At 48.1% G+C, this 72,089-nt stretch overlaps 3 long non-coding RNA genes across 3 annotated transcripts; 1 reads left to right on the plus strand and 2 right to left on the minus strand.

Moving 5' to 3' along the window:
- Positions 1 to 30,005: 30,005 nt before the first annotated feature.
- On the minus strand, positions 30,006 to 30,440 carry LOC109943777 (uncharacterized). Its single transcript, XR_002266860.1, has 2 exons — positions 30,266 to 30,440; positions 30,006 to 30,177 (listed from the first exon to the last, which is right to left on the minus strand). It is a non-coding gene; the product is annotated as an uncharacterized lncRNA (long non-coding RNA).
- A 22,673-nt stretch (positions 30,441 to 53,113) lies between these two features.
- On the plus strand, positions 53,114 to 53,964 carry LOC109943778 (uncharacterized). Its single transcript, XR_002266861.2, has 4 exons — positions 53,114 to 53,275; positions 53,372 to 53,460; positions 53,682 to 53,741; positions 53,895 to 53,964. It is a non-coding gene; the product is annotated as an uncharacterized lncRNA (long non-coding RNA).
- Positions 53,965 to 63,845: 9,881 nt separating this feature from the next.
- On the minus strand, positions 63,846 to 64,803 carry LOC103643761 (uncharacterized). The gene is made up of 3 exons (XR_561268.3): positions 64,592 to 64,803; positions 64,435 to 64,514; positions 63,846 to 64,184 (listed from the first exon to the last, which is right to left on the minus strand). It is a non-coding gene; the product is annotated as an uncharacterized lncRNA (long non-coding RNA).
- Between the last annotated feature and the right edge of the window lie 7,286 nt (positions 64,804 to 72,089).

Consider the following 72,089-nt stretch of genomic DNA (forward strand, 5'->3'; position numbering starts at 1 on the left):
CCCGAGCGGGGCCGGTGCCGACTCAACCGGCCGACGGGAGATCCGCCGCCGCGAAAAATCGCCCTTCCGCGGACGGGTCGAGACGGAGCGAGGTGGAGCGAGAAGTTTACGGTGTCTGGCGCGGGCGGCTCCTTCCGCGCAAAGCAGGCGAGGGGGCGGCTACAGTGAACCCCTGCATCTGGCGTGAGAGAGAAGAGTGTCGCGAGGAAGGGGAGATGGTAGCGCTCGCCGCTACGCGAGGAAGGGGGAGACTGTAGCCCCAATACGATGAACAGGATCAGCGTAGGGGAGGGGAAGGGGCATGCATTGGAGTCAGTCTTAGGCTTGCATGGCGTGGAATTCTTTGTGCCCAAACTCCAAAGCCTTGACAGTTGGACTTCATGCTCTCTTTCCAGCATCGGTTTCCATGCTGTTTATATATATGTGTTCGCAAATATGATACCGGCGGCAAAAGGACAAGCTTTTATCATTGGTTAATTAACAGAGCAGCAGTTGAGGCCTAGCCTCGGACTAAACACTCCAGGATATAATATGTATGTAGACTTTTATGCATAGTTCAAAGCAGCTGTCTCAAAGTTTCAAAGCTGCAAAAAGTGACACTGAGTTCTCCGGGACCGAGAGGTTGTTTGAGACTGCTACACTAGCTTTAGGTAATTAGGTTTGCCAGAATTGGAATCAGATCTTATTTCTTTTAGCTAAATACTTTTAGCTTTAACAGCTCCAGCTAGTAGTGGATCTGCTTCACCAAATACACGGATACGGCTCTAGATTCGCCCAATTTGTGGTGTGAAGTACCTAGAGTGTGCTTCACTTAATCCAAGTTTGTTGGAGTCGGAGAAAATTACCGACTATAGGCTGCGTTGTTGGCATTGGCAAAGAGGACGTACAAACATCATGTATAGATTCACCAAATTTGTGACGTGGAAAGCTGATCTTCGTTAGTTAGGGAGCCAAAGTGTATTGTTATTTTACTTGACCTTTTTCCTGCGATTTTTATTTTTATATTTTAACGATATGCCTAAAACACACGGGAATTTTTTTAAGAAAAAAAAACTAATTTATTTGGCCATACCCATACCGATAGATAGATCTCTCCATCCCGTGTAAGGTAGGATGGCACGACAGTTGCCGCCCTTAACTGCCGTGCCTGAGCCTCCTGTGGTGTAACAAGGAGGGATATGGCATCCGTCAACAGATCACTGGTGTCAAGGAGTTTAACTTGGTCAAATAATGGCTTAGTTTTAGGGGGTGGGGGAGTTAAAAAAGCGTTGAAGATTTCCTTTTGTGCCGTGCGTGGACTCTGAAAGTGAGAAGATGACGAACGGTGTTGGCTACAACTCTGGAACAGGGATTTTGTATCATCGGCACATCGCTAGGCTGTTGTGAGTGTTTGTCTTGTAGTACACCCCCCATGACCCCCATCCGTCCCGTCCGGTCCCCCGCCGCATGCGGATGCGAAATGTGAAGCGGCGGTTAGATGGGGACGGACAAGGGCCCTTCACTGGCGTCTGGCCATGGGCACGTACGCGCGAAGGATACGCCGGCACAGTATCCCGATTCATTGCAATGCCCCCATGCATGATTATCCTCCTCTGTCTGTTCTACTAGTAAAGTAGCACATTGCAGCCTACCCATACCCATGCCATGCGTGAATCGTGATCCTGATCCATCATGTTCGCCGCAGTCCTATCCCATTAATTTCGCGGCGGTGGTGCCGGCAAATGGAGACGGCTAGTACACCACGGCGGCCACACCTGACCTCACACCCAAACCGCGCGCCTCCATGTCCGTTCCGTCCGGGTGGGTGGGCGCGCTCGCCTCGCCTCGCCGTCCCGTCCGTCCGTGTCCGTCCTCTCCGTGCACAGCACAGCACCCTGACCTGACCCCCGGCGCACACGTACCAGTCTTTTTTTTTTTGTCACGGATCATCAACCCTGCCCTGGTCTGGCATTGTTCGAGCTAGCTAGGCCAGAGAATGCATGGGATAATGCTCCTGCTAACTGTAAACTAATAATGCATGCACGCACGACGGCACGAGCACGATTGCTTTCGCCGTCACCGGTGGATATGTATAACCATTGGTTAATCGTCTCTTCCGGCAGCAGCAGCATGCATGTGCTCCCACAGCTGCCACTTGCCACAGCGTGCTGCCCGGTACGTACGGCGCACTGTGCTCCTCCTCCTCCTACTCATCTACCAGCACTCCAGCAGTATACACTAGCCGTACGTACGCATGTATGAGTACGGTACTTGCTGTTAGAAATATAGTCATTTTCCATATCATTTTAATTCCATAAATTAACATTATGATGATGACATATAAAATATGTTTAATCATAGAAATCACTATCTCGAATATATCCATAACAATATGAATCAAGAGAACATAAAGCATATGAATCATATAAATATAATAAGCATATAAACATGAAACATGTATTATTATGGAACAACTGAAAATAAACAGATAGCAACATAAACAACATGACTGTAAAATTAAGACAAACAGATTTATCATATTACTAGTATGATCAGGCATCAGACATGTCATGATATAATACGACAAAACAGATTGGATAAATTTATGGCTATATATAAAACAGCAGGTATGAACATATATAATTTGCAGAATGTAAAACAGTAAGGAGATGAATTGATCATACCCTCCCATGCGCTCCGAGGATCTAGATCCTTGTCTAACTTCACTTGTCATGTCGTACTAGATGAAGATGCCAGGAACCAGCGATGAAGACAACGACGGACGTTGGGCAGTCGCGTAGACGCTCCCCAAAAACCTAATTGCCGATCCCCCGAGCAGGGTCTCGAACGGCAAGGGCTCCGGAGGCACCTGCCCTCTCGTCTCTCTGTGCGCGCAGAGCTACGAGATGGAAACACCCTCACTTGCGGCTGGACTTTGTGACTCTTAAATGGTTATGTTCGTGTGTACCGAGTGACAAGGGTGCTCCTCTATTTAAAGTCTCGCCGAGTCACGCCAAGAGTCGGTCAGCTGAAGGAGAAGGGTCTCGCCGAGTCACGCCATGAGTCGGCCAGCTGAAGGAGAAGAGTCTCGCCGAGTCACGCCATGAGTCGGCTCGCCGACGCATGCGGCAGACGAAGAGACAGGTAACTGAAAGGTTAACCCGGAGTGAAAACTCCCGCGGTTAATGAGTGCTAAAAATTAACACAACCACACCACACCACGCCCGCTCGCCTGCCTGCCTCGCCACGCCACGCCCGGCCGGCGGCGGCGGCGCGCGCGCGCGTGTGGCACGCCCTTGTCCATTTCTTGACTTCTCAAGTTAGGTAGAATAAATCTCACCATATAAGTCAAGCCAAAAGACCCTTGGACTTCCAATGTGATACTATTGGTATTCTCCACCATTACATACCATAGAGTTTATTCAATAAATGGGCCAAGCCCATAAAAGATCCAACAATCCCCACCAAACTCTAGGGTTTGTAATGATGAAGTATCAGAATCACAATCCTTTGATATACCAGTGTTTCGATGGAGACTGTTAAGTTGAACATCCATCTAGAATAAGAGTTTCACTCATTCATAACTGAACAATGGACTATGCCTTGAATTGACAGTTTTGTGCGAAATAAGATTCACTCAAATCCTTTGCTGATACTAGGCTGCAAAAGGGTATTCCCGCTGTTTAGAAGCATATAAGTCACACTTCAGTGCCTTTCATGAGTATATAGGGATTACCCAAGTCCCATAGACTGTGACCAGCAGTCTGACTCATATAGGTGTATTCCTCAAAAGATGTTCTGTAGGACAACATCTTACCTTTGTAAGACTCTTGGAATACATTAAGGTAAAAACCATCCTGCCTTACAGATAGGAAAGATGTGCATCAGAAATGAGTTAAGGAAGGGATCTTTCCTCACAATCTACTCCTAGCTTGTTTCTCCACTCTACTTCACGGGATCTCCGATCACATAGAGCAGGTTACCATTAGAGTAGATTTTACATGGGTCTCATACCCATTTCTCTCGATGCACTTTCTATCACATTGCGTGATAGACCCTTAGTGAATTGATCTGCCAGATTATTATATGTGTGGACATAATCCACCGTTATAACTCCGGAGTTTTTCAACTTCCTGACAGATTTTAATCTCCTCTTAACATGCCTTGTAGACTTCATGTTATTCCTAGAACTGTTAACCTTTGTAATCACCGTTTGGTTGTCACAGTTCATGGAAATAGCCGGTATCGGTTTTTCAACTACCGGTAAATCCAATAGGAAATCACGAAGCCACTCAGCCTCAGCCTCAGCAGTGTCTAATGCTGCGAGTTCTGCTTCCATCGTAGACTTCGTTAAGATAGTCTGCTTGCAAGACTTCCAGGAAACAGCGCCACCTCCAAACAGAAACACATATCCGCTTGTGGCATAAAGCTCATCAGCATCAGAAATCCAGTTGGCATCACAATAGCCTTCCAGCACTTTTGGGTTTCCAGTATAATGAATACCGTATGTCAAAGTACCTTTCAAATACCGCAACACTCTCTCAAGAGCACGCCAGTGATCATCTCCTGGTTTCGACACAAACCGACTCAGCTTACTCACAGCATAAGAGATGTCTGGCCTTGTTGCACTTGCAAGGTACATGAGCGAGCCAATTATCTGGGAGTATGTCAATTGATCCCTTGCTATTCTCCGATTCTTTCTCAATAGCACACTAGGATCATAAGGTGTTGGAGCAGGATCACAGTCACTAAAACCAAAGCGACTCAATACCTTTTCCACATAATGGGATTGTAACAAAGTTACCCCACCATCAGCTTCTCTAACAAGCTTGATGTTTAGAATGACATCAGCCTCTCCCAAATCTTTCATCTCGAAATTGCTCGATAGAAGACTTTTAACTTCCTCAATCACATTGAGATTTGATCCAAAGATCAAGATGTCATCAACATAAAGGCACAGCATAACAGACTCACCCCCACCATACCGATAGTACACACACGTGTCAGATTCATTTACAGCAAAACCAGCAGCTGTAAGAGTATTATCAAACTTTTCATGCCATTTCTTAGGTGCTTGTTTTAGGCCATACAATGATTTTATCAACCTGCACACCTTGTTCTCTTGACCATCCGCAATGAACCCTTCTGGCGGATCCATATAGATCTCGTCATCCAACTCTCCATTTAGGAAAGATGTCTTAACATCCATCTGATGAATGATAAGACCATAAGAGGCTGCCACGACTATTAATGTGCGAATTGTAGTCAATCGAGCCACTGGTGAGTAGGTATCAAAGAAATCTTCACCCTCCTTTTGGGTATATCCTTTGGCCACAAGCCTTGCCTTGTACCTCTCAATTGTACCATCAGGCCTAAGATTTTTCTTGAAGATCCATTTGCAGCCTATAGGTTGACAACCATAAGGACGGTCAACGACCTCCCAAGTTCCATTAGACATAATAGATTCCATCTCATTCCTTACTGCTTCCTTCCACAAGTCAGCATCAGGAGAGGAATATGCCTCACTAATGGTAGTTGGTGTGCCTTCCACAAGGTACACTATAAAGTCATTACCAAAGGATTTTGCAACCCTCTGTCTCTTGCTCTTTCGAGTGACTATAGTGTCATCCTCCTCAGGGATGTGCACGTGAGAATCCTCAGCATGATCTATAGGAATCGACAGTTCGTGCTCATGGGGAATTATAGTCTCATGACTTGTATCACTAGGCGTATTCTTCATGGGAAACTCATTCTCAAAAAATGTTGCGTCTATTGATTCCATGATAGTATCAACATACATATCAGGCACATCAGATTTTATAATTAAGAACCTATACCCAATGCTGTGAAAAGAGTACCCAAGGAATATACAGTCAACAGTTTTAGGCCCAAGTTTACGCTTTTTATTGATTGGCACATTCACTTTAGCCAAGCAACCCCAAGTGCGTAAATATGAGAGATTTAATCTTCTCTTTTCCCATTCCTCGAATGGTGTGATCTCTTTGTTCTTTGTTGGAACTCTATTCAGGACATGACATGCTGTCAAAATCGCCTCACCCCACCATGCCTTGGATAATCCTGCTGTACTCAACATGGCATTCACCAAATCTGTTAGAGTGCGGTTTTTCCTTTCAGCAATCCCATTGGATTGTGGTGAGAATGGCGGTGTCCTCTCATGAATAATACCATGTTCCACGCAGAACTCATCAAACACATTAGAGAAATATTCTCCACCTCGATCAGGCCTTAACCGTTTTATTTTCCTCTCAAGTTGGTTCTCAACTTCAGCTTTATAGGCCTTAAAATAATTGAACGCTTCATCTTTTGTTTTTAAGAGATACACATAGCAAAATCTAGTGGAGTCATCTATAAAAGTGAGAAAGTATCTTTTACCACCTTTGGTTAAAATTCCATTCATCTCGCACAGATCAGAATGAACAAGTTCTAGAGGTGCCAAACTCCTCGCCTCAGCAGCCTTGTGAGGCTTGCGGGGTTGTTTTGATTCAACGCACACATGGCACTTAGACTTTTTGACCAAGTTAAATTTAGGAATTAAATTTATATTTGCTAACCACATAAGACAACCAAAACTTGCATGACAAAAACGTGAATGCCATAAGTCTGACTCATCAGAAAAATTAACAGAATTCACCATTTTATTACACACATCATGCAGTGATAAGCGGAACAAGCCTCCGCAGTCATATCCTTTACCAACAAAAGTACCATGTTTCGACACAACACATTTATTAGACTCAAGAACAACTTTATATCCATCTCGACATAACATCGAAACACTAACGAGATTCTTCTTGATAGAGGGCACATGCTGCACGCTCTTCAATGGCACCGTCTTTCCCGAAGTAAACTTCAGAATGACCGTACCAACACCAAGAACATGAGCACGCGACCCATTTCCCATTAACAAGGCGCCAGACCTCCCGACCTGATAGGAAGTGAACATAGAGGCATCAGCACACACATGAATGTTTGCACCACTGTCCATCCACCACTCAGGTGAATTACAGACTGAAAGAACAAATGGTAAAGAATTACCATACCCAGATGTTCCATCTCCAGTTTCAGTGGTTACAACATTAGCTGATTTCTTGTCCTGTGTGAACTTGCGATCAGGGCACTCTCTAGCCCAGTGTTGATCACTGCCACAGACAAAGCATCCTCCCTTTCCCTTATTATTGTTGTTCTTCTTTTTAAACTGTGTTGTTTGAACAGGTTTATTTGCATTCTCTTGTTTGTTCTGGTTTTTCTTCTTGTTAAACTTGCGGAAGTTTCTCTTCTGCACCACATTAGCAGTAGAGGTATCAACACCTTTTCCACTGTCCTTTGTTCTAGCCCTTTCCTCAACATCAAGAGTACCAATGAGCTCTTCCACATTGAACTCTTGTCTCTTATGTTTGAGAGAGGTAGCAAAGTCCTTCCAAGAAGGTGGCAACTTGGCGATTATACCGCCAGCCACAAACTTGTCAGGCAAAGGACAAGGAAAAAGTTCGAGTTCCTTAGCTAGTGCCTGAAACTCATGAGCCTGTTCCACTACATATCGCTTCTCAACCATCTTGTAGTCATACAGCTGCTCCATGAGATACAGCTCGCTACCAGCGTCAGTAACTCCAAACTTTCCAACAAGTGCATCCCACAGCTCTTTCCCTGTAGGAAGGATGATATAGCTTTTCTGGAATTTTGTGTCAAGTGCGCTAATCACTGCTCCTCGAAAGAGGTTGTCATCAGCCTTAAACTTAGCCTCATCCTCAGGAGGTAAGTTGGCAGGCTTGCCCTCAGCGGCATAATAACATGACATTGCAGTTAGCCACAACTCCATCTTAGCTTTCCATATCAAGAAGTTTTTACCATCAAAAGGATCAGGCTTTAGCACAGCAGCAAAACCACTGATAGAAAAATGCCTAACATTAGGTTTTTGGACTGTTAGAAATATAGGCATTTTCCATATCATTTTAATTACATAAATTAACATTATGATGATGACATATAAAATATGTTTAATCATAGAAATCACTATCTCAAATATATCCATAACAATATGGATCAAGGTAACATAAAACATATGAATCATATAAATATAATAAGCATATAAACATGGAACATGTATTATTATGGAACAACTGAAAATAAACAGATAGCAACATAAACAGCATGACTGTAAAATTAAGACAAACAGATTTATCATATTACTAGTATGATCAGGCATCAGACATGTCATGATATAATACGACAAAACAGTTTGGATAAATTTATGGCTTTATATATGTCGGTGTTCCGAGACCGGGGGGTCCCTTGGGCCGACGAGTGAGTGTCGTCGCGTGCCCCAGCCCAGATGGGTCGAGCGCGAGGGCGAGCGCGAAGGGGGGAGGAGCGAGGCGGCCGGAGACCAGCGTGAGAGAGGTGGGGATCCCGCGGCCTTCGTGTTCGTCCCGCGCCCAGGTCGGGTGCGCTTGCAGTAGGGGGTTACAAGCGTCCACGCGGGAGAGGGAAGCGAGCGGCCCCAAGAGAGCGCCTGTCTCGTCCTCGTCCCCGCGCGGCCAACACTCCCTAAGAGGGCCCTGGTCCTTCCTTTTATAGGCGTAAGGAGAGGATCCAGGCGTACAATGGGAGTGTAGCAGAGTGCTACGTGTCTAGCGGGGGAGAGCTAGCGCCCTAAGTACATGTCGTCGTGGCAGCCGGAGAGATTTTGGCACCCAGCTGGTGTGATGTCGTGGCCGTTGGAGGAGCGATGGAGCCTGGCGGAGGGACAGCTGTCGGAGCGGTTGGGTCCTTGCTGACGTCTTCTTGCTTCCGTAAGGGGGCTGAGAGCCACCGTCGTCACAGAGCATGCGGGACGCCATCATTGCCTATCCAGCGGAGCTAGCCAGATGGGACGCCGGTCTTGTTTCCTGCGTCCCGAGTCAGCTCGGGGTAGGGTGATGATGGCGCCTCCCGTTGACGTGGCTGGTCTGCGCCCTAGGTTGGGCGAGGTGGAAGCTCCTCCGAAGCTGAGGTCGAGTCTGTCTTCCGTGGCCGAGGCCGAGTCCGAGCCCCTGGTCGGGCGAGGCAGAGGTCGTCGTCAGAGGCCAGGGCGGAGTCCGAGCCCTGGGGTCGGGCGGAGCGGAGTTCGTTGTCTTTCGGGACTTAGCCCGAGTCCGAGCCCTAGGTCGGGCGGAGCGGAGTTCGCCGTCTTCCGGGACTTAGCCCGAGTCCGAGCCCTGGGTCGGGCGGAGCGGAGTTCGCCGTCTTCCGGGACTTAGCCCGAGTTCGAGCCCTGGGTCGGGCGGAGCGGAGTTTCCTGTGGTGCCTTCTGCAGGACCTGACTGCCTGTCAGCCTCACTCTGTCAAGTGGCACTGTAGTCGGCGCGGCGCAGGCGGCGCTGTCCTTCTGTCAGGCCGGTCGGTGGAGCGGCGAAGTGACGGCGGTCACTTCGGCTCTGCCGGCGGGGCGCATGCCAGGATAAGGGTGTCAGGCCACCTTTGCATTAAATGCTCCTGCGATTTGGTCGGTCGGTGCGGCGATTTGGTCAGGGTTGCTTCTTAGCGAAGGCAGGGCCTCGGGCAAGCCGGAAATACGTTTGCCGTCAGAGGGGGGCCTCGGGCGAGATGGAAATCCTCCGGGGTCGGCTGCCCTTGTCCGAGGCTAGGCTCGGGCGAAGCGTGATCGAGTCGCTCGAACGGACTGATCCCTGACTTAATCGCACCCATCAGGCCTTAGCAGCTTTATGCTGATGGGGGTTACCAGCTGAGAATTAGGAGCCTTGAGGGTACCCCTAATTATGGTCCCCGACAGTAGCCCCCGAGCCTCGAAGGGAGTGTTAGCACTCGCTTGGAGGCTTTCGTCGCACTTTTTTGCAAGGGGACCAGCCTTTCTCGGTTGCATTTTGTTCCAGTGGGTGCGCGCGAGCGCACCCGCCGGGTGTAGCCCCCGAGGCCTCGGAGGAGTGGTTTCACTCCTTCGAGGTCTTAAACTCTTAATGCCTCGCGTAATGCTTCGGCTAGTCTGGTCGTTCCCTCATGCGAGCTGGCCGTAGCCCGGGTGTACGGTCGGGTCCCAAGTTCTCGGGCTGGTATGTTGATGCTGTCAACGGTTCGGCCGGAGCCGGGTTTGCGAGAGCAGCCCCCGAGCCTCTGCACAGGGCGAGAGGGCGATCAGGGACAGACTCGGCTTTTTTACATACGCCCCTGCGTCGCCTTTTCGCAAGGAGGAGGGGGGAAAGCGCCATGTTGCCCTCGATGGGCGCCGAACATGGTGTCTCCGGTGAGCTGCAAGCGGGTAATCCGAGTGGACACCCGTGCCCCGTTCGTTAGGGGTCGGCTAGGGGCCCAGAGGCACACCCAAAAGTACCTGCGGGTGATCTGCCGGACCCGGTCCCCTGGCGACGGGGTCCGAGGGCTCGATGCCTCCCTCCGATGGGATTCCGTTACAAGATCGCTCCCGCTGGTCTCGGAAATGTCCTAGGGTACCTCGGGAGCGCAGCCCAAGCCTTGGTTATGTATTGAACGTACCCCTGGTCATCCCTCGCTCGGCGTCTGAGGCGGTTGTGAACCCTTCGGGGGCCAGCCTTCGAACCCCTGATCAGTAATGGGCGCGGAGCCCGAGTAGCCTGAGGCGGCCGTGGAACCCTTCGGGGGGTCGGCCTTCGAACCTCTGACCAGTAGTGGGTGTAGGGCCCACGCGATCTGAGACGGCTGTCGAACCCTTCGGGTGGCCAGCCTTCGAACCTCTGATCAGTAGGGAGGCTCGGAGCCCGGTTCCTTCACGGGGAAGGATCCTTTTCGGGGTATCCCCCTTTCCCGTAGACTAGGAAGAACGGCGTGAAACCCGTGGCTCGGCTCGGCGTGGTCCTCAGGCTCCAGACCACCGAGGGGAGTTCCTTCATCCATCGCTTGCCGAACTTGTTTAGGTCTTTGTAAATCCGAGGCTTGAGCCCTTGTAGAATCACGCCGTTGGCACGCTCTACTTGCCCATTTGACATGGGATGAGCCACGGCGGCCCAGTCCACCCGAATGTGGTAATCCTCGCAGAAGTCCAAGAACTTTCTGCCGGTGAACTAGGTGCCGTTGTCGGTGATGATGGAGTTCGGGACCCCGAAGCGATGGATGATGTTGGTGAAGAACGCCACCGCCTGCTCGGACCTGATGCTGTTCAGAGGTCGGACCTCGATCCACTTGGAGAATTTGTCGATGGCGACCAGCAGGTGCGTGTAGCCCCCGGGCGCCTTCTGCAAGGGGCCGACGAGGTCCAGACCCCACACAGCAAAGGGCCAGGTGATGGGTATCGTCTGTAGAGCCTGAGCGGGCAGGTGGGTCTGCTTCGCATAGAATTGACACCCTTCGCAGGTGCGGACGATTCTAGTGGCGTCGGCCACCGCCGTCGGCCAGTAGAATCCTTGTCGGAAAGCATTCCCGACAAGGGCTTGAGGTGCTGCGTGATGGCCGCAAGCCCCCGAGTGTATCTCCCGCAGGAGTTCCTGACCTTCGGCGACGGAGATGCATCGCTGGAGGATGCCTGAGGGGCTACGGTGGTAGAGCTCCTTCTCATCGCCCAGCAAGACGAACGACTTGGCACGCCGTGCCACCCGGCGAGCCTCGGCCCGGTCGAGGGGTAGCTCTCCTTGTTGGAGATATTGCAGGTACGGGGTTTGCCAGTTTCGATCAGGCGTGGCCCCGCTTTGCTCCCCCTCGATGCGCAGCGCCTCACCCTCGGAGGCCGAGGGTACCTCGGGCTGAACTGAAGGCGCCTCGGGCCGAGCTGAGGGTGCCTCGGGCTGTGCCGAGGGTGCCTCGGGCTGGACCGAGGGTACCTCGGACTGGGTCGAGGGCGCCTCAGGCTCGGGCGGGTTGTCGATCTTGACGGAGGGTTGATGCAGATCCCGGGAGAAGACGTCCGGGGGAACCGTTGTTCGCCCCGAGGCTATTTTAGCCAGCTCGTCCGCTGTCTCGTTGTAGCGCCGAGCGATGTGGTTAAGCTCGAGCCCGTAGAACTTGTCTTCCAGGCGCCGAACCTCATCGCAGTAGGCCTCCATCTTCGGGTCGCGGCAGTGGGAGTTCTTCATGACTTGGTCGATGACGAGCTGCGAGTCACCGCGGGTGTCGAGGCGCCGGACCCCTAGCTCGATCGCGATCCGCAACCCATTGACCAGAGCCTCATACTCAGCCACATTGTTGGACGCCGGGAAATGGAGGCGTAGCACATAGCGTAGGTGTTTCCCGAGGGGCGAGATGAAGAGTAGGCCCGCGCCGGCTCCCGTCTTCATCAGCGACCCCTCGAAAAACATGGTCCAGAGCTCCGGTTGGATCGGAGCCGTCGGTAGCTGGGTATCGACCCATTCGACTACGAAGTCCGCCAAGACCTGAGACTTGATGGCCTTCCGAGGGGCGAACGAGATTGTCTCGCCCATGATTTCCACCGCCCACTTTGCAATCCTGCCCGAGGCCTCTCGGCACTGGATGATCTCCCCCAGGGGAAGGATGACACCACAGTTACCGGATGAGACTCGAAGTAGTGTCGCAACTTCCGCCGCGTCAGGATCACCGCATACAGCAGCTTCTGAACTTGTGGGTAGCGGATCTTGGTTTCGGACAGTACCTCGCTGACGAAGTAAACTGGCCTCTGAACGGGCAATGCATGCCCCTCTTCTTGCCTCTCGACCACAATCGCGGCGCTGACCGCCTGAGTGGTCGCGGCGACGTAGACCAAGAGGGCTTCTCCGGCAGCTGGAGGCACCAAGATAGGCGCCTTTGTGAGGAGCGCCTTCAAGTTCCCGAGAGCTTCCTCGGCCTCAGGGGTCCAAGTGAAGCACTCGGCCTTCCTTAAGAGGCGGTACAGAGGCAGACCTCTTTCGCCGAGGCGTGAGATGAAGCGGCTCAGAGCCACGAGGCATCCCATGACCCTCTGTACACCTTTCAAGTCCTTGATGGGCCCCATGCTGGTGATGGCTGCAATCTTCTCCGGGCTGGCTTCGATGCCCCGCTCGGAGACGATGAACCCCAAGAGCATGCCTCGGGGCACCCCGAAGACACACTTCTCGGGATTGAGCTTGACCCCTTTCGCCTTGAGACACCGGAATGTCACTTCAAGGTCGGAAAGGAGGTCGGAAGCTTTCCTCGTCTTGACTACGATGTCATCGACGTAGGCCTCGACCGTGCGGCCAATGTGTTCGCCGAACACATGGTTCATGCACCGCTGGTACGTCGCACCCACATTCCTCAAGCCGAACGGCATGGTGACATAGCAGTACATGCCGAAGGGCGTGATGAAAGAGGTCGCGAGCTGGTCGGACTCTTTCATCCTGATTTGATGATACCCTGAGTAGGCATCGAGGAAAGACAGGGTCTCGCACCCAGCAGTGGAATCCACGATCTGATCGATGAGAGGCAGAGGGTAGGGAACCTTCGGACATGCTTTGTTGAGACTAGTGTAGTCTACACACATCCGCCATTTCCCCCCTTTCTTTCTCACAAGCACAGGGTTGGCAAGCCAGTCGGGATGAAATACCTCTTTGATGAACCCTGCTGCCATTAGCTTGTGGATTTCCTCGCCTATTGCTCTGCGCTTCAACTCATCGAATCGGCGTAGAGGCTGCTTGACGGGTCGGGCTCCGGCTCGAATGTCCAGCGAGTGCTCGGCGACATCCCTCGGTATGCCGGGCATGTTCGAGGGACTCCACGCGAAGACGTCGGCGTTGGCGCGGAGAAAGTCGATGAGCACTGCTTCCTATTTGGGGTCGAGCCCGGAGCCGATCCGGATCTGCTTGGAGGTGTCGCCACTGAGGTCGAGGGGGACGGCCTTAACCGTCTCCACTGGCTCGAAGTTGCCGGCGTGACGCTTCACGTCTGGCACCTCTTTGGAGAGGCTTTCCAGGTCGGCGATGAGGGCCTCGGATTCGGCGAGGGCCTCGGCGTACTCGACGCACTCCACGTCGCATTTGAACGCGTGCTTGTACGTGGGGCCGACGGTGATGACCCCGTTGGGGCCCGGCATCTTGAGCTTCAAGTAGGTGTAGTTGGGGACGACCATGAACTTCGCGTAGCATGGCCTTCCCAGTACCGCGTGGTAGGTTCCTCGAAACCCGACCACCTCGAACGTCAGAGTCTCCCTTCGGAAGTTGGAGGGCGTTCCGAAGCAGACGGGAAGGTCGAGTCGTCCGAGGGGCTGGACGCGTTTCCCGGGAATAATCCCATGGAAGGGCGCAGCGCCTGCCCGGACGGAAGACAGATCCACACGCAGGAGCCCGAGGGTCTCGGCGTAGATGATGTTGAGGCTGCTGCCTCCATCCATAAGGACCTTGGTGAGCCTGACGTCGCCGATGACGGGGTCGACGACGAGCGGGTATTTACCCGGGCTCGGCACGTGGTCGGGGTGGTCGGCTTGGTCGAAGGTGATGGGCTTGTCGGACCAGTCTAGGTAGACTGGCGCCGCCACCTTCACCGAGCAGACCTCCCAGCGCTCTTGCTTGCGATGCCAAGCCGAGGGATTCGCCGCATGCCCACCGTAGATCATGAAGCAGTCGCGGACCTCGGGGAACTCTCCCGCTTGGTGATCTTCCTTCTTGTCGTCGTCGCGGGCCCTGCCACCCTCCGCGGGTGGCCCGGCCCTATGGAAGTGGCGCCGAAGCATGACGCACTCCTCAAGGGTGTGCTTGACGGGCCCCTGATGATAGGGGCACGGCTCCTTGAGCATCTTGTCGAAGAGGTTGGCACCTCCGGGGGGCTTCCGAGGGTTCTTGTACTCGGCGGCAGCGACAAGGCCCGCGTCGGCGGCGTCGCGTTTCGCTTGCGACTTCTTCCTGCCTTTCTTCTTGGCGCCGCGCTGAGTAGACACCTCGGGAGCATCTTCCGATGGGCGGCCCTGGGGCTGCTTGTCCTTTCGGAAGATTGCCTCGACCGCCTCCTGGCCAGAGGCGAACTTGGTGGCGATGTCCATCAGCTCGCTCGCCCTGGTGGGGGTCTTGCGACCCAACTTTCTCACCAGGTCGCGGCAGGTGGTGCCGGCGAGGAATGCGCCGATGACATCCGAGTCGGTGATGTTGGGCAGCTCGGTGCGCTGCTTCGAGAATCACCGGATGTAGTCCCGGAGGGACTCTCCCGGCTGCTGCCGGCAGCTTCGGAGGTCCCAGGAATTCCCAGGGCGCACGTACGTGCCCTGGAAATTGCCGGCGAAAGCTTGGACTAGGTCGTCCCAGTTGGAGATCTGCCCCGGAGGCAGGTGCTCCAACCAGGCGCGAGCGGTGTCGGAGAGGAACAGGGGGGGTTGCGGATGATGAGGTTGTCGTCGTTCGTTCCACCCAGTTGGCAGGCCAGACGGTAGTCCGCGAGCCACAATTCCGGTCGCGTCTCCCTCGAGTACTTTGCGATAGTAGTCGGGGGTCGGAACCGGGTCGGGAACGGTGCCCGTCGGATGGCCCCGCTGAAGGCCTGCGGACCGGGTGGCTCGGGCGAGGGACTCCGATCCTCCCCGCTGTCGTAGCGTCCCCCACGCCTGGGGTGGTAGCCTCGGCGCACCCTCTCGTCGAGGTGGGCCCGACGGTCGCGATGATGGTGTTCGTTGCCGAGGCGGCCCGGGGCCGCAGGCGCGGTGTTGCGCGTGCGCCCGGTGTAGACCGAGGCTTCCCGCATGAATCGGGAAGTCGCGGCATGGGGTTCCGAGGGGTATCCCTGCCTTCGGGAGGCAGAGCTCTCGGCCCGTCGGACCGCGGCGCCTTCCAGGAGATTCTTGAGCTCCCCCTGGATTCGCCGACCCTCGGTGGTGGATGGCTCCGGCATCGCGCGGAGGAGCATCGCTGCTGCAGCCAGGTTCTGGCCGACCCCACTAGACGCGGGTGGTGGCCTGACCCTGACGTCGTCGGCGACACGGTGCTGGAGACCCTGGGGCAGATGACGTATTTCTCCGGCCAGGGGTTGGTTCGCCCATGCCTGCCCAATGTGCCGGCGGATCGGCTCAAGCGCTCCTGCTCCCTCGTCGAGCCTGGCCTGCACCCCGCGGATTTGCTCGAGCTGTGGGCCGTGACCCCCCGCCGGAACGGGGACCACAGCTAGCTCCCGTGGGATGTCAACACGGGGCACCGGCCTAGGGGGATCACCGTCCTCCGGCATGCCGAGAAGATTGCCTTCGGAGGGACCCCCTAGATCGACGTGGAAACATTCGCGGCTTGGGCCGCAGTCCTCGTCGTCGAGGCTGCGACTACCGTCGGAACGGCCGGAGAGGCAGTAGTCACATGCGGTCATAAAGTCCCGCATGACACTGGGGTTGCCAAGTCTAGAGAAATCCCAACAGATGCTGGGCTCGTCGTCTTCCTCGGACCCAGAGGGCCCGTAGGTCGAGACGTCCGTCAGCCGGTCCCAAGGAGACCGCATGCGAAACCCCAGAGGGTTTGGACTCGCCCCTACGAGAGCGTCCGCCAAAGCGAGATCGCTAGGCGGGTTGAGGCTGAATCCAAATGACGTAGGATGGGAATCGGTCGGTACCTTTTGGTCGACGAGCGGCGATGAAGTCACGTCGGGGACTGACTGCGCCGTCGTCTCAGGTACGAGGGTGACGTCCAGCAAGCTCTCCGCGAGCGCGCTGGCGTCGTCCGCTTGCTCGGGATTGGCGTGTCGCGGGGAGACGGTGCTCGTCTTCGTCTCAAACGCGAGGTCGATGTCCGGTGCGCCCCTCGTTGGGGTGCCGGCGCTGTCGACTCGCTCGACAGCCGACGAGGCGCTGCCTCCTGCTTGGCCTTGGTTGCCCCGCCTCCTCCTCCGTCGACGGGGGAGAGGACGGGGTGAGCTCAAATGTTGTTCTCCCACCACGCGGGGAAGACGTCGTCGATTCCGCCGCCGGCGGGGCGGGCTGTCGGCCGCCATTGTCGTTGTCGCACGGCGGTGGAAGGAGTATCATGTCGTAGCTGCCGTCGAAGGACATGAACTCAAGACTCCCGAAACGGAGCACCGTCCCGGGCTGGAGAGGTTGCTGGAGACTGCCCATCTAGAGCTTGACGGGAAGCTGTTTGTCAACACGCAGCAGGCCCCTACCTGGCGCGCCAACTGTCGGCGTTCCGAGACCGGGGGGGTCCCTTGGGCCGACGAGTGAGTGTCGCCGCGTGCCCCAGCCCAGATGGGTCGAGCGCGAGGGCGAGCGCGAAGGGGGGAGGAGCGAGGCGGCCGGAGACCGGCCTGAGAGAGGTGGGGATCCCGCGGCATTCGTGTTCGTCCCGCGCCCAGGTCGGGTGCGCTTGCAGTAGGGGGTTACAAGCGTCCACGCGGGAGAGGGAAGCGAGCGGCCCCAAGAGAGCGTCTGTCTCGTCCTCGTCCCCGCGCGGCCAACCCTCCCTAAGAGGGCCCTGGTCCTTCCTTTTATAGGCGTAAGGAGAGGATCCAGGCGTACAATGGGAGTGTAGCAGAGTGCTACGTGTCTAGCGGGGGAGAGCTAGCGCCCTAAGTACATGCCGTCGTGGCAGCCGGAGAGATTTTGGCACCCAGATGGTGTGATGTCGTGGCCGTCGGAGGAGCGATGGAGCCTGACGGAGGGACAGCTGTCGGAGCGGTTGGGTCCTTGCTGACGTCCTCTTGCTTCCGTAAGGGGGCTAAGAGCCACCGTCGTCACAGAGCATGCGGGACGCCATCATTGCCTATCCGGCGGAGCTAGCCAGATGGGACGCCGGTCTTGTTTCCTGCGGCCCGAGTCAGCTCGGGGTAGGGTGATGATGGTGCCTCCCGTTGACGTGGCTGGTCTGCGCCCTAGGTTGGGCGAGGTGGAAGCTCCTCCAAAGCTGAGGTCGAGTCTGTCTTCCGTGGCCGAGGCCGAGTCCGAGCCCCTGGTCGGGCGAGGCGGAGGTCGTCGTCAGAGGCCAGGGCGGAGTCTGAGCCCTGGGGTCGCGCGGAGCGGAGTTCGCCGTCTTCCGGGACTTAGCCCGAGTCCGAGCCCTGGGTCGGGCGGAGCGGAGTTCGCCGTCTTCCGGGACTTAGCCCGAGTCCGAGCCCTGGGTCGGGCGGAGCGGAGTTTGCCGTCTTCCGGGACTTAGCCCGAGTCCGAGCCCTGGGTCGGGCGGAGCGGAGTTTCCTGTGGTGCCTTCTGCAGGACCTGACTGCCTGTCAGCCTCACTCTGTCAAGTGGCACTGTAGTCAGCGCGGCGCAGGCGGCGCTGTCCTTCTGTCAGGCCGGTCAGTGGAGCGGCGAAGTGACAGCGGTCACTTCGGCTCTGCCGGGGAGCGCATGCCAGGATAAGGGTGTCAGGCCACCTTTGCATTAAATGCTCCTGCGATTTGGTCGGTCGGTACGGCGATTTGGTCAGGGTTGCTTCTTAGCGAAGGCAGGGCCTCGGGCAAGCCGGAAATACGTTTGCCGTCGGAGGGGAGGCCTCGGGCGAGACGGAAATCCTCCGGGGTCGGCTGCCCTTGTCCGAGGCTAGGCTCGGGCGAAGCGTGATCGAGTCGCTCGAACGGACTGATCCCTGACTTAATCGCACCCATCAGGCCTTAGCAGCTTTATGCTGATGGGGGTTACCAGCTGAGAATTAGGAGCCTTGAGGGTACCCCTAATTATGGTCCCCGACAATATAAAACAGCAGGTATGAACATATATAATTTGCAGAATGTAAAACAGTAAGGAGATGAATTAATTATACCCTCCCATGCGCTCCGATGATCTAGATCCTTGTCCAACTTCACTTGTCATGTCGTACTAGATGAAGATGCCAAGAACCTGCGATGAAGACAACGACGAACGTTGGGCAGTCGCGTAGACGCTCCCCAAAAACCTAATTGTCGATCCCCCGAGCAGGGTCTCAAACGGCAAGGGCTCCGGAGGCACCTGCCCTCTCGCCTCTCTGTGCGCGCAGAGCTACGAGATGGAAACACCCTCACTTGCGGCTCGACTTTGTGACTCTGAAATGGTTATGTTCGTGTGTACCGAGTGACAGGGGTGCTCCTCTATTTAAAGTCTCGCCGAGTCACGTCAAGAGTCGGTCAGCTAAAGGAGAAGAGTCTCGCCGAGTCACGTCATGAGTCGGCCAACTGAAGAAGAAGAGTCTCGCCGAGTCACGCCATGAGTTGGCTCGCCGACGCATGCGGCAGACGAAGAGACGGGTAACTGAAAGGTTAACCCGGAGTGAAAACTCACGCGGTTAATGAGTGCTAAAAATTAACACAACCACACCACGCCCGCTCGCCTCGCCTCGCCACGCGCGCGCGTGTGACACACCCTTGTCCATTTCTTGACTTCTCAAGTTATGTAGAATAAATCCCACCATATAAGTCAAGCCAAAAGACCCTTGGACTTACAATGTGATACTATTGGTATTCTCCACCATTACACACCATAGAGTTTATTTAATAAATAAAGATCCAACACTTGCTGTGTCCATATACGGGCTTCGCAGCTAGTAGAATATACGGCGCACATTTCGTGCCATGTACTGTATTGCTTTGCTCCTGCAGTCCTGCTAACGCTTGCCTTGGTCAGTTGGTCCGTCGTCGTGTGCACTGCAGATCGATGAAACTGTTGGCCAGCGCTGCATAGTAGAGGCGCCTGCACACTTCCAAGTGGACAACAGTGACAAGTCTCTCCCTAGTCGCCGCACAGGCACAGCGATAGAGCTAGCGTTACGGGCCGGTCGCACGGGCAGAATCACAGGTGGTGAGGTGGGTGATCGCAGGCGCGGGACTGTGCGTTTCGCAAACGGTGATGCACTACATTACTACGTGGTGCGCGCGCCCTGGCCATTCGTGTCCGCGGCTGCGTTGCGAGTATACTCTACTGATTGACTGGGTCGCCAGCACTGTAGGTTCAGGAGCTGGCTAGCTAGCTAGGCAAGGCACGACGAACAGTCTGTTGATGGAATTGCTTAGATGCAGATCAACCAACCTGCTGCACCGAGCGTCCGCGTGCTTTCTGTCCAATCCAATCCAAACTGAGCGTGCGTATACTCTTAAACAGTCTGTTGCTTGCGTTGCGTGACAGATCACCACCACAGGCGACGCGCCGCCGGAGGAACCAGACCAGGCCTTCTTCCTTCCACTAGCTCCCCTGAAGCCGCAGCCGGCAGTTTGTCGCTGCAGCAAGTGCAAGCCGCACCCAGTCGCTCCAGCGTGCAGCCAGAGGCAGAGGCAGCCTCGGATGCCCCTTCCGCAACCTCTCCTGGCGTACGTCCTGTTCCGGCCGGCCGGCCAGGCGTACGTCCCCACGCCATCTACGGCATGCACGTGCAGTGCAGACAACGGGGCACGGGATGAGTGACAAGGCCGCAACGAGTGCCGCGCTGCAGAAACAAACAAGACGACCCCGGGCCGGCAGCTTTTCCGCGGCCCACGGCGTACGACCGGCGCGGCCTGCAGCTGCACGCACGTCCAGAAGAGAGATGTAGGTGATCTGTCCGAATGAAAGAAACAATATTTTTATTTGGCGATAATTCGATCTATGTATAAGTGTTTTTATCTCTATAAATTAGAGGCTGTGCGACTGTGCCTTCGTCATCGTCATCGAAAACGCTCTCTCTGCATCAGGCATCAGCTGCAGCTGCCGAGAGACGTACGGCAGTCCGGCTGTCCTAAAACGATTCAGTTTTTTCGAGTATTCAACTATTTTTACTTTTAATAGAACATATACAAGAAAATATTTATATTTAATGTATATGATTACTACTGCTAGATGAATATTAAATTTACTTTTATAATAAATTTACTTAAATATATAAATATCAATTGTTGGATTAATGTGGGCTTGGCCCAAATTAATATTCAATAATAGTCAATGCTAATGGCCCACTTTAATGCTATGGTGTACTAATTATTTAGTACCATATTGGAAGCTCAAAGGACAAATCAATCAACTTAAATAGGTGGACCATTGGTGCATCTATTGAGAAGTTGAGAAAAAGATGAAGGACTGCCACACGCGCGCGCGCCGCCGCCGCCGCCGGCCGGGCCGTGGCTCGTGGTAGATCAGACCTTGGTCCGAATATTCCTTTCAAACGGTTGCGCATTTGCAAACAACACATTCCCGTCCCATCTTCTGCGAGCACAGAGAGAGTGGGAGAGCAGGCCTGGGGAGCGTCTTCGCGACTGCTCGCGTGATCTGTTTGTCCAGTTCGTCGCCTTCCCGAGTTGACGCGTCTCGTGTGAATGGAGCCACTGATGCCTTGAGCATCGGTCCCTCCGCTGGGTACACTCTGTTCTTCGTATTTGTGCATGTTTCATTGCTGTTTACTGCTTATGCGAGTAGTTATACACACATGCACATACATGTCATCACATATATCGCACTGTTTTTCTGGATTAAATTAAAATTAAAAATGCCTAACTTTCTAACAATCCAAAAATCTGATATTAGGCATTTTTCTGTTAGTGGTTTTGCTGCTGCGTTAAAACCAAGTGAACCTTTTGATGGGACGTTTTACAAGAGATGGCGTAGTAAGATGATACTGTGGTTGACCGCAATGAACTGCTATCACGCCGCACAGGGGAAACCCGAACAGTTCACTCCTGAAGAGGAGAGAATGTTCGACGTTGCCGATAACCTGTTTCGAGGCGCCGTGATTGGCGCTCTTGCCAACAAGTATGTTGATTCTTATCTAACGTGCACATCTGCAAAAGAGTTATGGGATGCATTAGATGAGAAGTTTGGTGTTTCTGATGCTGGTAGCGAGCTGTACATCATGGAGCAGCTATTTGACTATAAGATGGTGGAAAACCGTCCTGTAGTTGAACAGGCTCATGAAATACAGGCACTGGCTAAAGAACTCGAACAATTCCCATGTGTCTTGCCTGACAAGTTCGTGGCCGGCGGTATTATCGCTAAACTGCCACCTTCTTGGACGGACTTTGCTACCACTCTAAAACATAAGAGACAAGAGTTTAGCGTGGCTGAGCTTATTGGTTCTCTTGATGTTGAGGAGAGGGCGAGAGCAAAAGACACTCGTGGAAAAGGAGTTGAGACTTCTAGTGCCGATATGGTACAAAAGAAGAACTCCAATGCATCACATAATAATAAAAAGAAGAACAAGCAACAGAATGCCACGAAGCCCAAGCAGGCAGCCTCGTTCAAAAAGAAGAACAAAGGAGCTGGTTGCTTTGTTTGCGGGAGTACTGATCATTGGGCAAGCGCTTGTCCAGACCGCAAATTTAAGCAAGAGAAAAAACCAGCTCAAGAGAAGAAAACAGTAAACATGGTTGTTAGCGAGACTGCAGAAGGAACATCGGGGTATGGTAATCTTTTACCTACTGTTCTTTCAGTGTGTCAATCCCCTGAGTGGTGGGCTGATACCGGTGCTAATATTCATGTGTGTGCTGATATTTCTTTATTTTCTTCTTATCAGTGCAAAGGGACTGGAGCCTTGCTGATGGGGAACGGATCACATGCGCGTGTTCTTGGTGTTGGTACAGTCATTCTGAAGTTTACTTCGGGAAAGACGGTGCTATTGAAGAACGTGCAGCATGTCCCCTCCATCAAAAAGAATCTAGTTAGTGGCTCTCAATTGTGTCGAGATGGCTACAAAATTGTCTTTGAGTCTAATAAATGTATACTGTCTAAGTATGGAACGTTTGTTGGAAAAGGCTATGACAGCGGAGGCTTGTTCCGCTTATCTTTGCATGATGCGTGTAATAAGTCTGTGAACAATGTTGTTTCGAATGAGTCGTATATTTGGCATTCACGACTTTGTCATATCAATTTTGGTTGTGTCTCGCGGTTAGCAGATTTAAATTTAATCCCGAAATTTGATTTAGTCAAAGGTTCTAAGTGCCAGGTGTGCGTGCAATCTAAGCAACCTCGCAAGCCTCACAAGGCTGCGGAGGCGAGGAATTTGGCACCACTAGACTTAATACATTCCGATTTATGTGAGATGAACGGAATATTGACTAAAGGAGGCAAGCGATATTTTATTACTTTTATCGATGACTCTACTAGATTTTGTTATGTGTATCTCTTAAAATCAAAAGATGAAGCTTTGCATTATTTTAAGACCTACAAAGCTGAAGTTGAAAATCAACTCGAGAGGAAAATTAAACGGTTAAGGTCTGATCGTGGTGGAGAATATTTTTCGGGTGATTTTTCTGATTTTTGTGTGGAACATGGTATTATTCATGAGAGGACACCGCCATACTCACCACAATCCAATGGGGTTGCTGAAAGAAAGAACCGTACTATAACTGATTTGGTTAACGCCATGTTAGAGACTTCAGGGCTATCTAAGGAATGGTGGGGTGAGGCGATCTTGACGGCGTGTCATGTCCTGAATAAAGTTCCCACAAAGAACAAAGAAATCACACCATTCGAGGAATGGGAAAAGAAGAAATTAAATATCTCCTATTTGCGCACCTGGGGTTGTTTGGCTAAAGTGAATGTGCCAATTAACAAGAAGCGCAAATTAGGACCGAAAACTGTTGATTGTGTTTTCCTTGGGTATGCTTTCCACAGCATTGGATATAGGTTTTTAATTATAAACTCTGGAGTACCGGACATGTTGGTTGGTACAATTATGGAGTCCAGAGATGCTACGTTTTTTGAGGACGAATTTCCCATGAAAGCTACACATGATACGTCTAATGATGAACCAACGATACCCCATGAGCATTTTATTCCGGTAGAACACACTGAGGAATCCCATATACATAATCATGTGGAAAATGACAATGTATCAACTCGAAAGAGTAAGAGACCAAGGATTGCAAAGTCCTTTGGTGATGATTACATTGTATATCTTGTGGATGACACACCAAGTACCATTGAAGAGGCATATTCCTCTCCTGATGCTGACTTTTGGAAGGAAGCAATAAGGAGTGAGATGGATTCTATTATGTCTAATGCAACTTGGGAGGTAGTTGAGCGTCCTTATGGGTGTAAGCCCATTGGAAGTAAATGGGTGTTCAAGAAAAAACTTAGGCCTGATGGTACTATTGAAAGGTACAAGGCGAGGCTTGTAATTAAAGGCTATTCACAGAAGGAAGGTGAGGATTTCTTTGATACTTATTCACCTGTGGCTCGATTGACCACAATTCGTGTGCTACTTTCTTTGGCTGCCTCTCATGGTCTACTCGTCCATCAAATGGATGTTAAGACAGCATTCCTAAATGGAGAGCTAGATGAGGAAATTTACATGGAGCAGCCAGCTGGGTTTGTAGCAAACGGTCAAGAAGGCATGGTGTGTAAATTATTGAAATCTTTATATGGCCTAAAACAAGCACCTAAGCAATAGCATGAAAAGTTCGATAGAACTTTGACATCTGCTGGTTTTGTTGTGAACGAAGCAGACAAGTGTGTATACTATCGGTATGGTGGGGGCGAGGGAGTAATTTTATGCCTATATGTTGATGACATTCTAATCTTGGGGACGAGTCTTGATGTGATTAAAGAGACAAAAGACTTTCTGTCTAATAATTTTGAAATGAAAGATTTGGGAGAAGCTGATGTTATTCTTAACATTAAGCTACTGAGAGAAGGCATTGGTGGGATCACACTTGTGCAATCCCATTATGTGGAAAAGGTTTTGAGTCGCTTTGGTTTTAGCGAATGTGAACCTGCTCCAACGCCTTATGATCCTAGTAAGCTATTAAAGAAAAATCGAAGGATAGCTAGGGATCAATTGAGATATTCCCAAATAATTGGTTCACTCATGTATTTAGCTAGCGCTACGAGGCCTGACATCTCATTTGCTGTGAGCAAACTTAGTCGATTTGTTTCAAATCCGGGAGATGATCACTGGCGTGCTCTTGAGAGAGTTTTGCGCTATCTAAAGGGTACTATGAGTTTAGGCATCCATTATACCGGGTACCCAACAGTTCTGGAGGGTTATTGTGATGCAAACTGGATATCTGATGCTGATGAGATATATGCCACAAGTGGATATGTGTTTTCACTTGGAGGTAGTGCTGTTTCATGGAAGTCTTGCAAGCAGACCATCTTAACGAGGTCGACTATGGAAGCAGAACTCACAGCATTAGATACCGCTTCAGTTGAGGCTGAGTGGCTTCGTGAACTCCTTATGGATTTACCGGTGGTTGAAAAACCTGTGCCGGCTATTTCCATGAACTGTGATAATCAGACTGTGATAATTAAGATAAACAGTTCTAAGGATAATATGAAGTCGACAAGGCACATAAAGAGGCGTTTGAAATCTGTCAGGAAATTGAGAAACTCCGGAGTAATAGCGTTGGATTATGTCCATACGTCTAAAAATCTGGCAGATCAATTTACTAAGGGGCTATCACGTAGTGTGATAGATAGTGCATCAAGTGAGATGGGCATGAGACCCACCTAAAGTTTATCATAGTGGTAACCTGTTCTATGTGATCGGAGATCCCGTGAATTAGAATGGTGAAACAAGCTAGTGGTAGACTGAGAGGAAAGACCCTTAATAAGGCTCATTTCAGATGCATATCTTTCCTTACTGTAAGGTAGGTTGGTGTTTACACCTTAATATGTTCCAAGTGGCTTTGTGAAGCAAAGATGTTGTCCTACAGAACATCTTTAGAGGAACATACCTATATGGGTTAACTGCTAGTCACAGTTTATGAGATCTGGGTGGTTTCTAGATACCCATGAAAGGCTATGGAGTTTGACTTATATGCTCCAACCAGAGGGGATGCGTTCAGCAATCTAGTACTGGTAAAGAGTTTAGATGAAACTCATTCCACGCAAAACTGCCAATTCAAGGCCTAGTCCATTGTGCAGTTGTGGTCAAGTGTAGTCTAAGTTCTAGGTGGATGTTCAACTTAACAGTCTCCATCGAAACACCAGTATATCAAACGTTTGAGATGATGAGAGCTTTTTTGTGTGACTTAGCATTTGGTGGGGATTGTTGGATTAATGTGGGCTTGGCCCAAATTAATATTCAATAATAGTCAATGCTAATGGCCCACTTTAATGCTATGGTGTACTAATTATTTAGTACCATATTGGAAGCTCAAAGGACAAATCAATCAACTTAAATAGGTGGACCATTGGTGCATCTATTGAGAAGTTGAGAAAAGGATGAAGGACTGCCACACGCGCGCGCGCGCGCCGCCGCCGCCGCCGGCCGGGCCGTGGCCGTGGCTCGTGGTAGATCGGACCTTGGTCCGAATATTCCTTTCAAACGGTTGCGCATTTTGCCTGGAGCGATGACCGTCATGATAACCGTCCGTTTCCTGTCTTATGGCTAGTAACGGACGTCAGTTACTGTCGTCAGTTTCCAGTTCTAATGCGCGACCGTTTCTATCCGTTGTTCTTCTCCCTCCTTCTGACCGCCTATAAGAATGGAGAGGGAGGGCTCTTCCAGTTACGCGAATTATCTCACGCGAATTGCAAACAACACATTCCCGTCCCATCTTCTGCGAGCACAGAGAGAGTGGGAGAGCAGGCCTCCGAAATCACCGACCGCAGAGATACACTTGCACGGGTGTGCGGGCGATCAGATTTTTGGGGAGCGTCTTCGCGACTGCTCGCGTGATCTGTTTGTCCAGTTCGTCGCCTTCCCGAGTTGACGCGTGCTGCTGTTCTTCTTCCCGGCGACCGTTCGAGGGACTGCACAGCGTACATCTTCCTGCACCGACTTCGTACGGCTACATCGAACAAACACACGAGATGTCTCGTGTGAATGGAGCCACTGATGCCTTGAGCATCGGTCCCTCCGCTGGGTACACTCTGTTCTTCGTATTTGTGCATGTTTCATTGCTGTTTACTGCTTATGCGAGTAGTTATACACACATGCACATACATGTCATCACATATATCGCACTGTTTTTCTGGATTAAATTAAAACTAAAAATGCCTAACTTTCTAACATCAATAACTATAAATTTAGTTAAGGTTTGACCGCCATGAATGTTATGGTACTGGCCATATATTTACTAAGGAGCGTGATCACAAAAATTTTTGCAGGTACTTTAGAAACTTAAATCCACTTAAAAAATGATCCCTTTATTTTTCAAAGGGGTTTGAATTTTCAAAGTAGCCATGTGAGAGAGACTCTGTATTTGACACAGAAAGTTCATGCCCACCATTGTTTTTTGCGTTTTATTATTTTCGAGGAAGAGGGATTTCCTTTTTTTGGGAAAGGAGGAGGAATTTCATGCCTTGATGTGAACTGCGGCCTGCGGTGTTGTTTATTGTCACATGTGGGCTGCTCCATCACTGTAGAATTTGGGCTAGTATACACATAGGGTGTGTTTGGTTTCTGTAGAAGTTGAGTCAGGCTTATATGATCTTAGCCAATATTGATAGAACCAGAATGAGTTCATGTAAACGCTTTTGTTTGGTTGCTTGTACAGACACGTGCAAATCGGGCACATACTTTGTTTGGTTGTTTGTATCAAAACATGTACAAGAGAAAAAAAATTATGAATAAATCTTCACTTATTATATAGTATGTGTGGTCTAGTTTTGTTCGCAAGAATATGAGGAACGCGAATATGAAATCGATGTAGTGGTTAAATCTTTTAATTTAAATATATAATAGAAAAACACACATAAACTATACATCGTTTTGCGTGCTGCTGCATTGGCAGCGCCTGCACGCGGGCATACGGTCGCCAGCCGCGTATGCCCTCAGCCTGGTTGCAGCCCTTGAATTGCATCTGTTGAAACCATATATAAAGTGCAGTCAACCAAACATGACTTGCTTTAAGATTCCACGGGTGCATATGCACGCTCGGTACAGCAACCAAACAGGCCGATAGAGCACGTGACCATGCGAGGTCTGCACTCTGCAGATTCAAGCCCAGTGCGGGCACCTAGACTTGTTTTTCATCTCTTCCTAGTTACATGTTCATGCATTGTTATATTTTCTACTAGGTAAATACTCGTGCGTTGCAACGAAAAAATATTGCAACAATAACATATGTATGACCACATGTTATGTTGTAATAAAAATTAAGTTGTCTCTAGAACTTTGTAGTAGTCCTACATCAACAAAATTAAGTACATAAAACAAATATAGTACACGAGCTCTCGATAGGGAACATTTTGCTACATCTCCGATGACCACTCAATTTCAACAAACCCACATGTACTTGCATGATGGTCACAAACTTGAATGCTACCTATAGTACATTTCAGCAAGCTAAGTAAATCATTGCCCCGGTTGAGCAAGCCTAACTTCGACCACTTCTAAATATCTATACATACAACTGTGTGCACTTTACGATAATTTCTAGGGTACATATCTTGATCACGTTCGACCTGCTTATCCAAATGCCAATAAAATGGGTGGATGAGGAGCACAAGGACTATGAACATTCAGACATCACACAAAAGGCATGTGCCATGTGCAGCATCACAATCTCATTGTGGTTCCTACTTTTTTATGCACCATAACTAGAAATAGAAGACATGCACCCTATTAGCAATCAGTGGCAGTATATAATAAAAGAACTATAAAAGGTTCATCAGCTGAAATAGAAAACCATTCATAAAAATAGAAAACAACAAATTGATACTTATCTGAACGATTTCAGCCACCTCCCATCCATCAGACCATATCAGCAGCTAGGAATTACAAATTATAAAGCACAAACAAAAGGACAGGACACCAGTACAACATAATTCACATAAATAAATATGAAGGATTATTGGTCCAACTCAATATACTACCTTGTCTGCATGTCGAACATAATGTATAAGAGGATCCATAGTAGTTGCAGAGTTCCCATAAGGCTCATACATGGATATAGCAGGCTAAAATAGGCTAATAGAAATGTGTGTACAAATAGTACTGGTGTCTAAAATAGCTAAAACTAACTATAGCGCCTACTATAGGCGACTACACAGTTTTCTAGGGACAAAAGAATTGGGCACACTTGAGAGCACCTAGAGGGGGGGGGGGGTGAATAGGTGATCCTGTAAAATTCAACAACTAATAGCCACAAAACTTGGTTAAGTGTTAGTATGGCTAAGTAGCGAGATCTTGCGAACACAAGTATCACAGAAAAACAATCACAAAAGACACGTGAGTTTATCCCTTGGTTCGGCAAGTATAACACTTGCCTACCTCCACAATGTGGCGTCCCAATGGACGAGAGTTGCACTCACCCCCTTTCAAGTGATCCAATGATCAACTTGAATACCACATCTTTTCTTTGCTTATCTCTTTTCCCATTCACGAGGAATCTCCACAAGTTGGAGTCTCTCGCCCTTACAATATAGATCACGGTGAAAGCACAAGAGTAAGGATGTGAAGCAACACACACAAATCCGCAGCAATACACACGCACACAAGCCAAGACTTGAGCTCAAACTGAAGCACAACGAGTTCACTACAAGAACGGAGCTCAAATCACTAACACGATCGATCAAATGCGCGGAGACGGAGTGTGGAAGACTTAGAATGCTCAAAGTATGTTTGGGTGTCTCCTCCATGCGCCTAGGGGTCCCTTTTATAGCCCCAAGGCAGCTAGGAGCCGTTGGAGACAATCTTGGAAGGCTAATCTTGCCTTCTGTCGGGTGGCGCACCGGACAGTCCGGTGCACCACCGGACAACCATTGTTCATGTCCGGTGCGAGATTTCCTTCCATTCCTGGCACAGCCGACCGTTGCAACTTCGGGCTGGTTGGCGCACCGGACACTGTCCGGTGCACACCGGACAGTCCGGTGCCCCCGGCCGACCGTTGGCGCGGGCCACGCGTCGCCCGCGGATTGCGTGGCCGACCGTTGCGCTGGCGGCCGTTGGCTCACCGGACAGTCCGGTGCACCACCGGACAGTCCGGTGAATTATAGCCGTACGCCGCCAAAGTTTCCCGAGAGTGGCCTGTTTGCCGGAGTCCAGCATGGCGCACCGGACAGTCCGGTGTGCCAGACCGAGCTGAGTCTTGGCTGCTCCAGCCAAGTCCTTCTTCTCTTTTCTCTGATTCTAGCACTTAGACAAATATATTAGTACACACAAAAACCAATGTACTAAGTCTAGAACCATACCTTTGCCTTGATTATCACTTCTCTCTTTGTTTAGCACATGAGAGCTTATTTAAATGTGTTGGACACTTGATCACCAAAACATAATAGAAATTGCCCAAAGGCACATTTCTCTTTCAACACTGCACCAAAATATTTCCCCTTTTTCCTTTATATTGGGAAACATAGATAAACAAAAGGATGATTTTTTGCTTCTATTGTTGATCAAGCAAGAGATAAACCTCATATTTCAGATAACATTCGAGAACATCTAAAAACATTGGACCACTTTCAACACTCTTGCTCCCCTCAGCTCCACTTTTGTTAGAGAAGTCTTTCAGTTCATTCTATCAGAAGTCTAGCTGATTTACAAACAAAACATGGATACATATTAATGGATATTTATATCCAAAATGTAAAAACGAAATATTATGAATGGTCACCGGTTACCAGGTTACACTCTGGAAAGTAAAGTTTCATTGTGTGACTTAGTTGTGGTCACTCCAAGTATTCACAAACAAGTGCAGCCAGTAACCTACCTGCAAGCAATAGAAATCCTAGAATGTAAAACCATTCCATGTTATGAGCATCTTGCAAAACACATGGCTAAACAAAAATACTGGCATCTTTACAGGTAGAAGGAATGACTACATATCTAGATCTTATGACTGAAGCACAAGTAAATAATAACAAGCATGAAAGACCCCCAACCCCCTCCCAAAAAAACCCAATAAGGAGACACAAAATAATAGTCAAGTCCAACAAGGCACGCTTGGCACTGATCATAAATGGTCACCAGCTAGCACCACCCATCAGTCAATGAAACCAGCATGCCTGTTTCTTCCTTGAACATACTGTATGATCCACCAGAACAGTATGCCAAAAGAGAATTGTAACACCCTGAATTTAGGGGTATAAAATTTCTTTTCTAATATCCACCAAATTCGGGCGTTACCCTCTCAGTTCTTCGCTTTCCTTCTCTTTTTTCTTCTAAAAATGGAGAGTTATTTTTGTTTTTTATATAGGTGTTAAGCGTAGTAAATAAAACCCTAGAGAAATTATGGTTGTTGCATCATATGCTAGGGCACTAATTCGTTTTTGGTCAAATTGTCTTGGTGTGCATTCATTTAAACCTTGGGAACTTATTTGAATTTGAATAAAACTAACTAAACTAAACACCAAATAAAAGTAAAGATAAAAAGGGGAAGCATTCAGCCCCCCCTTCCCAGGCCACACCCCTACTCAGCCCAGCAAGTTTCCCGCGCGGCCCATCTCCCCCACCCCGCGCGCCCCCGCGAACCAGTTTGCCGCGCGCGACCCATTTAGCCCACCCGACGCAGGCGCTACCTCCCCCAAACCCTAGCCGGCGCGCCCCATCCGCCCTAGCCGCCGGGCCCGCCTGTCAGTGGCGCCCAGCCCACTGTTCTTCTTCCTCATAGGAACAACCGCCCGACCGTCCCTTTGGTGTCCATGTCGCGCACCCGCGGAGCTGCAAACCCCTCGCCCAACTTCCCTCCCTCATGCCTCCTCTCACAGAGCCACCAGCTCGCGCCTCCCTTCCGCGCCCTCCTCTTGCCATTGGCGCATTGCCGCGCTTAGCACGCCGTCTGTCGGAGGCCGCGTCGCCCATGCTGTTCGTCTCCATCCGCCCATGGTGAGCCCCTCCCCTTCCTTTCTCCATCCCCTCTTCCTCTCCCCTCATTTGCGCTCGGTGTGGCGACCGCTTGCCATGGCCGGGGCTTGGCCGAGCCGGCCCAACCACTCTAGCACGGTCGCCCCGTGTGCCCCGGCCCGTGCGCCCGTAGCCCGGTCGGTCATGGCCACCGTGGCCGAGTCACCGCCGCCGAACGTCCTCCCTATACACGGTCAGGCCAGTGCGGCCAAGCCGGTCCCTAGGCCCGCGTGCCCTTGCTCCGCCCTCTGCGAGTTCCAGTCGGCTCAGCCATGCCGTCGCGCTCGCTGCCGGCACTCACCACGATCGGAGCAGCCAGCGACCCTCGCGGTCGGCATACCGCATAGCAGCAACCTCGTCCCACCCTCGGATAGCCCCTGCGCGAACCCCGACCAGCCACTGCGCGAGGTGGGCGCCATGTCCTCGCTCGTCAAGACGGACATCACGCGTCTACCCCTGCGCATGGCCCCCGCACGACGCGATTCGCAGAACCGCACGTGGACGACAACCCCAAAACCACATTCTTGTAGCGCGCACTCGCGTTCGCTTGCGCGTAGCCCATCGTCGAAGATGATGTTTGTCTACCCTCGCATGTGTTTGTCTACCCCCTCCTCTACACCCTATACAATGTCATCTACACCCTTTTTGCGTATGGATAGCCTCGCCATTGCGTCATTCTCAATGTCGCGTCATCGTCCTGAGGTAAGAACGTCTATCCCATCATCATCTACCCCCTCCCACTGCACGTGCGCGCGTTCGCACCGTTCGCACGTGTCATTGTTGCCGTTCGCGTGTGCGGTCGGTGCACGCCGTCACCGTCTATTTGCGCTTTGTCGCGCACGCGATCCGCGCACATTAGTTAGTTGTTTCGCTATAATCGTTCGTGCTTAGTAATTAATTGAATAATTGATAATAGCTTATACAAATAATTTATGCTAACTAAAATCAACTTAGAAAATATAGTATTGCTTCATCATATCACCTATTTTAATTAGTTATTTACTTATTTATTCAATGCTTATCAGGATGTCACACTAGTTAAAACTAAATTATAGTTATAATTATCAACCCGAGCTTTTTACAAATAGACGTCAACCCAAATTAATGTAATATTGTTTTTAATATCTATTTGGTATTTAATATAAGTACGACATGTAGTTAGTGATTCTCGCGTATCGCACGCGCGGTTTTGCCCGTGGTTACGTGCTGATCCGCGTGTCGTTCACGCTCGTCGTTTACGTTGTTTCGCGCAGTCGCCCGCGTTATTAAATCCGTTATGACCCTTTTCACGTTACATTAATTTCATAACAATATCGTCAACATATTAATAATGTTATTTCATCACGTCACAAGTTTATATTATTTGATTAGCTATTAATTATGTTTGATAGTTCTTAACTCGCGTTTTTATAAATAAGGGCTAACTTGATTAATACCAACTTAAATGCTTCTTCCTTTAATTCATGTCTATTATAGTCACGTTATCTGTTAGCGAGTATTGCGCGTTGTCGCGCACATTATTTCGTGTATCAGTCGTGCGCTGTGTGCGCATCATCGTGTTGTTCGTGCCGTAGCGGTGTCGCGCGTGCTGTTCCACACGTGGTGGCGTGCTGATTCGCGCGTCATTCGCGTTGGTCGCACGCGCTGTTTCATGTGTTGTCAGCGTGCTGTGTCGCGCGTGTCCGCGCGTCTTTCGCGAGTGCCACACGTGCTGTCCGCACACGTTGTCGCTCGATGTTCGCGCGTATCGCATGTTATCCGCGCGTGAGATTAAGTCTTTTGCTTATAATCACTCATGATAGTTAATTAACTATCTATATAATCGTCCACTATTAAGCTAGTAAGTTAGTGTAAGTCGCCTAAGGGGGGGGGTGAATATGGCGAATCTGAAATTTATAAACTTAAGCACAACTATAAGCCGGGTTAGCGTTAGAAATATGAACGAGTCCGAGAGAGAGGGTGAAAAATAAATCGCAAGCAAATAAGGAGTGAGACACAAGGATTTGTTTTACCAAGGTTCGTTTCTTGCAAACCTACTCCCCGTTGAGGTGGTCACAAAGACCGGATCTCTTTCAACCCTTTCCCTCTCTCAAACGGTCACTTAGACCGAGTGAGCTTCTCTTCTCAATCAAACGGGACACAAAGTCCCCGCAAGGACCACCACACAATTGGTGTCTTTTGCCTCGGTTACAATTGAGTTGATCACAAGAAAGAATGAGAAAAAGAAGCAATCCAAGCGCAAGAGCTCAAATGAACACAAGTCACTCTCTCACTAGTCACTAATTGATTTGGAATGAACTAAGGACTTGGGAGAGGATTTGATCTCTTTGGTGTGTCTTGTATTGAATGCTATAGCTCTTGTAAGGTGTAGGATGTTGGAAAACTTGGATGCAATGAATGGTGGGTGGTTGGGGTATTTATAGCCCCAACCACCAAAAGTGGCCGTTGTGAGACTGTCTGTCGCATGGCGCACCGGACAGTCCGGTGCGCCACCGGACACTGTCCGGTGCTCCAGCCACGTCAGCCGGCCGTTGGGTTCTGACCGTTGGAGCTCTGACTGGTGGGGCCTCTGGGCTATCCGGTGGTGCACCGGACAGGTCCTGTAGACTGTCCGGTGCCCCTTCTGCGCGTGCTCTGACTCTGGCGCGCACTGTCGCACATTTAATGCGGTTGCAGTCGACCGTTGGCGCGAAGTAGCCGTTGCTCCGCTGGCACACCGGACACTGTCCGGTGCTTCACCGGACGGTTCGGTGAATTATAGCGGAGCGGCCTCCAATTTTCCCGAAGGTAGCGAGTTCAGCGTCAAGTTCCCTAGTGCACCAGACACTGTCCGATGGTGCACCGGACTCTGTCCGGTGGCACACCAGACAGTCCGGTGCGCCAGACCAGGGTGCCTTTGGGATGTCTTTTAGCTCTCTTTATTTGAACCCATCTTTGGTCTTTTTATTGGCTTGTTGTGAACCTTTGGCACCTGTAAAACTTGTAGACTAGAGCAAACTAGTTAGTCCAATTATTTGTGTTGAGCAATTCAACCACCAAAATCAACTTAGGAAAAGGTGTAAGCCTATTTCCCTTTCAATCTCCCCCTTTTTGGTGATTGATGCCAACACAAACCAAAGCAAACATAGAAATGCATAATTGAACTAGTTTGCATAATTGTAAGTGCAAAGGTTGCTTGGAATGAAACCAATATATTCTCATAAGATGTGCATGGATTGTTTCTTTATTTTTTAACATTTTGGACCACGCTTGCACCACATGTTTTGTTTTTGCAAATTCTTTTGTAAATTATTTTCAAAGTCCTTTTGCAAATATTCAAAGGTAAATGGATAAGATTTTGAGAAGCATTTTCAAGATTTGAAATTTTCTCCCCCTGTTTCAAATGCTTTTCCCTTTGACTAAACAAAACTCCCCCTCAATAAAATCCTCCTCTTAGTGTTCAAGAGGGTTTTAGACATTAGTTTTGAAGAGGTTGATCCAATGTGAAATTCTATCAAAAATAGGATACCAATTGAAAAATTCATCATTTCAAAACCTTTTCTTAACTCAAATTTTGAAAATTGGTGGTGGTGCGGTCCTTTTGCTTTGGGCTAATACTTTCTCCCCCTTTGGCATGAATCGCCAAAAACGGATACTTGAGTGAAATATAAGCCCTATTGACTACTTTCTCCCCCTTTGGCGAACAAAATATGAGTGAAGATTATACCAAAGTTGGAGAGCGGCGCGAAGTGACGGCGAAGGATGAGTAATTTCGATGGAGTGGAGTGGAAGCCTTTGTCTTCGCCGAAGACTCCAATTCCCTTTCACTCTATGACTTGGTTTGAAATACACTTGAAAACACATTAGTCATAGCATATAAAAGAGACATGATCAAAGGTATATTAATGAGCTATGTATGCAAGACATCAAAAGAAATTCCGAGAATCAAGAATATTTAGCTCATGCCTAAGTTTGTTAAATGTTTGTTCATCTAGTGGCTTGGTAAAGATATCGGCTAATTGTTCTTTGGTGTTAATATATGCAATCTCGATATCCCCCTTTTGTTGGTGATCCCTTAGAAAATGATACCGAATGGCTATGTGTTTAGTGCGGCTATGTTCAACGGGATTATCCACCATGCGGATTGCACTCTCATTATCACATAGAAGAGGAACTTTGGTTAATTTGTAACCATAGTCCCTAAGGGTTTGCCTCATCCAAAGCAATTGCGCGCAACAATGGCCTGCGGCAATATACTCGGCTTCGACGGTAGAAAGAGCTACGGAATTTTGCTTTTTTGAAGCCCAAGACACCAGAGACCTTCCCAAGAACTGGCAAGTCCCCGATGTGCTCTTTCTATTAATTTTACACCCCGCCCAATCAACATCCGAATAACCAATTAAATCGAATGTGGATCCCCGAGGGTACCAAAACCCAAACTTAGGAGTATAAACTAAATATCTCAAGATTCGTTTTACGGCCCTAAGGTGAGCTTCCTTAGGATCGGCTTGGAATCTTGCACACATGCATACGGAAAGCATTATGTCCGGTCGAGATGCACATAAATAGAGTAAAGAACCTATCATCGACCGATATACCTTTTGATCTATGGATTTACCTTTCGTGTCGAGGTCGAGATGCCCATTAGTTCCCATGGGTGTCTTGATGGGCTTGGCATCCTTCATCCCAAACTTGTTTAGAATGTCTTGAATGTACTTCGTTTGGCTAATGAAGGTCCCCTCTTGGAGTTGCTTCACTTGAAATCCTAAGAAGTACTTCAACTCCCCCATCATAGACATCTCGAATTTTTGTGTCATGATCCTACTAAATTCCTCACATGTAGATTCGTTAGTAGACCCAAATATAATATCATCAACATAAATTTGGCATACAAACAAATCATTTGCAAGTGTTTTAGTAAATAAAGTAGGATCGGCCTTTCCGACTTTGAAACCATTAGTGATTAGAAAATCTCTTAGGCATTCATACCATGCTCTTGGGGCTTGCTTGAGCCCATAAAGCACCTTAGAGAGTTTATAAACATGGTTAGGGTATTCACTATCTTCAAAGCCGGGAGGTTGCTCAACATAGACCTCTTCCTTGATTGGTCCATTGAGGAAGGCACTTTTCACGTGCATTTGATAAAGCTTGAAGCCATGGTAAGTAGCATAAGCAAGTAAAATGCGAATTGATTCTAGTCTAGCTACGGGTGCATAGGTTTCACCGAAATCCAAACCTTCGACTTGTGAATATCCCTTGGCCACAAGTCGGGCTTTGTTCCTTGTCACCACACCATTCTCATCTTGCTTGTTGCGGAATACCCACTTGGTTCCTACAACATTTTGGTTAGGACGTGGAACTAAATGCCATACCTCATTCCTAGTGAAGTTGTTGAGCTCCTCTTGCATTGCCACCACCCAATCCGAATCTTGAAGTGCTTCCTCTACCTTGTGTGGCTCAATAGAGGAAACAAAAGAGTAATGTTCACAAAAATGAGCAACACGAGATCGAGTAGTTACCCCCTTTTGAATATCGCCGAGGATGGTGTTCACGGGGTGATCTCGTTGGATTGCTTGGTGGACTCTTGGGTGTGGCGGTCTTGGAACTTGTTCATCTTCCTTATCTTGATTATGGGCATCTCCCCCTTGATCATTGCTCTCCTCTTGAGGTGGCTCAATTTCTTGATCTTCTCCTTCATCATTTTGAGCCTTATCCTCATCTTGAGTTGGTGGAGATGCTTGCATGAAGGTGCATTTGGAGGCTCTTCGGATTCCTTAGGACACACATCCCCAATGGACATGTTCCTTAGCGCGACGCACGGGGCCTCTTCATCATCTAGCTCATCAAGATCAACTTGCTCTACTTGAGAGCCGTTAGTCTCATCAAACACAATGTCACAAGAAACTTCAACTAGTCCAGAGGACTTGTTAAAGACTCTATATGCCCTTGTGTTTGAATCATATCCTAGTAAAAAGCCTTCTACAGCCTTAGGAGCAAATTTGGATTTTCTACCTCTTTTAACAAGAATAAAGCATTTGCTACCAAAGACTCTAAAATATGAAACATTGGGCTTTTTACCGGTTAGGAGTTCGTATGATGTCTTCTTGATGATTCGGTGTAGATATAACCGGTTGATGGCGTAGCAGGTGGTGTTGACCGCCTCGGCCCAAAATCGATCAGAAGTCTTGTATTCATCAAGCATGGTCCTTGCCATGTCCAATAGAGTTCGATTCTTCCTCTCCACTACAACATTTTGTTGTGGCGTGTAGGGAGAAGAGAACTCATGCTTGATGCCCTCCTCCTCAAGGAAGCCTTCGATTTGAGAGTTCTTGAACTCCGTCCCGTTGTCGCTTCTTATTTTCTTGATCCTTAAGCCGCACTCGTTTTGAGCCCGTCTCAAGAATCCCTTTAAGGTCTCTTGGGTATGAGATTTTTCCTGCAAAAAGAACACCCAAGTGAAGCGAGAATAGGCATCCACAATAACTAGACAGTACTTACTCCCGCCGATGCTTATGTAAGCAATCAGGCCGAATACATCCATGTGTAGGAGCTCGAGTGGCCTGTCAGTCGTCATGATGCTCTTGTGTGGATGATGAACACCAACTTGCTTCCCTATCTGACATGCGCTACAAACCCTGTCTTTCTCAAAATGAACATTTGTTAGTCCCAAAATGTGTTCTCCCTTTAGAAGCTTGTGAAGATTCTTCATTCCAACATGTGCTAGTCGGCGATGCCAGAGCCAGCCCATGTTAGTCTTAGCAATTAAGCAAGTGTCGAGTTCAGCTCTATCAAAATCTACTAAGTATAGCTGACCCTCTAACACTCCCTTAAATGCTATTGAATAATCACTTCTTCTAAAGACAGTAACACCTATATCTGTAAAAAGACAGTTGTAGCCCATTTTACATAATTGCGAAACTGAAAGCAAGTTATAATCTAAAGAATCTACAAGAAAAACATTGGAAATGGAGTGGTCAGGAGATATAGCAATTTTACCCAATCCTTTGACCAAACCTTGATTTCCATCTCTGAATGTGATAGCTCATTGGGGATCTTGGTTTTTCTCATAGAAGGAGAACATCTTCTTCTCCCCTGTCATATGGTTTGTGCATCTGCTATCGATGATCCAACTTGAGCCCCCGGATGCATAAACCTACAAAACAAATTTAGTTCTTGATTTTGGGTACCCAAACGGTTTTGGGTCCTTTGACATTAGATACTGAAAGGGAAATGTGCCCTTGGGCCATTTCTAAGTATTTTGGTGATTAAGTGTCCAACACAAGTGCCTAAGTGTTAAAGTGTGCCAAGGACTCAAGAAGTGCAAATCAAGATTAAAGGTATGTCTCTAGACTTAGTATATTGTTTTGAAGACTAATGTATTGTGTCTAAGTGCTAGAAACAGGAGAAACAATTTTGGAGAAGTTGGCTGTGTACAACCAAAATGCTGCTCGGTCTGGGTGCACCGGACTGTCCGATGCGCCAGGCTGGCGGCTGTCAACTGGCTGCTCTCGGGACTTCGACGGCGGCGTACGGCTATAAATCACCGGACTGTCCGGTGGTGCACCGGACTGTCCGGTGAGCCAATAGTCGGCTGGGCCAACGGTCGGTCGCGTAATCCGCGCGCGATGCGTGGCAGAGCCAACGGTCAGAAGGGGGCACCAGACTGTCCGGTGTGCACCGGACAGTGTCCGGTGCGCCAACGGCTTTGAAACTCCAACGGTCGGCTTCGCTAAAGAAGGAAAGAAATCCGCACCGGACTGTTCGGTGCGCCAGGCGACAGAAGGCAAGAATTGCCTTCCTGGAATGCTCTCAACGGCTCCTAGCTGCCTTGGGGCTATAAAAGGGACCCCTTGGCGCATGGAGAAGTAAACCAAGCATCCTTTGAGCATTGTTGATCACTCACACTTCATTCTTGCGCACTTGTTCGACATTCTTAGTGATTTGAGCTCCGTTCTAGTGAGAACCTTGAGATATTGTGTCGAGCTCAAGTCTTGGTCTTTTGTGTGCGTATTTGCTGTGGTTTTGAGTGTGTCGCTTCCCTCCCTTACTCTAGTGCTTCATTTTGATTCTTATTGTAAGGGCGAGAGACTCCAAGTTGTGGAGATTCCTTGCAAACAGGAAAGAGTAAAGTAAAGAAGATCACCGTGGTATTCAAGTTGATCATTGGATCACTTGAGAGGAGTTGAGTGCAACTCTCGTCCGTTGGGACGCCACAATGTGGAGTAGGCAAGTTTTGTACTTGGCCGAACCACGGGATAAATCCTCGTGTCTCTTGTGCTTGTTCTTACTGTGTCTATTGTGTCTCACAAGAGAACTCTTCTCTAGCCACTTGGTCTTATTGTGCTAACGCCTAATCAAGTTTTGTTGGATTAAGTTTCAAGTTTTCACAGGATCACCTATTCACCCCCCCTCTAGGTGCTCTCAATTGGTATCAGAGCCGCTCTCTTCAAGAAAGGGACTAATCGCCCGAAGAGATGGATCCTAAGGGCAAGGTGAGAGCACATAGAGGGGGGGTGAATATGTGATCCTGTAAAACTTAAACTTTAATGCCACAAAACTTGGTTAGGAGTTAGCACAATAAAGCCAAGTGGCTAGATAGAAGTCTTTGCAAGACACGATAACCACAAGAAGGTCAATCACAGATAGACACAGTGGTTTATCCCGTGGTTCGGCCAAGTTCAACACTTGCCTACTCCACGTTGTGGCGTCCCAACGGACGAGGGTTGCAATCAACCCCTTTCAAGCGGTCCAAAGACCCACTTGAATACCACGATGTTTTTGCTTTGCTTTTCTATATCCCGCTTGCGAGGAATCTCCACAACTTGGAGTCTCTCGCCCTTACAAAGATGTTCAAAAAGAAGCACGGAGTAAGGGAGGGATGAGCAACACACACAAGACATAAAATCAGAGTGACACCACGCACACAAGTCACAACAAGAGCTCACAACACAACCCGACGAGTTCACAACTCAAATGAAGCTCCAATTGCTATCGCAAAGAATCAAATGCGCGGAATCGAAGTCTTGGTGCTTATGAATGCTTAGAGAATGCTTGGTGTTGTCCTCCATGCGCCTAGGGGTCCCTTTTATAGCCCCAAGGCAGCTAGGAGCCGTTAAGTGCATTCCAGGAAGGCAATTCTTGCCTTCTGTCACCTGGCGCACCGGACAGTCCGGTGTGCCACCGGACACTGTCCGGTGCGGATCTCCTTCCTTATTTGGCGAAGCCGACCGTTGGCACTTGGGAGCCGTTGGCGCACCGGACACTGTCCGGTGCACACCGGACAGTCCGGTGCCACATCCGATCGTTGGCGCTTGCCACGCGTCGCGCGCGGATTCCTCGGCCGACCGTTGGCCCGGCCGACTGTTGGCTCACCGGACAGTCCGGTGCACACTGGACAGCCCGGTGAATTATAGCCATACGCCGTTAATCACTTCCCGAGAGCAGCAAGTTCGCCTGAGCCAGCCTGGCGTACCGGACACTGTCCGGTGCACCACCGGACACTGTCCGGTGCACCCAGACAGAGCTGACTTTGGCTGAACAGCCCCATCTTAAATTTCAACTAGATTTTTCCTGTTTCCAGCACTTAGACACAATACATTAGTCTATAAAACAGTGTACTAAGTCTGAGAAACATACCTTTATACTTGATTTGTACTTTGTCCACCATTTAACACTTAGGCACTTGTGTTGGACACTAAATCACCAAAATACTTAGAAATGGCCCAAGGGCACATTTCCCTTTCAATCTCCCCCTTTTTGGTGATTTATGCCAACACAACATAAAGCAAGTAGAACAAGTGCAAAATCAATTCAAATAAGAACTCAAAATTGTTTTGATTCAAATTTGGTATATATGGATCATTCTTTGCCACCACTTGGTTTGTTTTTGCAAATCAAACTCAATTTCCTATCTCTAAGTCAAACACACTTGTTGAAACATAAAGAGAGATATTTCAAGAGAAATTGATCAAAGAGTTCAAAAACTCCCAATTTTCCCATAATTAAGCCTTCTCCCCACAAGAGACCAATTTTTGACAATAAGAGGCAAACAAAAGTATTTTGATAAACAAAAACTCTAACTCTACTTTTTCAAAATTCTCAAGTGGTAGCTGATCCATTTCTTGCTTTGGCCTTATTTTCTCCCCCTTTGGCATTAAGCACCAAAACGGGATCAATTTTGGCCCCTTAACCCCATTGCCTCACCAAAATCTTCAAATAAGAGTACAAAGGCAATAAGACTATGAAGATGAACTTGGAATTAGTTACCCTCTTATCGGAGTGCAGTGGAAGTCTTGCATGGTCCAAGTTCACCTTTCCACCTAGAGGGGGGGGGGGTGAATAGGTGATCCTGTAAAACTTAAACTTTAATGCCACAAAACTTGGTTAGGAGTTAGCACAATAAAGCCAAGTGGCTAGATAGAAGTCTTTGCAAGACACGATAACCACAAGAAGATCAATCACAGATAGACACAGTGGTTTATCGCGTGGTTCGGCCAAGTTCAACACTTGCCTACTCCACGTTGTGGCGTCCCAACGGACGAGGGTTGCAATCAACCCCTTTCAAGCGGTCCAAAGACCCACTTGAATACCACGATGTTTTTGCTTTGCTTTTCTATATCCCGCTTGCGAGGAATCTCCACAACTTGGAGCCTCTCGCCCTTACAAAGATGTTCACAAAGAAGCACGGAGTAAGGGAGGGATGAGCAACACACACAAGACACAAAATCAAAGTGACACCACGCACACAAGTCACAACAAGAGCTCACAACACAACCCGGCGAGTTCAAAACTCAAATGAAGCTCCAATTGCTATCGCAAAGAATCAAATGCGCGGAATCGAAGTCTTGGTGCTTAGGAATGCTTAGAGAATGCTTGGTGTTGTCCTCCATGCGCATAGGGGTCCCTTTTATAGCCCCAAGGCAGCTAGGAGCCGTTAAGTGCATTCCAGGAAGGCAATTCTTGCCTTCTGTCGCCTGGCGCACCGGACAGTCTGGTGCGCCACCGGACACTGTCCGGTGCGGATCTCCTTCCTTATTTGGCGAAGCCGACCATTGGCACTTGGGAGCCGTTGGTGCACCAGACACTGTCCGGTGCATACCGGACAGTCTGGTGCCCCATCCGACCGTTGGCGCTTGCCACGCGTCGCGCGCGGATTCCTCGGCCGACTGTTGGCTCACCGGACAGTCCGGTGCACACCGGACAGTCCGGTGAATTATAGCCATACGCCGTTAATCACTTCCCGAGAGCAGCAAGTTCGCCTGAGCCAGCCTGGCGCACCGGACACTGTCCGGTGCACCACCGGACAGTCCGGTGCACCCAGATAGAGCTGACTTTGGCTGAACAGACCCATCTTTAATTTCAACTAGATTTTTCCTGTTTCCAGCACTTAGACACAATTCATTAGTCTCTAAAACAGTGTACTAAGTCTGAGAAACATACCTTTATACTTGATTTGTACTTTGTCCACCATTTAACACTTAGGCACTTGTGTTGGACACTAAATCACCAAAATACTTAGAAATGGCCCAAGGGCACATTTCCCTTTCAATCTCCCCCTTTTTGGTGATTTATGCCAACACAACATAAAGCAAGTAGAACAAGTGCAAAATCAATTCAAATAAGAACTCAAAATTGTTTTGATTCAAATTTGGCATATATGAATCATTCTTTGCCACCACTTGGTTTGTTTTTGCAAATCAAACTCAATTTCCTATCTCTAAGTCAAACACACTTGTTGAAACATAAAGAAATATATTTCAAGAGAAATTGATCAAAGAGTTCAAAAACTCCCCCTTTTTCCCATAATTAAGCCTTCTCCCCACAAGAGACCAATTTTTGACAATAAGAGGCAAACAAAAGTATTTTGACAAACAAAAACTCTAACTCTACTTTTTCAAAATTCTCAAGTGGTAGCTGATCCATTTCTTGCTTTGGCCTTATTTTCTCCCCCTTTGGCATCAAGCACCAAAACGGGATCAATTTTGGCCCCTTAACCCCATTGCCTCACCAAAATCTTCAAATAAGAGTACAAATGCAATAAGACTATGAAGATGAACTTGGAGTTAGTTACCCTCTCATTGGAGTGCAGTGGAAGTCTTGCATGGTCCAAGTTCACCTTTCCCTTTCAATCCACCTTTGAGACTAAATCAAGTAAACTCAAGCACACAGTTAGTCTCAAAGGGTCAAGTTGTAGCACATCTCCCCCTAAATATGTGCATCACTTGCAAATGGACTTGTGAGGTCCGGGGAGTGCTTGTACAACTTGAGCACCATACATAAACAATGAAATGCATTAAGGAACATGATCAAGGCATAGAACACATGTATGCTATAAATCAATCCAAGTTCTGCGAATCTAAGACATTTAGCTCACTACGCAGCCTGCAAAAGGTCTTCTCATCTAGAGGCTTGGTAAAGATATCGGCTAGCTGGTTCTTGGTGCTAACATGAAACGCTTCGATATCCCCCTTTTGCTGGTGGTCTCTCAAAAAGTGATGCTGGATGTCTATGTGCTTTGTGCGGCTGTGTTCAACAGGATTATCCGCTATGCGGATAGCACTCTCATTATCACATAGGAGTGGGACTTTGCTCAAATTGTAGCCAAAGTCCCTGAGGGTTTGCCTCATCCAAAGTAGTTGCGCGCAACACTGTCCTGCGGCAATGACTCGGCCTCAACGGTGGATAGGGCAACGGAAGTTTGTTTCTTTGAACTCCACGACACCAGGGACCTTCCTAAGAATTGGCACGTCCCCGATGTACTCTTCCTATCGACCTTACATCCATCATAGTCAGAGTCTGAATATCCAATCAAGTCAAAGGCAGACCCCTTTGGATAACAGATCCCGAAGCAAGGCGTAGCGACTAAATATCTAAGAATTCGCTTCACAGCCACTAAGTGACAATCCCTTGGATCGGATTGAAATCTAGCACACATGCATACACTAAGCATAATATCCGGTCTACTAGCACATAAATAAAGTAAAGACCCTATCATAGACCGGTATGCCTTTTGATCAACGGACTTACCTCCTTTGTTGAGGTCGGTGTGTCCGTCGGTTTCCATTGGAGTCTTTGCGGGCTTTGCGTCCTTCATCCCAAACCTTTTTAGCAAGTCTTGCGTGTACTTTGTTTGGGAGATGAAGGTGCCGTCCTTGAGTTGCTTAACTTGGAACCCAAGGAAGTAGTTCAACTCGCCCATCATCGACATCTCGAATTTCTGAGTCATCACCCTGCTAAACTCTTCACAAGACTTTTGGTTAGTAGAACCAAATATTATGTCATCGACATAAATTTGGCACACAAATAAGTCACCATCACAAGTATTAGTGAATAAAGTTGGATCAGCTTTCCCAACCTTGAAAGCATTAGCAATTAAAAAGTCTCTAAGGCATTCATACCATGCTGTTGGGGCTTGCTTAAGTCCATAGAGCGCCTTAGAGAGCTTACACACGTGGTCGGGGTACCGTTCATCCTCGAAGCCAGGGGGTTGCTCCATGTACACCTCCTCCTTGATTGGCCCGTTGAGGAAAGCGATCTTCACATCCATTTGGAACAACCTGAAAGAATGGTGAGCGGCATATGCTAGCAATATACGAATAGATTCTAGCCTAGCCACAGGAGTAAAAGTCTCCTCAAAGTCCAAACCTACGACTTGGGCATAACCTTTTGCCACAAGTCGAGCCTTGTTCCTCGTCACCACCCCGTGCTCGTCCTGTTTGTTGCGGAACACCCACTTGGTTCCCACAACGTTTTTCTTGGGACGCGGCACCAGTGTCCAAACTTCATTACGCTTGAAGTTGTTGAGCTCTTCCTGCATGGCCAACATCCAGTCCGGATCTAGCAAGGCTTCTTCTACCCTGAAAGGCTCAATAGAAGAGACAAAGGAATAATGCTCACAAAAATTAACTAATCGAGAACGAGTAGTTACTCCCTTGCTTATGTCACCCAATATTTGGTCGACGGGATGATTCCTTTGAATCGTCGCTCGAACTTGGGTTGGAGGTGCCGGTTGTGCTTCTTCCTCCATTGAATGATCATCTTGTGCTCCCCCTTGATCATATGCCTCCTCTTGATGAACCTGTTCATCGTCTTGAGTTGGGGGATGCGCCATCATTGAGGAAGAAGGTTGATCTTGCTCATTTTGTTCCTGTGGCCGCACATCTCCAATCGCCATGGTGTGTATTGCGGCCGTTGGAACGTCTTCTTCATCTACATCATCAAGATCAACAACTTGCTCTCGTGGAGAGCCATTAGTCTCATCAAATACAACGTCGCTAGAGACTTCAACTAAACCCGATGATTTGTTGAAGACTCTATACGCCTTTGTATTTGAGTCATAACCTAACAAAAACCCTTCTACAGCTTTGGGAGCAAATTTGGAATTCCTACCCTTCTTCACTAGAATGTAGCATTTACTCCCAAAAACTCGGAAATACGAGACATTGGGTTTGTTACCGGTTAGTAGCTCATACGAAGTCTTCTTGAGGAGGCGGTGAAGATAGACCCGGTTGATGGCGTGACAAGCCGTGCTCACGGCTTCCGACCAAAACTGTTCAGGCGTCTTGAATTCACCAAGCATCGTCCTCGCCATGTCTAGTAGCGTCCTGTTCTTCCTCTCTACCACACCATTTTGTTGTGGTGTGTAGGGAGCGGAGAACTCGTGCTTGATTCCTTCCTCCTCAAGATACTCCTCCACTTGAAGATTCTTGAACTCGGACCCATTATCGCTCCTTATCTTCTTCACTTTGAGCTCAAACTCGTTTTGAGCTCTCCTTAGGAAGCGCTTGAGGGTCCCTTGGGTTTCAGATTTATCCTGCAAAAAGAATACCCAAGTGAAGCGGGAAAAGTCATCAACTATAACAAGACCATACTTACTTCCTCCTATGCTTAGATAGGCGACGGGTCCGAAGAGGTCCATATGAAGTAACTCCAGGGGTCTTGATGTCGTCATCACATTTTTGGCATGATGAGAGCTTCCCACCTGTTTACCTGCTTGACAAGCTGCACAAGGTCTATCTTTTTCGAAAGTAACATTAGTTAGACCTATCACGTGTTCTCCCTTTAGAAGCTTGTGAAGGCTCTTCATCCCCACATGTGCTAAGCGGCGATGCCACAGCCAGCCCATGCTAGTCTTAACAATTAAGCATGCATCTAGACCGGCCTCCTTTTTTGTAAAATCAACTAAATAAAGTTTGCCGCCTAGTACACCCTTAAAAGCTAATGAACCATCACTTCTTCTAAAGACAGACACATCTGCATTTCTGAATAGACAATTATATCCCATATTGCATAATTGACTAACGGATAACAAATTATATCCAAGTGACTCAACTAAAAACACATTAGAAATAGAGTGCTCGGATGAAATAGCAATCTTCCCTAAACCTTTCACCTTGCCTTGGTTCCCATCACCGAATATGATTGAATCTTGGGAATCCTTGTTCTTGACGTAGGAGGTGAACATCTTCTTCTCCCCCGTCATGTGGTTTGTGCACCCGCTGTCGATAATCCAGCTTGAACCCCCGGATGCATAAACCTGCAAGGCAAATTTAGGCTTGGGTTTTAGGTACCCAACTCTTGTTGGGTCCTACAAGGTTAGTGACAATATCCTTAGGGACCCAAATGCAGGTTTTATCTCTCTTGCATTTTGCCCCTAGTTTCCTAGCAATCACTTTCCTGTCCTTTCTACAAATTTCAAATGAAGCATTGCAAGCATGATAAATTGTAGAAGGTTCATTTATTATTTTCCTAGAAACATGAACAACATTTCTTATAGGCATGTGATTAATAACATTTCTCCTAGCTAGATTTCTATCATGCATAATAGAAGAATTAGAAGCAACCATGGCATGAGAATTAAAAACATCATAACTTCTATAACCATTTCTAGAATGTCTCCTATCATGATACATGAAGGCATGGTTCTTTTGAGCACTACTAGCCATAGGGGCCTTCCCTTTCTCCTTGGCGGAGATGGAAGTCTTATGGCTTGTTAAGTTCTTGACTTCCCTCTTGAAGCCAAGACCATCCTTAAATGAGGGGTGTCTACCAATCGTGTAGGCATCCCTTGCAAATTTTAGCTTGTCAAATTCACTCTTGCTAGTCTTAAGTTGGGCATTAAGACTAGCCACTTCATCATTTAATTTAGAAATGCAAGCTAGGTGTTCACTACAAGCATCAACATTAAAATCTTTGCACCTATTGCAGATCATAACATGTTCTACACAAGAGTTAGATTTATTTGCTATTTCTATTTTAGCATTCAAATCATCATTAACACCTTTTAAAGTAGAAATGGTTTCATGATAAGTAGATAGTTCACAAGAAAGAATTTCATTCCTTTTAACTTCTAGAGCAAGAGAATTTTGTGCACTAACAAATTTATCATGCTCTTCATACAAAAGATCCTCTTGATTTTCTAATAGCCTATTCTTATCATTCAAGGCATCAATTAATTCATTAATTTTATCAACCTTGGTCCTATCTAGGCCCTTGAATAAGCATGAATAATCTATTTCATCATCATCACTAGACTCATCCTCACTTGAAGAAGCATAAGTGCTAGTATTACGAGTGATTACCTTCTTTTCCCTTGCCATGAGGCAGGTGTGATGCTCGTTGGGGAAGAGGGATGACTTGTTGAAGGCTGTGGCGACGAGTCCTTCGTTGTCGGAGTCGGATGAGGAGCAATCCGAATCCCACTCCTTTCCAAGATGTGCCTCGCCCTTCGCCTTCTTGTAGTTCTTCTTCTTTTCCCACTTTCCACTCTTCTTTTCCTGGTCACTATCATTATCGGGACAATTAGCGATAAAATGACCAATCTTACCACATTTGAAGCAGGAGCGCTTCCCCTTCGTCTTGTTCTTGTTGGGGTGCTCCATGCGACCCTTTAGTGCCGTCTTGAACCGCTTGATGATGAGGGCCATCTCTTCATCATTAAGCCCGGCCGCCTTAACTTGCGCCACTTTGCTAGGTAGCGCCTCCTTGCTCCTTGTTGCCTTGAGACCAATAGTTTGAGGCTCTTGGATTGGGCCATTTAATGCATCGTCGACGTATCTAGCCTCCTTGATCATCATCCGCCCGCTTACGAACTTTCCAAGAATCTCCTCGGGCGTCATCTTCGTGTACCTAGGATTCTCACGAATGTTGTTCACAAGATGTGGATCAAGGACGGTAAAGGACCTTAGCTTTCGGCGGACAACGTCGTGGTCCGTCCATCGCGTGCTTCCGTAGCTCCTTATCTTGTTGACGAGGGTCTTGAGCCTGTTGTACGTCTATGTTGGCTCCTCCCCTCTAATCATCGCGAATCTCACGAGTTCGCCTTCCACCAACTCCATTTTGGTGAGCATGGTGACAACGTTCCCCTCATGTGAGATCTTGAGGGTGTCCCAGATCTGCTTGGCATTGTCCAAGCCGATCACCTTATGATACTCGTCCCTGCACAATGAAGCTAACAACACAGTAGTAGCTTGTGCATTTTTATGAATCTGTTCATTGATAAACAAAGGACTATCCGAGCTATCAAATTTCATTCCACTCTCTACTATCTCCCATATGCTAGGATGGAGAGAGAATAAATGACTGCGCATTTTGTGACTCCAAAATCCGTAGTCCTCTCCATCAAAGTGAGGAGGTTTGCCAAGAGGAATGGAAAGCAAATGTGCATTTGAGCTATGCGGAATACGAGAATAATCGAAAGAGAAGTTCGAGTTAACCGTCTTCTTTTTCTCATAGTCGTTGTCGTCGTCCTTTTGGGAAGAAGAGGACTCGTCGCTGTTGTCATAGTAGACGATCTCCTTGATGCGCCTCGTCTTCTTCTTCTTCCCATCTTTTCGTTTGTGGCCCGAGCCCGAGTCGGTAGGCTTGTCATATTTAGGCTCGTTGACGAAAGACTCCTTCTCCTTATCATTGATCACAATCCCCTTGCCCTTAGGATCCATCTCTTCGGGCGATTAGTCCCTTTCTTGAAGAGAACGACTCTGATACCAATTGAGAGCACCTAGAGGGGGGTGAATAGGTGATCCTGTAAAACTTAAACTTTAATGCCACAAAACTTGGTTAGGAGTTAGCACAATAAAGCCAAGTGGCTAGATAGAAGTCTTTGCAAGACACGATAACCACAAGAAGATCAATCACAAATAGACACAGTGGTTTATCCCGTGGTTCGGCCAAGTTCAACACTTGCCTACTCCACGTTGTGGCATCCCAACGGACGAGGGTTGCAATCAACCCCTTTCAAGCGGTCCAAAGACCCACTTGAATACCACGATGTTTTTTCTTTGGTTTTCTATATCCCGCTTGCGAGTAATCTCCACAACTTGGAGTCTCTCACCCTTACAAAGATGTTCACAAAGAAGCACGAAGTAAGGGAGGGATGAGCAACACACACAAGACACAAAATCAGAGTGACACCACGCACACAAGTCACAACACAACCCGACGAGTTCACAACTCAAATGAAGCTCCAATTGCTATCGCAAAGAATCAAATGTGCGGAATCGAAGTCTTGGTGCTTAGGAATGCTTAGAGAATGCTTGGTGTTGTCCTCCATGCGCCTAGGGGTCCCTTTTATAGCCCCAAGGCAGCTAGGAGCCGTTAAGTGCATTCCAGGAAGGCAATTCTTGCCTTCTGTCGCCTGGCGCACCGGACAGTTCGGTGCGCCACCGGACACTGTCCGGTGCGGATCTCCTTCCTTATTTGGCGAAGCTGACCGTTGGCACTTGGGAGCCGTTGGCGCACCGGACACTGTCCGGTGCACACTGGACAGTCCGGTGCCCCATCCGACCGTTGGCGCTTGCCACGCGTCGCGCGCGGATTCCTCGGCCGACCGTTGGCCCGGCCGACTGTTGGCTCACCGGACAGTCCGGTGAATTATAGTCGTACGCCGTTAATCACTTCCCGAGAGCAGCAAGTTCGCCTGAGCCAGCCTGGCGCACCGGACACTGTCCGGTGCACCCAGACAGAGCTGACTTTGGCTGAACAGACCCATCTTTAATTTCAACTAGATTTTTCCTGTTTCCAGCACTTAGACACAATACATTAGTCTCTAAAACAGTGTACTAAGTCTGAGAAACATACCTTTATACTTGATTTGTACTTTGTCCACCCTTTAACACTTAGGCACTTGTGTTGGACACTAAATCACCAAAATACTTAGAAATGGCCCAAGGGCACATTTCCCTTTCACAAGGGGATGGTGGTCAACGATAAGGAGAAGGAGTCCTTCGTCAATGATCCAAAGGATGACAAGCCTACTGACTCGGGCGCGAGTCACAAAAGAAAAGACGGGAAGAAGAAGAAAACGAGGCGCATCAAGGAGATCATCTACTACGACGACAGCGACGAGTCCTCTTCTTCCCAAAAGGACGACGACAACGACTATGAGAAAAAGAAGACGGTTAATTCAAACTTCTCCTTTGATTATTCTCGTATTCCGCATAGTTCAAATGCACATTTGCTTTCCATTCCACTTGGCAAACCTCCACACTTTGATGGGGAGGACTACGGATTTTGGAGTCACAAAATGCGTAGTCACTTGTTCTCTCTCCATCCAAGTATATGGGAAATAGTAGAAAATGGAATGCACTTTGATAGTACGGATAGTCCCATGTTCATTAATGAACAAATTCACAAAAATGCACAAGCTACTACTGTTCTTCTAGCTTCATTCACTACTAGAGATATGCTTATTTAAGACACACATTTTAAGACATATATCAATGTATTTTATAGAACCGTCTTTTATCATATGGTGATGAGTAAGTTAAGACGGTTTGTTGGAGATCCGTCTTTAATAAACAAGTGTTTTGAGACAGTTACATAGTAAGAAATGTCTTATATTGATTTAAGACAGATTGTTATTGAAAACCGTCTCAAATCAATATACCTTTTGAGTCATTAAGATTGCAAGAATTGTCTTAGATTTTGGTTAGCATATTAGACACTTTTGTATATGAAACCATCTCAAATAAAGATATTATTGGAGTCGTTTAGACTATAAGAATTGTCTTAGATGTTAGTGGGTATACTAGACACTTCTAAATATGAAAATGTCTTCATATAATATTTCTAATTAGACATATTATGAAAAAATGTTGTAAATAATGAATTCAACTTAGTTTGATGATATATCTCTTCAGGTTTTTTAAAACCTTAACCCTCCTCCCTCCACGTTAACGTTTGGCGCGTATGACGACACCACATCGTGCTGACGTGTGAAAAATTATTTATTATTTTCTTTTTGTGTCTTCACTTTCTCTCCTGATCATGAGCCCTCACTAGAGACTACCCTCGACCCGATTCGGTTTGGACCCAACTTCCCTCCCTAATTCGTCTGCCACATGGCAGCTCCCAAACCCTAACCCATGGGTCCCTCCTCCCCTATGCTCTCGCATTGTCGCCGGTCCTATTGGTCGCGGCTCACCCATACTCTCGCGTGCCTGAACCCTAAGCATCCTCCTGGCCGCTGGTGATTGCTGCCATGAGCCTCTATGAAGGGCATGCTACGAACGCAGCCTCTATTGCGACTACTCTATTGCGACTACTCTCGATTCCATCCCCGTCTGCCCCATGCCGCCGCTGCGCGGAGCCAAGCGCCACCGGAAGGCGGCGTTGGAGAAGAAGGTGGCAGCGGTCGCAATGTCGTCTGCCGCCGCGGGCGACCCTCCCGGTGACTGGTGGGAAGCCTTCTGCATCCGGATGTCAGGTGCGTCTCCCTCCCCCGTCCGCCTCTGGCTGCCTGATGGCCGTGCGTATGTCTATTTATTAAGATTTGTTGCGGATTGCGCGGTGGTTGCTCCCCCTGGCGTCCGGCGGCGATTGGTAGATCTGTGTCGCCCCAGGGACGAATTGCGATGGTAATCTTGCGGGTCTGTCGATCCTAGTATGGAGTAGGCGTGACTAGCGTTGTGGCAATGCTGGAGTTGGAGCAATGCCGCTGGCCTGATTGAATGTCTGTCGTCGTGCTCGGCTTTTACTAGGTGGGAACAGTGGACGTTCCATTTTCTGCTGGATTCTGTATCCTGTTCTTACTGGCAGTATCAGAAACTTCAGTTTCTGCTGATTGGCTAAAATTGCAGGTGGTCTGAAATTAATGCAGCTAGTCCCGTAGTTTCACTTTGGCAATGGTCTTGATCAGTCAATTGGATCGATCGGTACCGCCTACACGGATATGATAGCTATTTTCTTGCTCTATAAGCACAGGGTATTAGATTTGTGGTTGACTTTGCCATGTAGCAGCACCTGTATCGATGGATGGGAGTCATACGACTCTGTTGGAGTGAACGACTTTGCCATGTCTGCTGCTTGCTGCACAACATAATCATAGACCTTCAGGAAACAACAGTGGACGAGGCACAGTCGCCGAGGAGCAGCAGTGGGACGGTAGCCGGCAGGAGGTACTCCATGACGATGCGATGTGCTAACGATCGGGTATTGAGCGTGCCAAGCGGCGATGCGCGTGTCTAGGGCTCACACTCGTTTTCATGGGTTGGTAAGGTCGTCTAATTCAGAGGTGGTCGAGGGATTGGTTGGCGTCATCCTGGATTTGAGTCGCATTTTGCCGGAAGCTCTATCCTCTCTGTTTCTCTTCCTATCTAGTCTATGATTGATTCGACCTGTTTTTTGGGACAAGTTAGAGTAGTCTTCAGTCGGTGGAGTTAATGCAAAGCTGAGTTGCTGCACGTTGGCTTTCTTCAGAGATGGCTTCAGCTGGTGTAGCCCCATCTGGGTACAAAAACAGCAGCAGCACTAGCATTGGTGCCGAGAAGTTGCAAGATCAGATGAACGAGCTAAAGATTAGAGATGATAAGGTGAAGATGCATTGATATCTTGTTTCGGGCTTACTGTAATTTCCTCAACATTATGCGGGACTGTGATGTAACCTTTGGTGGGAATGCCAAATGCAGGAAGTTGAAGCAACCATAATTAATGGGAAAGGGACTGAAACTGGGCACATAATTGTCACCACTATGGCAAGAATGGTCAACCAAAACAGGTGAGTGCTTTACTGCATTTGATCATGATTTATCAACTATTCTACATGTTTTTGTGCATGTCTGAATCTAATAATTGAGAGCCAAGACCATAATTTAATGTGTTATTTTTAGTGCATTTGATCATGTTTTTAGTCTGCAAACTTATAAGATTGTGGAGTTCTGATCAATTCTGTCAGGTTCTTTTTGTATGATAATGTGTATTTATTGGTTGCATTTGCAGACAGTGAGCTACATGGCTGAGCGCATTGTAGGTCAAGGTTCTTTTGGGATTGTCTTCCAGGTTATTTGCAATAACTTGTGACTGACTTTGATATGTACTATTATGTAGCTGCCTGTGGTGTTGCTTTCCACGCGCTGCACATGTTTTAGATCTTCATATCTTGTGTGCTATAAATCACCTTTCTTAATCAAATGCCATTTCACCTGTTCATAGGCTAAGTGTTTGGAGACGAGTGAGACTGTTGCCATAAAGAAGGTTCTTCAGGATAAGCGTTACAAGAACCATGGGATTGTGATTAGTTACTTCATTGCAAAAAAATTTAGGAACATTACTAATGTGTGGTAAGTTTATTCACTTTTTATTTTAGTAGACATTATGACATTCCATTTGGAGACAAGAATCTACAACAATTGTGAAGAAACAGTCCTTTAACAATTGCAATTAATATATTATGGTTTTTCTGCATGTACTCATTTGAAACAAGTACCAGTTCATTCCTGACAAGAATCTACAACAATTGTGAAGAAGCAGTCCTTTAACAACATGTTGTAATTATTAAATTATGGTTTTTCTACATGTACTCATTCGAAATAAGTACCAGTTCATTCCTCAGCTAATCTTCTTGAACAGCTTATTTGGTTACATCTTCAAGTACCCATTGTTTGAAGCTTCATATCGATGGAGCTCGCATCTTCCATGCGTCCGTGGTGAGTAGTATGGTACATGCATGTGTTGTACTGTGATTTTATTTATATCTGCTTCTGATACTATCTGCAACAAAGTTAGTAAAACGACCAGTTAGACTGTATATTTGGGGGTATAAAATTTCTTTTCTGATATCCACCAAATTCAGGTGTTATCCTCTTTCTTTCCTTCTTTTCTACTCTTTTTTCAAAATAGTAGAGAATTATTTTTGTTTTATACTTATGTGAAAGCCTAGTCAAGTAAAACCATAAGGGAATAATGATTGATGCATCATGCGGAAATATATTTGTTTTTGTGCGATGTTTTGCTTTGGTGTGTATCCAATCAGTATGTAGCTCATTTATTGTAAAAAAAATAGAAAAAAAGAAGAAATCGAAAATGTAGAAACACAAAAGGAAAAAGGCCTCCCGCAGCCGCGCGGCCCGCAAAACTTCAGCGCTCCCGCGGCCTGCCTCCCCGCGCGCAGCCCACCAGGCCATCTGCGCGCATCGGCCCAGCATGCCCCCTCCCCGGCCCACCTCGCGCTCCTGCGCCCCAGCCGCGCGTAACCCAGCAGCCGCGCCAGCCCAGCCAGCCCGCTCCCACGTTCCCACCTGCGCATGTGCATGTGCATGGGCAGACTGCCTAATGGCTCTTGATGACTTCGTCGATTTTCCAACCGCATGCTCCCTATTCGTCCGCGCGCGCGACGGATAAATTGCTCATGCCTTTGTCCCTATGTCTGCGCGACTCCATTCTCCTCCCTCCCTCTCACCTCGCGATGCCGCCCACAGCAACCGTGTCTGCGTCCCATGGCTACCTAGCACGCTCGCACGATGCACTCATACTGCTGTGCAGCCACACCATCACGTTGACGTCGACGCCGACGAGCCCTTCTTCTCCGACGAGCCCTTCGTCTCTGGTGAGTTTCCTCCCTTCTCTGTTCTCCGTTTCCGTTTTCTCTACATCGTGCTGCTTAGTCATGCTCTCGCTTGCGCGCCCCGCTCCGTAGCCTCGTCATGTCGTCCCTGCTGCCGCTGCGTAGCCCCGCCCCACACATCAGGCCGGTTGCGTGCCCCCGCATCTAGCAGATGGCTGGTGCCCAGGCAGCCGCGACCAGGGGCTAGCGTGGCTAAGGCGCCGGCTCCCTGGGATGGCGGCCAGGGCAGGTCCCAGCGAGTTCTGTCGCTAGGAAGGCCATGGCTGGGCCACAGCTCCTGCGCAGCGTCGATGCGCAACCGTCCCTGCTCCCTTGGCGTCCTCCGTTCGGTCAGCCGCGACCTCCTCTGGCCGGCTAGCAGCCTCCGTCCATGCGTGAAATTCTTGGATGAGGAAAAACCGTTCTCCTGCATGCATGCGATTAGTGGAAGACGAAACCTTTACTAGTGGGCTCCACTGCATGCCGTGGGAAACCTCCAGCACACATGCGTGGAAAATGCCCCCTTCCAAACATGGCCACGTGTTAGTCATCCATTAGCTCTTCCCTTGTGCAAGATCTTCTGTGGCAAGATTCTCTACCGCCCTATGTGCGGCCAAATCCTCAGCCAGTCAATTTGCGCCACCTCTCGTAGTTTGTTAAACCTCCATATCCTTTGCATTAAACGTCTATTTTAGCCCGTTCCAATTGCGTTAACTTTTATAATAATATCCATATTAGTAATATTATCTTATCGCGTCACAAGTTTTAATTACTTAATTAGTGGTTTATTCAATATTTATGACCTTCTAATTAAGACTAGTTTATAGTTTATCTCGCGCTTTTATAAATAAATGTTAACTTGATTATTAATACTTGTGTATTATAAACTCATGGTGGTTTAGCGAGTATCGCGTATCGCGTGCGTCGCTCGCGCGGATCGCGCGAGCTGTTCGCACGCGTGTCGCGTGTCAATTGCACGTGGTCACGTGCGCTCATTGTTGTCGTGTCGTATGTTATAGCTAAATATTTAATTATTGGTTTGTTCGAGGGTTAATAAAATAACAATTTAATTAGAGCGAGTTTGTAGTTTTAACTCATGCCTTTATAAATATAAACGTTAATTAACGCGATTAATGCCAACCAGGATACTTGTCATTAATTATTTATTTGTTGTTCGCGCGCGACCTCGTTTATGCGTTATCGTGCTGTTTCGCACGAGTCGTTCGCGAGTGTCACACGTACTGTTCGCACGCGTTGTCGCACGCCGTGCGCGTGCCGCAGTGTTGTTTCGTGTGTCGTGCGGCTACGTGTGATAATAAATTATTTTCGTTTATAAACACTCATGTTAATAAGGTTAATTCGTCAAGTCATATATTTTAGATAATCAACCTAAGGTTTGCTCGACTAATATTTATTAGATTAATATCTCAATTAGATTAAATGTGTAATGTTTAATTTGCGCTTTTATAATAAATGTTAACTTAACTACTTTCTATTTATTTAATATTTGTTTAGTATAAACGTGTCACTTATTTAGTTTTCCTCGTCTGTCGCGCGTGCTGTTCCACACGTGATGGCGTGTTCGTTCGCGCTCGTCGCGCGCGCTGTTTCGTGTGTCGTCAGCGTGCGATGTCACGCCTGTCCGCGCGTCGTTCGCACGCTGTCGTGCTGTTTCGTGCGTCGTCAATTCGCATCGCTTAGAATCTCTTGTGTTAATTAAATTACTTATTTATTTGACAGCTGTTAGCGTAACATATTTAATCAGAACTAAATAGCAGTTATAATTTATATCTGATAATATCGAATTAAATGTTTTACTTAATATTTATTTAGCGTAAATGCGATATCTTCCAGATCGACGCTTCGAGTTCGACACTTCTTTTTCCTCGCGTGACTGTAGTAACGCGCTCAATTTTGTTTTGCATGTTTTATTATGTTTGTATTTGTATGGTGTAATGTTCTTATGCATATATGTGTTTGCTTGCTTGTGTCTGTTCGTCTTCGCTCCGCGTTGCGATTAGAATGCGATCCATCTCCAAGTTTCAAGGGATCGAAGATCAAACGTTGGTGACCATGTGATCAAGCTCTCTGAGTTCTATGAGGCTGAAGATCCTGAGCATCTGTTTGGTGAAGGCAAGTGTCCTCTGACCTATTATGTCCCATTTACTTTATAACTCATCAACCCGCATACCATGATCAACCTAAGGATTGACTAGCTTTGTATTTACCTTGTCCTTGATTACCTTTTGGATTATTATGGTTAGCTTCATGCTATTGTTTTACTTTAATCAATGAACATGATGTGAACACTTATGATACGATGTTGTCTCTATGATTATGATGTTGGACTGGTGATACTTTAGGGGGCTCGAGCGGTTTCTCGAGTGCCTCTCCATAAGGACCTGTTCGTTGGATGACCGCCCGGGAAAAACAGTGCAACCATGAGGGTGAAATGGGACGCCCTTAGCTAATTAATTAGAGGAACTAGAGGTGTAGTTGCTTCGTCGTCGTGCCGTCAATGGGGTCCAGGCACAGTGCTTGCTCTGCCGAGGCTGGGTGCCGAGGTTCTTTCGTTTTGCTTTTGTTAGTCACCCTCCTGCGGGGAGGGGTACTGTGTTTATCAAACTTGAGAAACCTAATGGGCGACTATGACCTCTAGGGAATCTTTGTAAAAGCTACGTAGTGATACCCTCTCGGACCACCTAGGAAGTGATCAATGGGGAGTCATGATCCCCGGGCAAAACGAGAATCACGACTCATGGGTAAAGTGTGCGACCTCTGCAGAGTGTTATGAAACTGATATATCAGCCGTGCTCGCGGTTATGAGCGGCCAAGGGAGCTCCATTGATTAGAGATACTTGATCAGAGATGGTTGGTTTAAAGGTGGTGATGAGGATGATGGTTGTGATTATGATTATGGTAATGGTAAGTGGTACTCTTTCCGTTTGGAAAGGGTACTTTTGGGTTAACAACTTGGGTTAATATTAAAACCTGGCTCTCTACTAGTAATAATTACCTGATCAACTAAAAGCAACTGCTTGACCTTAACCCCACATAAAGCTAGTCTACTACAGTCAAACGGGACATTTGCTGAGTACGTTGATGTGTACTCACCCTTGCTTTCACAAAACACCAGGTTGCCTTTGGTGCAATCTATGCTCAGGTAAAGAAGAAAGAGAACGGTGTCGAGGCGGATCTCCAGGAGTTCCAGGACTTCGACGAGTTCGAGGATTAGGCTAGCGACCACCCCCAGTCAGCTGCCTGTGGTGGGTTTATTTACGTTGGCTACGTTTCTATTCTGTGTACTTTGATTATATTATGTAAATGACTCTAGTCTTTATATTATTACTTACTCTTTATTGTTATTCGAAGCATTGTGCTATGATGAGTCATTTATGTAATCGCCGTGTACGTGAATTTCTGATCCTGGCACGTACATGGTTCACATTCGGTTTACCTTCCAAAACCGGGTGTGACATAAGTGGTATCAAAGCCGTGCTGACTGTAGGACCGCTGACCTAGAGTAGCAATGGCCATTTTAAGGATTTATTGATCATTACTTCACCTCATCCTTGATTTTGCTTCAAAATAATAGTCACCTCGACTAATTCTATGTTGTGCTCCTATATGCCCCCTTGCCAAAATTATTTTATTCTAGTATGGTCTATACTTCTCTTATTCTATTAGATCTGATCTCACTCTTGTGCTTGCGACATCCTTGTAGATGCCCACTAACCATAACATTCTTGTATTTTTGGGATTCTTTCCTTTTTCGTCATTAAGTTGCTACCATCTGGCGAACTCTAGTCCTTTGGTATTGACATGCTCGTATCCCTTCCATACTCTTGTTTCAAATACTTGCCTCTAAATTTCTACTACCTACATAAACATTTCATTTACATGTCCATGACCTTCCTGTCTTTTGAGACCCTTTCCTCTTTTGTTGTTAAGTCGCTACCTTTCAGCAATTTATTGTCTCTTGGTATTGGTATGCTCATCTCCTTGAAATCTTTCATACTCTCATCCTTTTTATACTTACCTTTACATCCCAAGGTCTATTTAAGATATTTCATTTTACATGCCCTTGACCACCCTTCTTTATCGATGATCCATGAGCGGTCATTTTATTTTGCACATCCTTGGTGATCTCGTTGTTTCCTTATAACTTCCTTGGGTAATGAATTTTTACTTCAACCCTTCTGTTGGAATCATACTTATCTTACCCTTGATTATTTTCTCCACTTCGCCACTTCGCAAATCTTGCCTTAACTCTATCCTTGGTTATGCTTTTCACGATTATCATCTTTACCCTTGTTGCCTCTACATCTTACTTCGATGCTTATATTATACCTGTCCTTTAAAACCTTCTCTCTTCCATCTCAATTTCATAGTTGTGTCTTACCTATTTTCCCTTGGTCGTATTCTATTCCTTGCCGCTTGCGAGTTTTAACTCCATCCTTGGTCGTGCTCCAGTTGGGTATTACCTTTACCTTTCTCATCTCTTAATCTTACCTTGGTGATTACACTATGTCTGTTCTCTAAGATCTTCAATCTCCTATCCCAATTTGAGAGCAGTGTTTTACTTATCTTACCCTTGGCAACATTGTCTTCTTTACCGCGTGTAAGCTTGTGCACAACTCCATTCTTTGTTGTACTCCTACCACTGGCTCTCCCATGCCTTCATCTTTTCTCTCATACCCTTGTCTATTATTGCCTTTGACCCTTGCGATATTGAGGTATTCTACCTAAATGCTTACCTTGAACTCATCCTTTAAAAGCCTCCCCTTTCTTTCTACCCAGATTGAGAGCTGTGAGTTACCTATCTCTCCCTTGATTTCTTTTCACTTCTTGTCGCCTTACAAGTTTTGTGTTAATTCCATCCCTTGCTGTGTTTTGATTTGCTATCACCCTCACCTTGTCGTCCATCGATATTGCCTTGATACTCATCTTTATTCCTACCCTTTAAAACTCCCCTCTCTTCCACCTCAATTCGAGAGTGGCAATTTACCTATCTGGCCCATGGACGCACCCTCTCCTTTAACATTTGCAGGTCCTGTCTTAACTCCATCCTTTATGGTACTTATATCGTTCGTCTTATGCCTATTTACCTCCTCTCATACATCCTTGTTCATTAATACCTTTAAAAAACCCTTGTAATATCTATACCCTTACCTTCATGCTTACTTTGAACTTACCCTTTAAAGCCTCCTCTTTCCCATCCATGTTCGAGGATAATGCCTCATCTATTTCATAATTGACTGCTCCCCCTTCTTTGACATCTTGCAAGTCTTGCCTCAAATACATCATTTGTTGTGTGATTGTCCGTTATCACCTTAACCCTTGTGATCACTCGATCTTTACCTTGATGCTTATCCTGTACCTACAATTTTAAAGCTTCCTCTCCCATTTCAGTTCAAGAGTGTTGTCTTACCCATCTCGCTCTTGATCGTTCCCTTTTCCTCTGCCGCATTGCAGTTCTTAGCTTTTGTTTGATATCACTCTTACCTTTGTAATCACTAGATCTTGCCTTGATGCTTATCTTAAGTCTGCTTTTTGGAATCTCCCCCTTTCTATCTCAACTCGAGAGTAGTGTTCTACCCATTATGCCCTTGGTCGTATCCTTTTCCTAGTCGCTCACAATCCTTGCTTTAACTCCATCCCTTATTGTGCTCATGTCCCTATCCTACATGTCTTGTTCTCATCCTTGTCATTCAACAACCATAGGGAGTAGTTATTCCCTTTTCAAGGAGGACTACTATTTAATTAAAAGGAACGTATGGCAACGTGTTGTTTGTTGTTGTATGCTTGTGTTGTTTGTCTTTGTGTGATGAGTGATTTGCTTCTTTGTGATGAGTGTTGATGTGTTGTGGCCCTTGGTCCGCAATGACATCAGTTTACTAGGTGAGTGCCGTAGAGTTAGGTAGTTGGGTTCTCTTCCCTGCTCTCTTTAATCCATCTATGCTTACCTTTTCTATTTATACCCTTCCCTCTTGCACCTGTCCGGTTGGCAACCTCCAACTCCAAATTAGTCAAGATCAGGGTTGGCAACATCATCATCAAGTGCGTATCAACGCTCCTGTTAAGGGGGTTAGCCGCTAACCCCAATGAAGACAATGCGATCAACATCAACCAACAAGATCAGAGTGGCGCAGTGAAAGCGTGTGTGGGTCCTAACCCACAGGTCCAGGAGATCCTTAAGAATTGCCTTAGCTGGTCATGAACATCCGAAGGTCAAAACAACCAGTCCACAAGTTAATCTTATAGAAAAGTCAACTCAAGAAAGTTGTGAACAGCCAATGAACCAACCTTGTTTTCTTGCTAGCTTCTTGAATCTCGGGGGCGAGATTCCTCTTAAGGGGGTTAGATTTGTAACACCCTGAATTTGGGGGTATAAAATTTCTTTTCTGATATCCACCAAATTCAGGTGTTATCCTCTTTCTTTCCTTCTTTTCTACTCTTTTTTCAAAATAGTAGAGAATTATTTTTGTTTTATACTTATGTGAAAGCCTAGTCAAGTAAAACCATAAGGGAATAATGATTGATGCATCATGCGGAAATATATTTGTTTTTGTGCGATGTTTTGCTTTGGTGTGTATCCAATCAGTATGTAGCTCATTTATTGTAAAAAAATAGAAAAAAAGAAGAAATCGAAAATGTAGAAACACAAAAGGAAAAAGGCCTCCCGCAGCCGCGCGACCCGCAAAACTTCAGCGCTCCCGCGGCCTGCCTCCCCGCGCGCAGCCCACCGGGCCATCTGCGCGCATCGGCCCAGCATGCCTCCTCCCCGGCCCACCTCGCGCTCCCGCGCCCCAGCCGCGCGTAGCCCAGCAGCCGCGCCAGCCCAGCCAGCCCGCTCCCACGTTCCCACCTGCGCATGTGAATGTGCATGGGCAGACTGCCTAATGGCTCTTGATGACTTCGTCGATTTTCCAACCGCATGCTCCCTATTCGTCCGCGCGCGCGACGGATAAATTGCTCATGCCTTTGTCCCTATGTCTGCGCGACTCCATTCTCCTCCCTCCCTCTCACCTCGCGATGCCGCCCACAGCAACCGTGTCTGCGTCCCATGGCTACCTAGCGCGCTCGCACGATGCACTCATACTGCTGTGCAGCCACACCATCACGTTGACGTCGACGCCGACGAGCCCTTCTTCTCCGACGAGCCCTTCGTCTCTGGTGAGTTTCCTCCCTTCTCTGTTCTCCGTTTCCGTTTTCTCTACATCGTGCTGCTTAGTCATGCTCTCGCTTGCGCGCCCCGCTCCGTAGCCTCGTCATGCCGTCCCTGCTGCCACTGCGTAGCCCCGCCCCACACATCAGGCCGGTTGCGTGCCCCCGCATCTAGCAGATGGCTGGTGCCCAGGCAGCCGCGACCAGGGGCTAGCGTGGCCAAGGCGCCGGCTCCCTGGGATGGCGGCCAGGGCAGGTCCCAGCGAGTTCTGTCGCTAGGAAGGCCATGGCTGGGCCACAGCTCCTGCGCAGCGTCGATGCGCAACCGTCCCTGCTCCCTTGGCGTCCTCCGTCCGGTCAGCCGCGATCTCCTCTGGCCGGCTAGCAGCCTCCGTCCATGCGTGAAATTCTTGGATGAGGAAAAACCGTTCTCCTGCATGCATGCGATTAGTGGAAGACGAAACCTTTACTAGTGGGCTCCACTGCATGCCGTGGGAAACCTCCAGCACACATGCGTGGAAAATGCCCCCTTCCAAACATGGCCACGTGTTAGTCATCCATTAGCTCTTCCCTTGTGCAAGATCTTCTGTGGCAAGATTCTCTACCGCACTATGTGCGGCCAAATCCTCAGCCAGTCAATTTGCGCCACCTCTCGTAGTTTGTTAAACCTCCATATCCTTTGCATTAAACGTCTATTTTAGCCCGTTCCAATTGTGTTAACTTTTATAATAATGTCCATATTAGTAATATTATCTTATCGCGTCACAAGTTTTAATTACTTAATTAGTGGTTTATTCAATATTTATGACCTTCTAATTAAGACTAGTTTATAGTTTATCTCGCGCTTTTATAAATAAATGTTAACTTGATTATTAATACTTGTGTATTATAAACTCATGGTGGTTTAGCGAGTATCGCGTATCACGTGCGTCGCTCGCGCGGATCGCGCGAGCTGTTCGCACGCGTGTCGCGTGTCAATTGCACGTGGTCACGTGCGCTCATTGTTGTCGTGTCGTATGTTATAGCTAAATATTTAATTACTAGGTGAGTGCCCATACGTTGCAACGGGAACATATAATATCACGGTAACTTATGTATTATATGTCTCCGTTGCAACGCACGGGCACTCACCTAGTAACAACAATAATAAAGGAACGTCTCAACAATGACCGAAAAAAAGAAATATTAGTGTTTTAAAGGCAACAAACAACAAAAGGTACCCCTTCGTTAGGTACTAGAGGACGGCAATGACTATTGTGGTTTGGGCAACAACAGAAGGTACCAAAGGACAGAATGCTGACAACACGAGAGGTTAAAAACCGTGGCAAACTGGCAACTTTGTATGGTTAATTAGTTACAGGTGAGTGACCGTACGTTGCGATGGTGTACAAATTATTCGATAAATGTTAGTGCACAACAAGTACATGGAAACGAACAACATATATATCAACCCCAATATCTCACATATGAGGAGTGGACATGTCAGTCAGTAATAGCAAGTGATTGTGCCAGAAGTTTCAATGTACGAAGATAATTAACTGCTTTCTCAATCATAGCAGAAGCAATAGTACCAAGAATGCACCCATCCAAATGGACATGGAGTACTTCTTCGGGACCGGTTTGCTCAATCTTCGGTAACACTGGGTTCATTCCAACACGAACCGCAGAAAGCAACTTCTTCATTTCCCCAAAATTTTTGATCACCCCTTCTGAGTTGTAGAACGATGAAACACCTGAAACACCAAATTTAGCTGGAGCTAAAGAAATGATAGCTTACTACAAACTTTAGATGTACTATCCCCAAAAAGGACAAGCACACATTTATATATAGAAACATTTAGACAGAAGAATGCAGATGCAGTACGCTGCCAAAGATGAAAGAGAAGCAAGAAATCAAGTATATGATTGAAGGCTGTGTTATGTGTTCATGAGGTACTGTGCAGATTTAAATTCAAGAGAAATGACAAGATGAGAATATCATACGTCATGTAGAAGTCATGTGATTCAGTAAACCACAAGGCTCTCCGTCAGGTGTATGAACTGGACACAGGAAACCCCATGATCTACAAGGACATTTTCAGTGCAGGTACAATAGATGCAAGCAAACAACAACAGAATGACATTAAGAGGATAAACATACTCCGGGAGTAACTTTCTAACAGATGTTGTACGCATTTTAGCAAAAGCACAACCCCTATGAACAGAACGGAAGTGTGAGATATAACGATGAAAGTTGAGCCGTTCAGCATGAATGGTCATCCCTTCTCTCTGCAAATTTAACAGGAAAAGCCATTATTAGTTCTAAATATTCTTCAGAAACAATGTAAGCACCAGCAAGATCATGTGTATTGGCATCCATTATTGTAAACATTCAGCTTTACAATAACAGGTGCGGGGGCGTCAGTGCCGTCGATCTGTCCTTCAGGAACCCGCCGCCCCGCACCTGCCATTTCAGGAACCCGTCGATCTGTCCTTCAGGAACCCGCATGAATTCGGTGTGCCTAGATCGATACCGATAATATCTGCCATGGTCGACTTTGTGCTGCTTGCCCAGATATTTGTGTCAAAAAATATTGGAAGTCTTATCAATAAAGATGATTAGCATAGACAACAAACCATACAATTCTAGACATCTTTTCAAGTTTTTCTAATAAATAAACATTTACGAAAGAAGCAGATACTACTTATTGCCATGATTATATTAAATCATTTCATGCCACGGAATTTAATATCACCTACCTGAAGAACCAAGTTTGTGAGACCGACTGAACCCTGAAATAATGCGCCTGACTGATTTTCCTAGAGGCTAAGTTAGTGGAGCACTTAAAGCCCCCATTCTTATCATTTTGGGCCGTTTTGTCGCTCATCATAATGTTAAGTCATAAAGATTTAACAAAATATTGAAACCCAATGCCAGTATCAGCCAAATCGAATTCCGTGGATAAGAATGCAAGGATAGCCTGAATCCTGAAACCTGTGTCAATGTAAAATCCTGAATCCTGAAACCTCTGTAAACAGCAGCAATATGCAAAAGGCTTATCAGAATGTACTCTTAACTGGCGACCAATACTCCATGTACATGTTTCAGGTTTTTACATTGATGCAAAATACAAAAAGTGGATTATGTATTAATAGTTTCCCAATTTTGTTTGCCGTTGTCATATAGAAGATTATTTTTCTGTTTCATTCAAACAAGGGTGTTGTAGCGAAGGCAGAAACGCCACCCTTCGCTCGAAGTCTCCGCTGCTTAGCCACTGCACTGACAGACAAAGCAGGCAGGGACACCCTTCGCTTGATCGGCACCAGACGAAGACCGGCGACGAAGGCGTCCCACAGTGCGGCCTCGTCCAGCTCAGAGGCCCACGTGCGATCCGGCCCATTGTAACGGGCCCTGCGTGGCCGCCGCGTGTTACGGGCCTAATTTGTAAAGGCATCCCTGTAATTACAGTTTGTAACCCTGCTTTATGGGAATATTCCGGGGACAACCTAGGTAGCTGAGGGCACATGCGTCCTTAACACAAGGCGCTGGGCGTTCAGGTACCTATAAATACCCCCGCACAGTGCCCGTGAGAGGCCTGGTTAACAGAGCTATTTGCCATCCCACGCGTAACCCTACTGTCTACACTATTATCCCCTGTTGGCCTTCTTGCGACTGATAGCAAGTTCCAACATTTGGTGCCCACCGTTCGTGCTACGACAACACCACCCGCGATGGCACCCAAGAGAGCTAACCCGAAGGCTGACGAGGCTGCGAAGGCAGCACTGCTTGCCGCAAGAAAGGGCAAGGCCCTCGCCCTCACCCAATCCACTCACCAAGAGCCCACTGAAGACAATGTTCCCCGCACCTGCGAAAACGACACCTTCCGCACCTGCGGGCCCGAAGGACAATCGCAGCCGCCCCCAGGCTTCGCCCCACTGGAAGGCGCGGACCTCACCGAGGACGGCGAGGTCCTCGGCGTCTCAACAGAAGAACAGCTACAGCTGCGCGCCCTGCGCCTCAAGAACCGCAATCTCCAGAGGCAGAAAGAGATACTGGAGGCCAAGCGCCAGCGTGTGTCCGCACTAGCCATGGTGCGGCAAATGATACGCGACGAGGAGCAGAAGGCCCAAGACCTCGAGCGCGAGATCGCGCTAATACAGCGTGAAGGCCACCTTGGCCTGCACCAAGAGCCACCCCTCCAGCAGCGCGCACAACCGGAAGACACGCGCGAAGGCCACCTCGGCCTGCAGCATGGGCCACCCCTGCAACACCGAGCACAGCCGGAGAACCCGCGTTTCCCCAGCGTGACTACACCTTCCAGCACGCCGCGCCATTCCAAGGGGTCAACTACCTCGACGAGCGAAGTCCCCTGGCGCCTCACCTGCAAGTGACGCCTTGGCCAGCTAACTTCCGAGCAGGGACCTATCCCAAGTACAATGGTAGCACCGACCCGGCGCAATACATAATGAGTTATCAGGTCGCCGTTGCATCCGCCGGAGGGGACGACGCCACAATGGCAAAGTCTTTCATCATCGCCCTAGAGGGCCCAGCACTCACCTGGTTCACCAGGTTGCCTCCGCTGTCCATTGATTCATGGAGAAGTCTCAGGGACAAGTTCCTGCTCAACTTCCAAGGGTACCGCCTAGACACTGACGCCTTGGCCGAGCTCTCGCTTTGCAAGCAGCTGGAAAAGGAGACCCTGCGGGAGTATTACCGCAAATTCTTAACACTCAAGTCACAGCTGCCCTCCGTCGATGATCAGATCGCTATCCACTACGCCATCAGTGGCCTTCGTGCCGGCGTCCTCTACAGTCATTGTATCAGAGATCCACCCAAGAACCTCCAGGAGCTATATCAGCTCTTTGAAAAATATGCCAAATCCGAAGAGCTCCACCAGCGCAAGGTTGAGTCACAGCGGAAACCCAAAGATGCCCCGCAGTCCAGCCGCACATGGACGAGGACTCCGCAGCCAGACTCCGGTCGAGACGGCCGCAGTCAGCAGCAAGTGCACAACATCGCCAACCAGCATCCCGCTGCTGACCCCCCTCGCCGCCAGGAATACCCCCCCAGGGCCGCGGAAATGGAACTCGTGGTAGGGGCCGAGGGCGCGCACAGCCGCCGCGCCGATTCTACTGCCTTTTTCACGGCGAAGACTGCGCCCACCAAACCAAAGACTGTCCCGAAACGAAGGCCACCAGAGACAGAATGGCACGGGCGCAGCCAGCTGACAACCCTAGAATTGTCGCGCACAACTACCAGCAACCCCCTCCACCATATATCCACGCCCCCGCTCCACATCCACCGCACCACGCTTACCAACACCATCAGGAAGTACAAATTGTACCTCCTCCACCCCCCCACCGCACCAGCAACACCAAAACATCCCCCATGCCCCAAAGCAGGAAGACTTCGCCGATCAACCATATCGCGGAGTCATTCACATGATAACAGGGGGGTCCAGCACTGACTTCGACACCAAGCGGCAGAAGCGGGACCACTACCGCAGCATCAACCATGTCGCCGTCACTGGCCCAGTCGTGCAGACAAAGTGGTCCCACATACCGCTAACCTTCGACGCACGAGACGTCGACCTGCGCAGCGCCCCCCACATCGACGCTATGGTCATCAATTGCAGCGTGGCAGGCTGGGACTTACACAAAGTCCTAGTCGACAACGGCAGTCAGGCGGACATCATCTTCCTCCACGCCTTCGACCGCATGGGTATAAGCCACAGCCTGCTCAAGCCTTCGGACAACCCGTTGTATGGCTTCGGCGGCAAGGGCACCTTTCCCGTTGGCAAAATAGAGTTGCCCCTCTCCTTCGGTGTAGCACCCAATGCCCGAAGTGAGCAAGTAACCTTCGATATTGTCGACATGGTATATCCATACAACGCCATCATGGGCCGGGGCTCCATCAATAAGTTCGAAGCTGCCATCCACGGACTGTACCTATGCATGAAGATACCAGGTCCGTTAGGCGTCATCACAGTCTTCGGCAATCAACAGACTGCGCGCAACATAGAGCGGGACTTCGTGCCCGGTCAAAGAAACGTGCACTGTCTCACGACCCAGCGCGAGGTCCCTGCGCCCGCCAGCCCAACCGATAAGCAGCACGACAAGGCACAGTTGCAGAGCCAAGACGGGACCAAGACTGTCCCCCTCGATCAGGCCACGCCCAAGCAGACAGTCACTATCAGCGAAGACCTTACCTCACATGAAGAAGAGAAGCTTCTCTGCTGCCTGGCCAAGAATAAAGATGTCTTCACCTGGTCCGCCCTCGACCTGGTCGGAGTCAGCCGATCCATAATTGAGCACGGCTTGGGAATTGACCCTTCGGTGCGACCAAAAAAGCAAAGGCTTCACAAAATATCCGACGAAAAGACAGAGGCCGCCAAGGCGGAGGTGCACCGCCTCCTAGAGGCCAAATTCATCGAGCCAGTGGCTTACTGATAGTCGCCTAGAGGGGGGGGTGAATAGGGCGAAACTGAAATTTACAAATATAAACACAACTACAAGCCGGGTTAGCGTTAGAAATATAATTGAGTCCGAGAGAGAGGTCGCGAAACAAATCCCAAGCGAATAAGTAAGTGAGACACGGAGATTTGTTTTACCGAGGTTCGGTTCTTGCAAACCTACTCCCCGTTGAGGAGGCCACAAAGGCCGGGTCTCTTTCAACCCTTCCCTCTCTCAAACGGTCCCACGGACCGAGTGAGCTTCTCTTCTCAAATCAAAGCCGGGAACAAAACTTCCCCGCAAGGGCCACCACACAATTGGTGCCTCTTGCCTTGATTACAATGGAGTTGTGATCTCAAGAACAAGTGAGAAAGAAAAGAAGCAATCCAAGCGCAAGAGCTCAAATGAACACGGCAAATCACTCTCACTAGTCACTAGGGCTTAGTGTGGAATTGGAGAGGATTTGATCTCTTTAGTGTGTCTAGAATTGAATGCTAGAGCTCTTGTAGTAGTTGAGAAGTAGAAAACTTGGATGCCATGAATGGTGGGGTGGTTGGGGTATTTATAGCCCCAACCACCAAACTTGACCGTTGGCTGTAGGCGTCTGCTCGATGGCGCACCGGACAGTCCGGTGCACACCGGACAGTCCGGTGCCCCTGCCACGTCGACACTGCCGTTGGATTCTGACCGTTGGAGCTTCTGACTTCTGGGCCCTCCTGGGTGTCCGGTGCACACCGGACATGTACTGTTTGATGTCCGGTGCACCGGTATGGGCATGTCTGACGTCTGCGCGCGCTGTGCGCGCATTAAATGCACCGCAGGGAGCCGTTGGCGCCGAAAAGAGCCGTTGCTCCGCTGGTACACCGGACAGTCCGGTGCACACCGGACAGTCCGGTGAATTTTAGCGGAGCGGCTGCCACGCGAACCCGAGGCTGGCGAGTTCCGGAGACCGCGCTTCCTTGGAGCACCGGACATGTCCGGTGCACACCGGACAGTCCGGTGAATTATAGCGCGCCGGCTTCCGAGAAATCCCGAGAGTGAAGAGTTTGAGTCTGAGTCCCCTGGTGCACCGGACAGGTACTGTTCACTGTCCGGTGGCACACCGGACAGTCCGGTGCGCCAGACCAGAGGTGCCTTCGGTTGCCCCTTTGCTCCTTTATTGAATCCAAAACTTAGTCTTTTTATTGGCTGAGTGTGAACCTTTTACACCTGTATAATCTATACACTTGGACAAACTAGTTAGTCCAAAGATTTGTGTTGGGCAATTCAATTACCAAAATTATTTAGGACTTAGGTGTAAGCCTAATTCCCTTTCAATCTCCCCCTTTTTGGTGATTGATGCCAACACAAACCAAAGCAAATATAGAAGTGCATAATTGAACTAGTTTGCATAATGTAAGTGTAAAGGTTGCTTGGAATTTAGCCAATATAACTACTTTACAAGATATGCATGGAATGTTCCTTTCTTATGTAACATTTTGGACCACGTTTGCACCACAAGTTTTGTTTTTGAAAATTCTTTTGTAAATCCTTTTCAAAGTTCTTTTGCAAATAGTCAAAGGTAAATGAATAAGAGTTTGTAAAGCATTTTCAAGATTTGAAATTTTCTCCCCCTGTTTCAAATGCTTTTCCTTTGACTAAACAAAACTCCCCCTCAAACAAAATCTCCTCTTAGTGCTCAAGAGGGTTTTAAGATATCAAGTTTTGAAAATATTACTTGCTCCCCCTTTAGAACACAATAGGATACCCATTGATAAATACTTTTGGAAAGCACTAAGTTTTTGAATTTGGTGGTGGTGCGGTCCTTTTGCTTTGGGCTCATTTCTCCCCCTTTTTGGCATGAATCGCCAAAAACGGAATCATTAGAGCCCTATAAGTAATTTCTTCCCCTTTGGTCATAAGTAAACGAGTTAAGATTATACCAAAGACGAAATCCGGTCCTTTTGCTTTGGGCTCATTTCTCCCCCTAAGACAAGGTCCTTTTCTTGGAGCGATGGCGAAGGATGAGTTACGGAGTGGAAGCCTTTGTCTTCGCCGAAGACTCCTATTCCCTTTCAATACACCTATGACTTGGTTTGAAATAGACTTGAAAAACACATTAGTCATAGCATATGAAAGAGATATGATCAAAGGTATATAACTGAGCTATGTGAGCAAGCTAGCAAAAGAAATTTCTAGAATCAAGAATATTGAGCTCATGCCTAAGTTTGGTAAAAGTTTGTTCATCAAGAGGCTTGGTAAAGATATCGGCTAATTGATCTTTAGTGTTAATGTAAGAAATCTCGATATCCCCCTTTTGTTGGTGATCCCTAAGAAAATGATACCGAATGGCTATGTGCTTAGTGCGGCTATGCTCGACGGGATTGTCGGCCATTTTGATTGCACTCTCATTATCACATAGCAAAGGGACTTTGGTTAATTTGTAACCGTAGTCCCGCAGGGTTTGCCTCATCCAAAGCAATTGTGCGCAACAATGTCCTGCGGCAATGTACTCGGCTTCGGCGGTGGAAAGAGCGACCGAATTTTGCTTCTTTGAAGCCCAAGACACCAAGGATCTTCCCAAGAACTGGCAAGTCCCCGATGTGCTCTTCCTATTAATTTTGCACCCCGCCCAATCGGCATCCGAATAACCAATCAAATCAAATGTGGATCCCCGAGGGTACCAAAGCCCAAACTTAGGTGTGTAAGCCAAATATCTCAAGATTCGTTTTACGGCCGTAAGGTGGGATTCCTTAGGGTCGGATTGGAATCTTGCACACATGCAAACGGAAAGCATAATGTCCGGTCGAGATGCACATAAATAAAGCAATGAACCAATCATCGACCGGTATACCTTTTGATCCACGGACTTACCTCCCGTGTCGAGGTCGAGATGCCCATTAGTTCCCATGGGTGTCTTGATGGGTTTGGCATGCTTCATTCCAAACTTGGTTATAATGTCTTGAGTGTACTTCGTTTGGCTAATGAAGGTGCCCTCTTGGAGTTGCTTGACTTGGAATCCTAGAAAATACTTCAACTCCCCCATCATCGACATCTCGAATTTCTGTGTCATGATCCTACTAAACTCTTCACATGTAGACTCGTTAGTAGACCCAAATATAATATCATCAACATAAATTTGGCATACAAACAAGTCATTTTCAAGAGTTTTAGTAAAGAGTGTAGGATCGGCCTTGCCGACTTTGAAGCCATTAGCAATAAGGAAA

Source organism: Zea mays, chromosome 1, assembly GCF_902167145.1.
Source record: "Zea mays cultivar B73 chromosome 1, Zm-B73-REFERENCE-NAM-5.0, whole genome shotgun sequence".
Taxonomy (NCBI): Eukaryota; Viridiplantae; Streptophyta; class Magnoliopsida; order Poales; family Poaceae; genus Zea; species Zea mays.